General features: G+C 51.5%; 3 protein-coding genes across 3 annotated transcripts; 2 read left to right on the forward strand and 1 right to left on the reverse strand.

Annotated features, from left to right (window-relative positions):
• The first annotated feature begins 13,498 nt into the window (after positions 1-13,498).
• ID3 (inhibitor of DNA binding 3, HLH protein) lies at positions 13,499-15,116 on the forward strand. The gene is made up of 3 exons (XM_046014095.1): positions 13,499-13,878; positions 13,997-14,079; positions 14,624-15,116. The coding sequence occupies exons 1-2, from the start codon at positions 13,579-13,581 to the stop codon at positions 14,054-14,056; spliced, it is 360 nt and encodes a 119-aa protein (XP_045870051.1). The 5' UTR covers positions 13,499-13,578; the 3' UTR covers positions 14,057-14,079; positions 14,624-15,116.
• Positions 15,117-32,024: 16,908 nt separating this feature from the next.
• On the reverse strand, positions 32,025-34,226 carry LOC123927533 (collagen alpha-1(III) chain-like). The gene is made up of 4 exons (XM_045982211.1): positions 34,180-34,226; positions 33,325-33,945; positions 32,946-33,162; positions 32,025-32,042 (listed from the first exon to the last, which is right to left on the reverse strand). The coding sequence occupies exons 1-4, from the start codon at positions 34,224-34,226 to the stop codon at positions 32,025-32,027; spliced, it is 903 nt and encodes a 300-aa protein (XP_045838167.1).
• On the forward strand, positions 33,216-54,988 carry E2F2 (E2F transcription factor 2). The gene is made up of 7 exons (XM_045978805.1): positions 33,216-33,902; positions 39,304-39,409; positions 41,276-41,495; positions 42,150-42,308; positions 44,593-44,707; positions 46,609-46,801; positions 51,572-54,988. Exons 1-7 carry the CDS (start codon positions 33,651-33,653, stop codon positions 51,847-51,849), a joined length of 1,323 nt encoding a protein of 440 aa, XP_045834761.1. The 5' UTR covers positions 33,216-33,650; the 3' UTR covers positions 51,850-54,988.
• Positions 54,989-60,948: the final 5,960 nt, after the last annotated feature.

Below are 60,948 nucleotides of genomic sequence, written 5' to 3' on the forward strand. Positions count from 1 at the left end.
AAGATTTTATTTTTAAGTAGTCTCTACACCCAGTGTGGGGCTCAAAATCACAACCCTGACACTGTGGTCTTCTTGAGTTCTATCCTGTTCCATTCTAAATGGCAAAAAGCAGGGCACCTGGCTGGCTCCATTGGTAGAGCATGCAACTCTTGATTGTGGGGTTGTGAGGTCAGGTCCCACGTTGGGCCTAGAGTTTACTTAAAGAAATAAATAAATGGCGGAAAGCAAAGGCTCTGCCGTCAAGTTGGCTTGTCCTTCCCACACTGGGTGACCTCGAGCAACACACCTGACTTCTTTGAACCCCAGTTTCTGCATCTGTAAAATGGGCATAATAATAATACCGACATCATGGGTTGTGATGAAGATTAATGAGTTAATGCAGGGAAAGCACCTAAAACAGAACAGAATCAGCATCCATAAATGCTGACTTGAATTATTAACTATTTTTACTATTCTCTTTTAACCTGGTTTCTTTCTTCTTTCCTTTCTTTCTTTTTTAAATATATAATGAATGTATTATTTGCTCCAGGCGTACAGGTCTGTAACCTTGTTTCTTTTGAGTGGGGAAATTACTTAGAACCGCAGCAACTTAAGACAGGTAATGCAGGCAGTCTAAAATAAACTGAATTTTTAAAATAAATAAATAAAATAAAATAAAGTGAATTTAACCCCTGATTCCCCAGATCTTTACAACCACCCAAGGGAATACCACTGTCTCTGTTCCAAAGGTAGAAGAACCAGAGATTTGGAGCACGTGTGCAAGTCACTCAAGGACACTGAATGGGGAGACTGAGAGGTAGAGGTTCAAACCAATTTTCAAGATTTCAGATCCTGTGACTTTCCACTCAAGTCTGCTCTATGGTGCGATTATAAAATAACAGGGTTTGTTCCTTGGGTTTGGGGACAGCCCCTCCCCCATCTTTGGCCCCAGATCCACTAGATTCCAAGGTGGGGGTCAGGTCAGGTCTCTGGCTCCTATTCTGGCCTCAGCTTTGGAACCAAATCCTTTTCTCCCCTGGGAGGGAGGCAGAGTTGGGGTGGGGGAGTCAGAGGGGGAGTCAGAGCAGGGGACCTGCACATGACCCTGGCCCAGCTGCCGCAGCTTTCTCACGGAGCAGGCTCTGTCTGCGTCCCAAATGCACAGCCTCCCCCTGACCCTTGTCTTCTAAGAGAGCAGTTGCTGCGGCTTGAAAATATGTCTGGCACCAAACCGGTGCGGTAAATACCCCCAGAAAGATGGAGGGCGCAGCGCAAGCAACCTTCATCCCGCGGGAGAGCCCCGAGGTCAGGAGCCCGGCTCTGTGGGCTTCAAACCCGACTCCTCCACTTCCTGGCTGAGCAGCCTTGGCGTCACCTTTCCGAGAGGTCCACATCTGTGCAAGGAGACAAGGGCAGCATCTATGGCAAACGTAGGTGGGATTACCTCTCCCCCACCCCCCCAACCCCCACCACCGCCCCCAAGACTGATTGGTTGATTGATGCAAGGGAGAGAGAAAGAGAGAGAGAGAGACCAAGCGTGCATGAGTCCAGGGAGGAGCAGAGAGAGGGGGACAAACAGACTCCTCAAGTAGCAGGGAGCCCAATGAGGGGCTCCATCTCACCACTGGGAGAAAGGAGCTTTAAGGGTGACTGGGTGGCTCAGTCGGTTAAGCGCCTGACTTCTGGTTTCAGCTGGGGTCGTGATCTCAGGTGGTGAGATGGAGCTCAGCCTTGCGCTGGGCACTGAACTGGGAGTCTGCTTGAGATTCTCTCTCTCCCTCTCCCTCTGCCCCCGCCCCCCGTACGTGTGTGTACTCTCTCTCCCTAAAATAAATTAAAAAAAAAAGAAGGTGCTTTATTGAGATATAATTTACACACCATTAAACTCTCCTATTTTAAGTATACAATTCAATGATTTATAGCATATTTACAGAGTTGCAAAACATCACCACATCAATTTTGGAATATTTTTATCAACCCTCTCCCCCTCCAAAACCCTGTTCCATTAGAAGTCACACCCCTTCTTCCTCCCAGCCTTTCACAACCACGAGTCTACTTTCTCTCTATATAAGTTTACCTTTTCTGGAAATCGCACATAAAATCATACAGTATATTCTCCTTGTTTTGCTCCTTTCACTTAGAGAGAGGGGAGTGGGGAGGGGCAGAGGGAGAGAGAGAGAAACAACGTTGAGCAGACTCCCCACTGGGCCCAAAGCCCGACACAGGGCTCAAGCTCACGATCCTGAGGTCAAGACCTGATCTGAAATCGAGTCCAACCCTTAAGCAACTGAACTAGCCAGGCACCCATCACTTAGCATGATATTTAAAATTCTAGCTATGTGTTGCTCATATCAGTACCTCATTCCCTTCATTATTGCTGAATAATATTCCATTGTATGGAGGTGTGTCTGCTTATCCATTCATCAGCTGATGGATATTTGGGTTGATTCCACTTTGTGGCTCTAGTGAACAATGTGGCTATGAGTATCCATATACAAGTCATATGCCAACATACTAGACATATGTTTTCACTTCTCTTGGGTGGATGCCTACAAGAATTGCTGGGTCATATGGTCAATTTATGTTTCAACTTTTTAAGAAAGTGCCAACTGTTTTCCAAAATTTTCCATTCCCATCAGCCATGTCTGAGGGTTTGTTGAGAGAACTAAATGATGTAATTAACGTAATGTGTTAGCATAGTGCCTGGTCATAGTGAATCTTCAAGAGATGGTAGCTGGTGCTAACTGAGATCTTAATAGAATCAACACTACCCACGGTGCGGCTGTCTTCTTCCCTGCAAAGAAGGTGGATCTCTAAAGTATTAACACCCACATTCTTTATGCTTTTAGCCTGGCACTCAAGGCACCCTGCACACCCCACCTCCAACTATTTATCCAGTCTTGGCCAGCAGCGACCCACCTTCTGGCGGCTGCCCACGCAAGCTGATTAGCACTTTTGCTCACATTCTCTGCCCTCTTCCCTCCTGTCTTCCTCCTGCCTGTTCTTCATGTATTAAAATCCATGCTGGGGACGCCTGGGTGGCTCAGTGGGTTAAGCCGCTGCCTTTGGCTCAGGTCATGATCCCATGACTCTTTGCCTCTGCCTGCCTCTCTGCCTGCTTGTGTGCTCTCTCTCTCTCTCTTTCTGGCAAATAAATAAATAAATAAAATATTTTTTAAAAAAATAATAAAAGAAAATCCATGCTGGCCTTCAATACTCAACTCCAGTGTTCTTTCCTCTTTAAGATCTACCTTGGCTTTCTAACTAATTCGATCAGTCCTGTCCAATTGTTTCCCGCTAACCATGAGTGGCTACTAAGCACTAGAAATGTGGCTAGTCTGAACTGAGATGTGCTGTGTGAGGAAAAGCACACCAGGGGCACCTGGGAGGCTCAGGGGGTTAAACCTCTGCCTTCAGCTCAGGTCATGATCTCAGGGTCCTGGGATCAAGCCCCACGTCGGGCTCTCCGCTCAGTGGGGAGCCTGCTTCCCCCTCTCTCTCTGCCTGCCTCTCTGCCTACTTGTGATCTCTCTGTCAAACAAATAAATAAAATCTTGAAAAAAAAAAAAAAAAGAAAAGCACACCAGATTTTGATGTGCACGAAATCACGTGTATGAATTTTGGCGTGTGTGAATTTTTACCAGTGTGAAAAATAATGTGAAACGAGTCATTTTTTTGTATTAATTATATGCTTGAATGACAATATTTTGGGGTACTTGGAGTTAGGTAAAATACATTATTGAAATTAATTTCACTGTACTTACTTTCTAAAAAGGTGGCTGCAGGGCGCCTGGGTGGCTTAGTGGGTTAAAGCCTCCGCTTTCAGCTCAGGTCATGATCCCCAGGTCCTGGGATCAAGCTCCGCATCGGGCTCTCTGCGCAGCGAGGAGCCTGCTTCCCCCTCTCTCCCTGCTTCTGATCTCTGTCTGTCAAATAAAGAAATAAATAATCTTTAAAAAAAAAAAAGGTGACTGCTAGGAAACTTTAAGTTACAAATGCGGTCCCACTGGGCTGCGTCATGGTTCTGTCTGGCAGTGTTGGTATAGGGCATCGATATTCTAACAGTTCCTGTTTATTGAGCACCTCTTTCTTTCTTTCTTTCAAGATTTTTTATTTATTTATTTGACAGACAGAGATCACAAGTAGGCAGAAAGGCAGGAAGAGAGAGGAGAAAGTAGACTCCCTGCTGAGCAGAGAGCCCGATATGATGCAGGGCTGGATCCCAGGACCCTGGGATCATGACCTGAGCCGAAGGCAGAGGCTTTAACCCACTGAGCCACCCAGGCGTCCTTGAGCACCTATTTCTTACATTTTTCTATTATCTGATGTAATGCTCACCACAATCCTGTGGGGTTGATGTTATGAATATCTCCTTTTTTACAGATAAGGAAGCAGAGGGAGGGTGTGACCTCCCCAAGGTCACACAGCTGGACACGAGCAGATTCAGTATTCAAACCCAAGTTGCTGACTCCAAAGCAGAGTCTCCCATGGGATTCTACTGCACAGACTACTGAAGCACCAGGGCTTTGGGGGGTCTCCGTGGGGTGTCTTTGGCTGGAATTAGAACCGCTTTGCATGGTAATGAATCATGCTAATCAGAAACTCTGAATGCTTCTCTTTCATAAATACAAAATGAGAAAGCAGATTAATTAATATAAGCAATGCATTTGGAATAAATTGGATCTTGGGATCTGTGGGTAGAATAAAAGGCTGAGGACCACTGATCTAAACAAAGATCTAGTTTTGCAGGTGGGTAATGCCCAAAGAGGACAGAGGATTTGCCCAGGGTTGTCAGCTAGTGGCAGAGCCAAGCTCAAAGGCTGAGCCTCCCTGCACATACCTCCGGGTCTTTGCCAGGATGGTCTCTACCCCAAGCCACTTGAAAGCCCTTTGTCTTGACTCAGCCTCCTCCCTCCCCTGAGCCCAAGGACTAGATGGGAGTGGGCCAGGAGACCCAACCCATTTCCCATCAGGGTCCCAAAGCCACCATCTGGTCCTGGGCCAGGAATTCCTTTCAGAGACTGAACTAAACTGGGCCAAAAATAATGCTGAACCCTTGGATGCCTCCAAGAGCCCCTGTTCCTGGTGGACCCTGGTCTAGCAGGCCAGGCCACCCCAAGTCTTCTCCCTGCCTGTTCTCTGGGCTCCGCAGTCTTCCCCTTGCCGGCTCCCATCTGTGCTCATACATGTGTCTGTGTAGGGAGAAGAATGTTTCAACAAACTGCCCACATCCCAGGTTCTCTCTAGCCTCCCCTCTCCAAACAGGCAGGAAGACTGTGCTAAACCCAGCAGTGTCCCTGTGAGCCAACCCAGGGGAGCCCCAGCCGGAGACACAGACAAGAAGCCACCAAGAAACTGAGACAAGGCCACAAAGAGGCACACAGAGTGTGTCAGAGACAAAGAGAGGAGATAAAGGATGGGTGTTTAAAGGATGGGTGTTTAGATCTAGATAAAGAAAGACACCGAGTAAGAGACGAAGAGAATAGAAATGAGAAGAAAGGTGGACCAGCAAAGGGGATTCGCGAAAAGGAAAATTAGAAGAACTGAAAACAGGAAGAAGACCGAGAAATTCGAATTTGAGAAAAGGGACTGAGGGATAGACCGAATGGGCAGGAGCGCGAAGGGGGAGAGAGGCCAAGACCCGGAGCGCGAGGGCTCAGCGAGCTGGGGCGCGGGGCGCGGGGACACGAGGGGGGTCCCGGGGGGCGGGTCCTTCTCCCGGAGCCTCGCCCTGCTGCGCGGATCCCAGCAGCCACATTCCTCCGGGTTTCCCACACGCTCGCCATCAAAGAGTCCCCAAAGCCCAGCTTTTCCCGCGCCCCTCCCCCGCCAGGGCTGGAGAAGCTATTTTTCACCCCCTCCTGGTCTTTAATCTGTTGTGGGGAAAGAAAGCGGCTTTTGTTGGGCGAGGGGCTGCGCAGGGGGGTGGGGAGGGGGCTCCGGCGATTGTGTGTCCCGCAGCTGCGCGCTTGGGGCCGCCAGGGGTGGGGGCGCGGGGCTCCGGGCGTGGGGCTCCGGGCGCGGGTGGGGCGGGCAGGGAGGGTTCGGCAGGGTCGGGGAGGGAGCCGCGGGGCCTAGGGGAGCGGGCGGGGAGGGTTCGGGTGGGGGCCGCAGGGGGGCGGGCAGGGAGGACCCGGAGGGTCTGTCAGGGCCGAGGTGGGGCGCCCTGGCGCAGGCAAGGAGGGCCAAGGTCGGAGAGGGCCAGAATGGGGGCAGCCAGGGCGCGGGGGTGAAGGCGGAGGGGGTCACAGTGAATGAGGGAGTGGAGGAAAAGGCCACCCGGGCGTGCAAGCTCATTGTCCTCTTGGCCCTGTTTGCACCTGGCCCCAGGACTGGGGGGGAGAGGGAGGCACACTGCAAAGGGCACGTTAGGGAGAAGGCTGCACACCCCCAAGAAGCTCGTGTGTATACCGTCTGCCGGGCAGGGAGCCACCGCACAAATGTAAATGGCCGCAGCACTGGAGAGACACCCACACCCTCACCAGGGGCCCAGACACACAGCCCTCAAGAAGGATCCCAAAACCCAGGGAAGGGGGGAGGACCCACACTCAGGAAGGAACACACACTTTCTGGAGGAGAACCCACTTACTCAGAGACATACACACATACAGTGCCGGACACCATGAGGGGCTGCTGAGCAAAATGGACTTCAGATGTGGACTTCCTTCTCTTCCCATCCTCGATTCCTCCTTAAGACTGTCCCCCGTTCTCCAGCATTTTCCTGCAGTTGGCAGCTTGGCTAACTGCACAAGCTTTGGATTCAGGCTGCTCTGCTTTGCCTCCCAACAGCTGAGTGACCTTGGGCAAGTCACCTCACCCCTCGGACTTCAACTGATATGAGGATTGAGACAGAGAAAATACATGTAAGATGCCTGGCTCCCTCTTGGCACTAAGTAAAGGTTGTCCTTTGTAAGCCTGCCAATGCGTGGGCCTCCATGGTAGTGATTCCACTAAGGAGCACCTGGAGCGGGCAGGAGGCCCTCTGGTTGGGAGTGGAGGAGCCTTTTCCTCTCTGGCAGGGACACCTGTCTCTTAGGTCAGATCCCGCTCTCTTGACCTCAGTACCTACCCTCAAAGCCTTTGAATGGCAACTGAGACGTAGGCCAACATAAGACAGTATTTGGGAAAGGTGACCATTACATTTCAAGACTTTTGTGGGGAGCACCTTTTTTCTTTCTTCGGACCCCGTCTTTCTACAGCATTTTCTGACCTCCTTTAGTGGGAGCCCAAACCCAACTGCTGGCGTCGCTGCAAAGACGCTAGGCCTGAGGGTCGCAGAATCAGAGAGACAGCCAGTATAACCTAGATTTGGGTTTTAAATCCCTCCACCCCCAAGGTGTCTCCTAAAAGTGATGACGGAGGTGGAATGTCATTCAGCATATCTTCACTAAGTGCCCACTCTGTGCCAGGCACTGGGAGGGATACTGAAACCAGAGAAAGACCACCTGGTCACAAGGCAGGTGAGCTCTATGGCCCATTGGGCGGTTGGGAGTGTTCAATGAAATCCTGAGTGAAAGTGCTTTGGAAATACTAAAACCTCTGCAATATATTCATTTCCTTTTGTTGTTTTTATTTTTATTTTTTAAAGATTTTATTTATTTACTTGATAGAGAGCACAAGCGGGCAGAGGGAGAAGGAGAAGCAGGTTCCTGGCTGAACAGGGAGCCCAGTGTGGGTCTTGATCCCAGGACCCCAGGATCATGACCTGAGCTAAAGACAGACACTTAAGTGACAGAACCATCCAGACACCCCCTTCCATTGTTTTTTTTTTTTAAGTCACAGTTAAACTCCCACATAACCCACTGATGCTCTCCAAATTCTAGAAGTTCCAAACAGTCCCTGCTTGACAGATTGTTGTGGTCATACTCACTAGCCTGTAAGTGTTACGGAGAGAGAACCAGTCCTTTGTGTCTGCACACTGTGTGCGGTTTCACTATTTGTGTTCATCCTCGTGTGTGTCAGGATTTGAGCCATAGACCCAGATTCAAATCCTGATTGGTGGGGTTTTATACCAACCAGCTGTGTGACAAATCTCTTTGAACTTCAGGGTCTTTGCCATGATAATACCAAATAATACCATATAATGCCGTAATCATACCAAATAATGCCAAATAATACCAAATGCCAAATAATGCCAAAGCCTCTAGAGCAGATTATATAAGATATTTTATAAGGCACCCAACAAAGGATCGGTTCTCAGAAAATAAACTCTCTACCTGCTTCCCTGTGGGTGTCCACTCCTTCGCCCCAGATGCCCAACCAGCTCCTGGACATCCATGGTCACTGCCTACCTGTTGAAGCAAGGGGTTGGTTAACTTCAGGGTGGTATGACTGGACCAAAAAGGTTGAATTGGGGTTAGAAGAATGAGAGAGGGAGGAAACTTAATTCCAAACTGATTCTTAAAAACAGGAGATGTCATTCTGCACTTTAAGAATAAACATCCCTTAAAACATGGACAAGAGGGGCGCCTGGGTGGCTCAGTGGGTTAAGCCGCTGCCTTCGGCTCGGGTCGTGATCTCAGGGTCCTGGGATCAAGTCCCGCATCAGGCTCTCCACTCAGCTGGGAGCCTGCTTCCCTCTCTCTCTCTCTGCCTGCCTCTCTGTCTACTTGTGATCTCTCTCTGTCAAATAAATAAATAAAATCTAAAAAAAAAAAAAACATGGACAAGAAAGGGCTTTGGGGGGAATAAAAAAACCTTCAAATTTCCAAGAAATTTCCAATGCTCCCTGAGTCTCTTTGCTTAGAAAAAAAAGGTTTTTCCTTAATGTTCCCAGCACCTTAGTGTCTGTCTTCCTATCAGTGTATCCCCCACCCCCCACCACCACTTTGCTTTTCTCTATCCAGTACAGTAAAATGCTCTCGGGTCCAATCTACCTTAGCAAGAGTTCCCTTGAAGGGACAGAATGAAAGGCATAGCCAAAGAAGGATACAAGTTTTGAGACAGGCAGACATGGGTACAAATCTTGGATCTACCACTTACTTGGATCACCACTTGGGCAAGCATATTAACCACTCTGAACCCCAGTCTCCTTTTCATAAAATGCATCAGTGAGATAATGTATGAGAAGGTGAACGGTTAAGATTCAATGAAGGGTGATGATGGTGATGATTGCTCCAAGTACTTCTTAACTATAGGATAGCCTATCTTGGAGGTCTCTGAAATCCCCACCCCTATAAGGACTTAAGTCTTAGACCTCCATGCTTCCTATAGTCCCTTCTCCATATTACCCACATTCCTGAGAACAGTCTCAGCATAAACTATTAAACGCAACTGGCACCACCTAGTCCACCCACCAGGGGTCCATCACATCCTAGCACAGAAAAATAACTAATTGGTTCCCACAGTACTTTCCATCCCTCCTCCCCTTTGATCCTTTCAGCTGTGAGATAAGTGGATATTATTTTCCTCCCCATTCTACAGAGGAGACTACTGAGGCAGAGTGAGGGGAAGTAGTTCATACAGGAATTTGAGGCTGGTCTTAATTCTGAATTCCCTGTGCTTCCCTTGTGTCACATGAGTTTCAAGCAGCACTTTGAGGTCTAGGCTCGCTGCGGGGGGTCGGGGGGGAGGCGTGGGGGGGGGCATGTTCTATGTGCCCAGCTGGAAAATCCTCAGCACACAGCTAAGGCACTTTGGGAGCAAACAGGTACCTATTAGGAAATACAGCATCTGGGGATGTTCTGAGACCACAGCAGACCGCCCTAATGCTAATGAGAGTTAGTGGACAGAGTGGACAGGGAGCCAAGGGAGGGTGAGGTCCCAGTCCAGGCCCCAAGTCCACAGCTGACATCCCAGTAACCTTGGGCAAGTGTTTGAGTTTCCCTTGATTCCGACTTCACAACATAACGGGGGGGGGGGGGGGAATGGATAGGTAGACAAGTAGATAGAAACTCAGTTTAGGCAAAAAGACATCTGCAGTTCTCATCATCATTACTTTGGCTTTGAGAGCGACAGCTCAGAGACCCCCCACCACTTTTTAAAATTTTAAAGACAAAACAGTATAACTTAATAGTTCTGCCAACTCTTCAAAAAATCAGAGTACACAACACTGACTCTTTTTCTTTTCTTCTTCTTCTTCTTCTTTTTTTTTTTTTTTTCTTTCAATTTTGGCAAAGGAAGATTCAGTTCCTGGAAATGCTTACAAAATGATTCCTGACACTGGGAGGAGATAATTTTAAAAGGAAGAAGGAGATGACAAAGAAAAAAAAAACTACATACATATATAGATGAAGGAAGAAGGTGGAGAGAAAGAATAAACAAAAGGAAGAAAAGAAAGAACTAAAAGAGGGAGGGAAAAAAGAATTTAAAGGGCCCCAATTCAGGGAACGTTATCAAGTTCCCAGCATCTGCAATTCACAAGCCGCTCGCCTGCCCGGGAGGCGCAGGCCCCGCCCCTTTCTCGGGTGTCGGGCGCTCATTGGTGGGGGCGGCAGTCGCCGACCGGTGACTGCCCGAGGAAAGGTTGCCTGGGACACGCATCCCTGTGTGAACGCATGACGTCCCACCCTGGCGCCAGGCTGTCTGGGGCTGAGTCTTAGATCAACACAGCTGTGGGACCGGGACCCACAGCTGGGCAAAGGAGCGGATTCCTCAACAAAAAATAGGATTGTGAGAAAAGTTCTGAAACAAAAACAGCGCAGACAAAAGCCTTAATGACATCCTTTCATAAAAATAAAAAATGCAAGAGGGGGGAAAAAGCTGGTAAAAGGAGCAGAACTGGGAACAGAAAGTTCAGAGGCATTTGGAATAAGAGGCTGAGGCCCCGCCACCAGCCACCACTAAACTAGTCGCAGAAGGCCTGAGCTAGCCCTCCAGTCCGCTGTTGGAAAAAGAAGTTTCTCCGGTTCAATCTTTATTCAGTGTTCCCAACCGTACCCTGCTTCTTTCAGAATTAGAATTTTAGATTGGAGAAGACCCCCAGAGGTCCTTTGCTCCCTCCTCCCCTACCATTTTGCAGAAAATTCAGCCCAGGAAGGAAGAACACACGTCCAAGGCCACATTGCAAGTTACTGGCGTGGCCAAGAGAGAATTCTGCTTGCTAATCCCACTGCACTTTCTACTGCCTGTGTCACACAGCCCAGAGGCATATCAGCCTGAAATTATCTTGGGAAATAATAAATGTGAAGGTGCTTTGCAAACAGGTACACAAGCCTGAGGCATCAGTGGTAGTAACGGAGGAGGGAAAAGGAGAGAAGAGAACCTGTATGGACCTGTGGACCCAGCACCTACCACACACCTGGCCCTATGCTGTGTCCCCAGGCACCGAGGAGACTAACCCATCTGGTGGAGAGAGCATGTCAAGTGCCTTGCAGAGCAGAGGCATGCGATAATTATTTGTTGAATAAATGAGGTAGGTCTAATTAGCTTCATTTTATAAACTGGGGAATTGAGGCACAGAGAGTTGACTTAGTTCAACGTCATTAGTAAAAGAGAAGAACAGGGATTTGAACATAAATCTGCCTGGCCCCAAAGGCCATGATTTTTCAGAACCACCCCTCAGCACCCCCTACCGCCTGCAACCACCACCCCCCCCCCGCCCCCGCCAGCCCCAGCTAGACCATTTTGCACAAACCACGGAAGTCTGTGTGATAGAAAAGGAAAGGGTTTTCTATTTGGTCACTCAGGAGTCTTGCAGAGCCACCATTTTCCCCTTCCCATGACCAAATAGCTGGCATTCTCTTCTTTTGACGTCTGTAGCATTTATAGACAGACTTGTGCACTCACAGGTTATCATCTTCCTCCTTCTTATGCTAAAGAGTAGAAGAAACTTGAAAACATTAACTTTTTAGGGAGAAGTCTTTAGAAGACCCCTTTCTCGCAACACAGAGCCCTGTGGTTTAATGGCAAACAATGAGACTTCAGGGTTGGCTCTGACGTTAGCTGTGGCATGACATTGGACATGTTTTATGGCCCCTCTCTGGGCCCTTTACCATCCCACTCCTGCCTGGCCAAATTTCATAAAGCCTTAGATTTCCATTATTGGAAAGGATTTAAAATAATCACTTAGCACCATCTCACCATATTATTCACAAGGCAAACCAAGGCCAGGGTACCTGGACTTGTTCAAGATCCTATCGCTGGGATGTTGATTCCCAGCCAAGTGTCCTTTCTACCATGACAATTTTGAGATTCTCCTACTTCTGAGCTCCCATTGTCCTGTTAATCAGTGCCGCATACTATAGAACTCTTAATTGTTTCCTGTGTTAATTTTGTTTCCCCAAATTGCGAGATTCTTGAGAGCAGGAGCCACTGTTTTATGTAAGGTGACTCCATAAATATTTACCAACTGATTGACTTAGGAAGCAACCATTGGGGGAATCCCACCTGGGTTTCCAAGATGAAAACCAGTATTTGAGGCTGCAAATTCCCAGAAGTTCTGGGAAGTGACAAGAAGACAAGGAAAGAATACTGAGTGCAATGTCCTGTTGCAATACAAGGCTTAGCTTCTCTGTCCTCTGATCCCTTTCCTGGGCTCTCAGAGCTGGAGCTATTTCAGCAAGGCTAAGAATAATCAAGTCCAGGTGGCCTACCCTTCCATAGCAGAAAGGGACAGACAATTAATTGAGTGATGAAATTACCAAACTATTGTTTTCTGCAGAGAGGTGTGTGGAAAGTGGGGGGGGGGGGTGGGCAAAGCAAGAGTTAAGAGATTGGCTGACCCAATGGGGGCCCCTAAAAAGATTTATATAGAAATCATCCTGTCTGTCCCCCATATTTAAAACTCTATCCAAAATTCTAATCAAACTCACTTCCAAAACACAATTGGCATATCTTTGGCTGCTTATGGAGTCCATGGGGCCAGAGGGTGGGAGCTCCTTTCTTTCCCCATGCAAAAATCACGGATTCAGTCTTTTTTTTTTTTCTTTTCTTTTCCCCTGTTGTTCAAATAAATAGTGTTCTTTGCTCAAACCCCCTTCCCCTCCTCCTTCTGCAATCTCAGCCCTAGCCCAAATCTGTTTTCTTCATTGTAACCTCAGCTTCACCGCAATTAATTTTTTTCCCCTCTGGTCACAAGATAATTCCTGACGCCAGTGAGTCTGGAGGTCAGACGAACAGCAAATTGGGGAACAAGGCGGCACTAATTCCTTACAAGTTTCCCTTGAAAAATCCTTTGCTTTAAAAAAAAAAAAAAAAAGCTTCTTTGCTGTTCAGGGATTTATGACCTCAGAGGGGCTGTGGGTTCAAGTTAGTGTTGGGCTGTGGGTGGACTGGCAGGGGGCAGGGGAGCTCAAAGATCTGGGGCGCTGCCAGGAAAAGGCAAATTCTTAAACTTAATGGTTTTAAGTGATTTTTAAAATCCTTGCTGGCAAAGAGGCCTGCCTCTCCCCAGTATCAGCGCTTCCTCATTCTTTGAATCCGCGGCTCCGCGGTATTCGGCGTCAGACCAGCCGGAGGAAGCCTGTTTGCAATTTAACCGGGTTGTGAACGCCCAGGGTTGGCGGAGGCGGGGCCCGGGCGCACGTTTTGCATAAAGGGGCGTGCCTTCGAGGCGGGCTCTATAAGTGGAGCCGCTGCTGGCGTGCGCGCGTTGCCAGCTGCTGTTGGGGGTTTTTGGCTCTCTTCGTCTTTTCGGCACCTCCAGTCTCATTCCTCAATATGAAGGCTCTGAGCCCGGTGCGTGGCTGCTACGAGGCGGTGTGCTGCCTGTCTGAACGCAGCCTGGCCATCGCGCGCGGTCGCGGCAAGGGTCCGGCGGCCGAGGAGCCGCTGAGCCTGTTGGACGACATGAACCACTGCTATTCGCGCTTGCGGGAACTGGTCCCCGGAGTCCCGCGAGGCACTCAGCTTAGCCAGGTGGAAATCCTGCAGCGCGTCATCGACTATATCCTCGACCTGCAGGTGGTTCTGGCCGAGCCCACCCCTGGACCCCCAGACGGCCCGCATCTTCCCATCCAGGTGTGTGGGGGCGTGCGCGGGAGCGGGGGTGGGGCTGAGTTCCAGAGCCCGGATGCTGCCTGGACCCCTAAAACTCCCAAATGCCGTGCATAACTTTTCCCTCTTTCCCTTTTCTCAGACAGCTGAGCTGGCTCCGGAACTTGTGATTTCCAACGACAAGAGGAGCTTCTGCCACTGACCTGGCAGTCCTAGCGCCTCCAGGTAAGCATCCGCACCTTCGCCCAGGGGTGTAGAGGTGGGGCGGTGCTTAAACGACAAATCTTGGAATTGGTTGGCCTTTTAAGGAATTACTGCCTCTTCAGTTTGGGGAAAACGAGGCGAGAGAGGGGCAAGGGACTTATCCGTGGTTACATTAAATGAATGATAGAACCAATTCCCCGCCCTATGTGCGTTTCAACCGTGAACGCATTTTGCCCCTGCCCTCCATCAGAGGCCAAGACACGAGAAAAAGTAGGCGCAGGTGAATAAAAGAGCCGTTCTCTTTGTAGTTTGGAAACGTAGAAGGAGCTGTATCTTCCTCTGCCCTCTCCCAGCTAATGTCAATTCCAGGAGGGCGGGGTGGTTGCAGGCTCCGCCTGTGGTCCTTTGGCGCCAACTGGGTGGGGGCAGCGTGGGGCTCGGAGTTATCAGCTGGAGGTAGAGACCAAGTTTCCTCCCTGGCGCCGGGCAGTCTGCGGACGGCCCCCGCCTCGGCGAGCTCGGCGGAAACTGACGGCTCCCTGGTCTTCTTTCCTCCCCCGCCCAGAACGCAGGTGCTGGCGCCCGTTCCGCCTGGGACCCCGGGACCCTCTACGGCCGGAAGCCCGAGGGCATGGATGGGCCCCAACCTCGCCCTGCCCACTTGACTTCCCCGAACCCCTGCCTCGAGCCTGGACCTGGCGCCCGGGAGCGAAGGACTGTGAACTTGGGTGGCCTAAAGAGCCAGAGCTAGCTCTGGGCACCAGCTGGGCAACGTCTCCTGGCCCCCACCCCACCCCTAAGTTTTAAAGTCTTTCTTTCACAGTGTGGAGGTTGGGGGGGGGGGTGGCTGCTCTCCAAAGTCTGCCAAGGCAGCAGTAGAGCTGGTCTTCTGGTCTCCTTGGAGAAAGGCTCTGTTGCCCTGATTATGAACTCTATAATAGAGTATATAGCTTTTGTACCTTTTTTGCAGGAAGGTGACTTTCTGTGACCATGCAATGTATATTAAACTTTTTATAAAAGTTAACATTTTGCATAATAAACGGTTTTTAAACACTTGAGTATATAATTTGTTTTCCTTAAGTGCTAACACTCTCATAAGGCTGAACTTAGGAGAAATCAATGTCCTTCTTGGACCTTGGGAAAAGTAAGCTTGCATATGTAAGGGAAATGTGGGGAAATGCCAGCTAAGACTAGAGTCGGGGGGTCAGTGGTAAGGGCTCATGATGGGATCCCTATATCCAGTAAGGGTTGGGTGCAGAGAAGATCCTGGCCCTGGCCCCTCATTTTACAGATGAGGAAAGATGTGAGGGGAGCTCATCCAGCAAGCTGGGAGCTCAGGATAGAAATTAGGTATCCTGAGTCCCAGTTTCTTAGGTCCCTTGAGCTGTTTTGCCCCATTACCCTATGGCTTTGGTGCTATTAATTATTAATGAGGTCTTTCTAGCAGGGCATGGGGAAGAGTGGAGCCTCACCCAGAGCCCAGACAGGGGTGGTGGTTGATAGACCCATTTTAGAGATGAATAAGCAGATCAGGGCCTGGTTTCATTTCCCTCCTCATGCTCTCTGATTTGGCTTCCTCTTGGGCTTCCAAATTTGGAAAAAATAGGAGAGGGGCTTTTCTCGTCCCTCAACCCCCCCAGCCACTCTGATCAGAATGATTTAGGTGCTGATTGGGGAACATTAATAACAATCCCTCTCCTCCCACCAGGTAGTTGAAGATTGAGCCTAGACTGGGAGTTTGAAGCAGCCTCACAGTCCCCATTCCTTCTGGTATTTCCTTCCCATAACACCTCCACTGGAAGTCTACTTTGTGAGCATCTTTGACTCTATTTCAGAAATGGAGAGTCTGAGGCTCCATGGATAATGGGTCTGAGCCGGGTTCTCACAGCCCCTTGAGATGGGATTTTAACATAACTACAGTGACTACAATTGTAGTGGACAAGAGCAGAGCCTGAGACTGGCCATCCCATGGGGCCAGGTCTGAGAGTGGGGCAGAGGGCAAGACCACCAATCACCACCATCCCCCTTGCCCCCTACCTGGCAGCTTCCCAGGTGGGCTCCACCAGGTTCCTGGCCTCATGAGATTCCTGTTTATGATATGATCTCATCTGTGTGTTGGCCCCTGGCATGAGTAACTTCAATATTTCATAACAAACAGGTCACGTCATCACCCTTCATGCCTTAACCCCGGTGAGCTTTCAGGGGTGAACAGGGGCACGTGGTGGGGAGGCAACCTCTGTCTTTGCCAACTGGCTGACCAGCGGTTCCTAACCTGTTTCCTGGTCTCTGATGATCTGGTGGGAGGTTTGAGCACACCAGAAAATACATATACCCTCTTGCAGAGTCATAGCAGACCTCCAGTCCCCCGTGAGGTCCTCAGTCCCTATGTGAGGAACTCTTACCTCAACCAAGTAGACCCAGGTTGGGTCTAGGGACCCAGGTTTTGTTAGGGGTGCTGTGCTTGTTCTGGTGACAGCCGCACAGGGGTGCAGATCCTTGCTCTAACACATCCTAGCTATCCAGCCGCAAGTGAGAGACTGCCCCTCTTGGCCCTCAGTTTCCACATCTAGGCAAGATGGCTGATCTTGAGCCATCCACCCTGCAGTACGCGGCCCTACCTTAGACCATTGACCGCAGGCATTGAACTCATCTGCCCTTTCTGCCACAGCATGCTGCTTCCTGCTCACTCAGAAGCTAGGGGACTGGGGACGGCTAGAAAGACCCAAATCGCTGCACAGCGGCCGTGTGACCTTGAGCAAGCCGCTTTACCTCTCCAAGCCTCTCTTCTCCTTTGCCCAGCAGCTGGCAGTTCTTGCTCCCCGGACAGAAGATAAGGGTGGGAAAGCTCTTTGAAATGCATCACACACCTACAAGGTATTATTAAGCTAATTCCAAGGAAATTGCCTGTCAGGTCTGCTGGGACTGAGCTGTTCAGGTGGCTGGGACAAAAGCTGAAACCAGCATGCCAATTCATTAGTCATTAGAGAGTGAAAGCGATTCGACTGCGGGTAGGAAAACTCTCAGAATGAGGATAGTGTTTTCTGTCATAATCACCTATCGAGAGCCTGCCAGGTGCCAGGCTCCATGTTATCTCAATTTTTTTCTAATCCTCACCACAGCCCAGCAAAGCGAGGATCCTTATCCCCATTTTACAGAAGAAGCAGATTCAGAGAGGCTGAATAACTTGGAGGTCATACACCACAGGGACATGGCACAGCAAGGAGCTTCGAAACCCACATTCTCATGTCTCCTCCAGGCCAGCTCTTCTCCCTCGCCATTTCCTGCACCTGGTACTTTTTTAGTCCCCAGTGGGTGCTTGCGGAATGAAAGACCCAGGGCCACCCGGGGTCACCTCCCTCATTTGGGAAAGAGGGTGATGGTACCTCCTTTGCAGGTTTGTGACTCGGATTCAAGGTAAGGTACATAAAGCATCTATCAACTTCCCTGAAACACAAGCTTCACTATAGCGGAGTGTCTTGGGTTCATTACCGCATCAGCTCTGAAACGGACATTTGGAAGAGAGTTTTGTTTTGTAAATAAAGCAAACAAGCAAGACAGTCAGGCTCAGAACGGGCAAAGTAACTTGCCCGTGGCCACACAGCTCCTAAGTAACAAAGCAGGGATTCAAAGTCATGCCCGTGACACCGGAGATGGTGTCTTGAGGACGCCGGTTATAGCTCTCCCCAGCTGTGGATGCGCCTGGCAACCTTCAATTATGTGTCCTCCCGGCCTCATCACCTCGCATGGCCACCACTCTTCTCCGTTCCCCAGGCTACACTCTAAAACCCCGTACCGCTCTCTCCCGCAGAACTGCTTCTTGGGGTCCCCTCTGCCCGCTCCCCTCCCTCGCAACTCCAGAGCCGGGGCCCACCCGCCGCGGCTTATGGCCCGGGCCGGGGCGGAGCCTGGGCCCACGTGGCCCGAGCCCGGCGGGGCGGAGGCGAGCCGGCCCCGCCCCCGCCCCGCCCCGCCCCCGGCCCGGCGACCCGCGCTCCCCCCGCGGGCCCTGGGGGCCGCTCGCAGGTGTTCGCTGGCGCCCGGATGTCTGAGCTCTGGCTCCGCTCTGGCTCCGGCTCCCTCCGCAGCCTGCGGGCGGGGCTCCCAGCCCATCCGGAGCCTCGCGGCGCCCCCGCCACTCTGCCAGCAGCGCGGCCTCCCAGTTCCCAGCCTCCCAGACTGGGGGGCCCCCCCCACCCAGCGGAGTCGCTGACCGGACTGCTCTCCCGCTGCCCCCAGCTGCGCTCGGCCCGATGCTGCCTCAGCGTGCCCCCACCCCGCTTCCTGCCTAGGCAGCTTTGCCCTGGCCGGGGTGGCCGCCCTGGATCGCACCCCCGTTCCTTCCTTCCTTCATTCTTTCAGGCAACTCGCATTCCTCGAACGCCTGCGACGTGCCCCGCACAAGGCCAATACGACCAAGTGTGGGCCCAGCCCCGCTGGGGTCCTCCGGGAAGCCTCTGCCCTCTGCTCCAGTCCCCCACCCCCACCCCGCCCGCCCCACTCTCCTCTTTCCTGTCCTATTTCACTCACAATTTAGTATTTAATTCTTCTCTGGTTATTTCTCCTCTTAAGGGTCAGTCAGTGGCAAGGTCAAGGGGTCTCCTCCTGACCAAAAATCAGGAATCACTCTGAAAGTAGGGTGAGGAGTCAGAGTGTGGCCAGAGTTGGGGTTCAGCCAGACTGTGACAGGGTTTGGGACTAAGTGTGGATGGGAGCTGGCAGCTGGCAGTCTGTGGCCTGGGTTAACAGACAATAGTGTGAGGGTCAGTCTGAGTAGCATCAGTGGTCAAGATTAGTGAGTCTGTCTTTGGGCAGGATCTGGACAGTCCGGATCAGGGTAGTAGGTTATTTAGGACAAGGATTTGGGGGTTGTCTTTGACGACCCAGATTAAGGAAGTGGGTGCTGTGGCCCTCTGAACTGAATCTGAACTCAGATTCATGTTACTCCATGGCTGGGGGCTGGCTGACCATGGCCGCCCCCCTTCCGCACCCAAGCTATAAACTGACTTTCCATCTGGGGACATTCCCTCTCCTCCTCACCACCACCACCCTTCTCCAACTTTGTGCCAGACATAGGAGGCCGAACTCTCCATGGGCCACACCGCCGTCAAAGGGAGCCCAGGTGGGCAGTAACACTGACCATGGTAGGGAGGCCTTGGGCTTCCTGCGAGCCCACTCTGGAGCCACCCAAGTCTGACAGATAAGCTGACATACTTCTCTGTACGTTTTGTCATTTGTTCATAAATCTAAAGCTTGTCAGGGACAGAAGGGCCCAGAAAGGGGAAGGAACCTGCTCAGGCATATACGGAAAGTTCATAGTCAAGACAGGACTCGAACCCAAGCCTCTACCTTCTTGTCTAGGGCTGTTTTTGTGATACCCGTTTACCCTGAGCAGGGATGTTATGCCCACTTTAGAGATGGGGCAAATGAGACCCTGAGAGGCTTATGGCCTCACACAGCTCCTATAGAGGGACTGCCAGGGGCTGGTAGCACATCCCTCTCCCCCCACCCCGCCCTCCCCCACCATGTGCCCTGAGGATCTGGAAATGTGAAGTCAGGGATGGTGATTCCTGAGAGCATTGCCTCCTTGTCAGTGCCCCCCAGCCTCCTCCCTCCTGCCCTCATTAAGAGCAAATGAAACAAGGGTGGGCCGAGCATGAGTTGGAAGCTGGGGAGAGGGGAGAACACTTCTTGAGAACTGCTGGGGAAAAGCTTAGCTGGGTTCTTATGGAAACATATGGAACTCATTACCCTAAGTCGAGGTGGTCGCTGGCCAGCTGGCAGTTGGTTGGTTTGGGGCTAAACATGTGTGTTGTATGGCAATAAGGGTACCCAACGCATGGCAGTCTCCCCAGAAAACCCCGCCTGCTCACTGATCCAGGTTCTTTCTGACCTTGGTTTTGTTTCTAGCTTATGCCATTTTCTAGCATTAAAAAAGGGGAGGGGGGTGCCTGGGTGGGTCAGTCAGTTAGGTGTGTGACTTTGGCTCAGGTATGATCCCAGGATTCCGGGATCAAGCCCCACATCAGGCTTCCTGCTCAGAGGGGAGCCTGTTTCTCTCTCTCTCTGTCCCTCCTCCCACTCCACTCATGCGCTCTTTCTCTCTCTCTCTCTCAAATAAGTAAGTAAAATCTTCAAAAAAAAAATAAAAGGTTTAAAAATAAACGTTTCAAGATGCACCAGGGTACTAGGTCATGCAAGGAGGAGATGAGGACTCAGAGACCATCAAGACAGATGCCCCGCCCCCCACACACCCTGGCTCATACACATCCCTCCCCCATCGGGGCCCCTGACAGGTCTTGCAGCGGGTCCAGATATCTGAAGGGTTGATCCCAGCTTCCACTGCAGTTTCATCTGGGTGGGTCCCAAGGAACCTACATGTTCGTCCCACATCTTATCAATTGCATTGTCTGTGTGTATTGACTCCATATACAAAGGCAGCAGCAAGAAGGTGTTCAGAAGAGCCTACTCACCAGTGCACAGCATTTTAGTTTACATGGTAATAGGAGGCTTGGGAATTGCTTCCATTTCACTCCTACGAGGCTCCCAGATATTAGGGGACCTGCCAAGGTTACCCTGAAGTACGCAGCAGAGCCCAGGTCTCTGATTCGACTTCCCCATCCGGTGCTGTGGATGTCTGCGGCTCTTTCAAAACTCTGTGCAAACAAATGGGTCATAATCAGCCTCAGGCAGCGACCCCAGCCCCCCTGCACTTTGTCTCTGTGAGTCTGGGAGTCTGATGGACGCGGGCTGAAATCCAAATTTTGTGTGTCTCAGCTGCGCGGTTACAGGTAAGTTATTCATCCTTTCAGAGCCTGCAATGGTTGCTTTGATGACTAACTTAGCTGACCTGTGCGAAGTGCCTGGCACTGGGTAACCCCAAGCAAGAGCTTGCTGGAAATGCTTGTCACATTCCTAACATAAATCCTTTCTCATCTTTCCAGGGTGGCGGTGTCGTTGGCATAATCCAGTCACGGCATCTCAGCACTGTCTGCCCAGCACACTCGCCCTGGGCCGTTTCACACGCCCCCCAGGAGCATCTGCTCAGCAGGACGGCCAGGTGCCTTGAGGAGGAGAGCAGGGACCAAAAAGTAGGACTCCAGCCCGGTGCCTTCACTCACAGGCTGTGCCACGTTGGACAAGCTCCATCACCTCTCTGAGCCTCCGTTTCCTCCCTGTAATACTGCGAGGATCCCGCGCCCTGTCCGCAGAGCTATGGGGAGGATTTGGTGAGGAACTGAGTGTGAAGCACTTGAAAACCCACCAGCATGAGGCAGATACTCGGTAAGTCACAGCTAGCTTCACTATTCCTATTTCACAGATGGAGAAACTGAGTCCCAGTGCAAGGAAGTGACTCATTCAATGTCATGTGGAAAGGACTCCTCACAGAGCTAGAGCTTAAAAGCCAGATCTTTACAGTCCCAGTCGGTGTCCAGCTCCTCCTTTCTCATGATCGGGATTTGTAACTATTTCACGACAAGTGTGTTTTCAGCGGGTGGAAAGACGCAACTTTGAACTCTGTGAGCCTGGCCGGTTTCAGCCTGATCCAGAAGCAGCTCACTCATAAAAGGACCCCTCTCTAGAAGAGAACAGGAGTCGAGGGTGGGCGTAGGAAGAACAAGACCCAGGGGCCAGAGGACCTGGAGGCCAGAGGCGACATAATCATCGGTGTGAGCAGCAACTTTGTGGTCAAAGAGACCCCCATGCAAATCCCGTCTCTGCCACTTCTTAGCTGTATGACCAGCCAACAGACACTAATTCTCTGAGCCTCGGTTTTTCATCTGTAAAACTCCCAACAGTACCTCTTTCAAAGGGATGCAGTAGGAATTCAATCAGACAACAAGAGTTAGAGTACCTGGCCCAGGTAAGCTGTTGGCGGTTGGCAGCCCGCATCATTTTATCAAGGCAATCAAGCAGAAGTCACCTGCTTCTTCATCACCCTCAGCTGCCCGTCTGTTTGTGAACGTTCAGTTGCACTAACCATGGGTAATACGGATGTTCTAATATCTGGCTATTGAAATGCTTATGTTTGCCCACACTCCTCCGCTTCCCGGCTGTGCGAACTTGAACAAGTTCACTTTTTTCATCCTCAGTCTCTGCATCTTTCTGCACCTATATGGGGGTGGGGGGTGGGGGGGTAGTAACAGTCCCTCCAACAGACAGCTTTGAGGATTAAACTTGTTCACGTGTACAGAGCTCTCAGACTAGTACTTGGTACATAAAAAGACCCCCCTCATACTCGTTGTCTTTCGTCATCTTGAAATACCACATGACATTTACGTTCTTAGCCATTTTATAGCCATCTGCACTTTCATGTAAAATTCACCATGTCTCATGGGGCCCCTGATGGTTCAGTAGGTTAAGTGGCTGCCTTAGACTCAGGTAATGATCCCAGGGTCCTGGGATTGAATCCCATCATACTGGGCTTCCTGCTCAGCGGGGCGCCTGCTTCTCCCTCTCCCTCTGCCTGCTGCTCTGCTGGCTCGTGCTCTCTCTCTGTCAAATGCATAAATAAAATCTTCTTTAAAAATTCATCATGTCTCAATTTTGGAAGTAAAATTGACATTTTGGGAAAATGTACAGATTTGTATCACGTGGCTTTGTGAGACCCGGCACCCAGCCAACCTCACACAGTCACACGTGTACACTCACCCATGTGCACGCAGACACACACACAGTTGGAGAAAGCCAGGCTATACTGTTCTGCTCCCCAAATGGGCTACAAAGAACCCTCTTACCTTGGAGAATGGCCCGCAGCCTCCCTCCCACTCATCATGCTCTGTGGAGTGAGACAAGAGAGAGGGATCACCTCTCAGCGGGAGCATATTCCTTGGCAAAACTGACTTGGGAATGGGTCCAAGCTCCAGCTCTTCACCTACGTCTTAGAGCCTGGGGCCCCATCCTGGCTCTATCCAGGTTGCTGTGCAACCCTAGGCACAGAGCATCACCTCTCTGAGGCTTGGCTTCTCTTCCGGGAAAGGGGGCTGACCACGTCTACCTTTCCTGGTTGTTGTGGGATTAAAGAGATGCCTAGATATCGCCTGGCACACTGCGGTAGCTCCATAAATGAGTGCTGTTAAGAGCTTGGCTGTTTTTTTTAATCCGGTAAGGGCTATCTTTTATATATATATATATATATATGTATTTTTTAAAAATAAGATGGGGCCATGTTTTGTCGGCCTCCTAATATTTTTTATTGCTAAACACATCTGTTAATCCAATGAAGGTGTATTCCTGCGAACATTATTTTATTTCCTATTTTATTCATATTTTACAAAGACTGGGCAAATCATTGAAACCCACTTGAGGCTCAGTTTCCTTTCTCTAAAATGGGAAAAATGCCTTCCTCACGAGGTTGTCTCGAGAATTCAGTGAAATGGCGTATGTGAAGGTACTTTGCAAAATCAAGCGCGTGGAAGAGATGACTTTTTGCATTCGTCCTTCCTTCTACAAGGGTGAATTCCTCAGAGGCGAGAGTGAGTTTTGTTTATCCTCACTTCCCCTGCTTTGAATGTGTAGTAATGTGTTTAATAACAGCAGTGATGGGGGCGCCTGGATGGTTCAGTGGGTTAAGCCACTGCCTTCGGCTCGGGTCATGATCCCAGCGTCTTGGGATCGAATCCCACATCGGGCTCCTTGCTCGGCCGGGAGTCTGCTTCTCCTCTGCCTCTGCCTGCTACTCTGTCTGCCTGTGCTCGCTTGCTCTCTCTGACAGATAAATAAATAAAATCTTTTAAAAAATAATAATAATAGCAGTGATGGCAACAAGAACTTTCCTTTCTTGAATGCCTACTGTGTGCAGGGCTCTGGGCTACGTCCCTTGTAAGGGAAGAAGAATAGACATTTAGAAATTTTTGCTTCCTTCTGCTGATATTTATTTATTTATTAAGAGAGGGGGAAGGGGAGAAGCAGAGAGAGAGGGAGAAAGAGACTCTTAAGTGGGCTCCATGCCCAATGCCTAGCCCAACATGGGGCTCGATATCATGACCCTGCGATCATGACCTGAGCCACAATCAGGAGTTGGATACGTAACAGACTGAGCCACCCAGGCGCTGATTGCTTCAAGGCGAAGGAAATGTTTTCCTTTCCCATGGGCAAGTTCTGTCTTCCATACTGCAGATAAATGAATCTCAGTCTTGGGTCTTGTACATAATTTAGCCAATCCGGTTGAATTACAAGAAAAGTAATCTTTCGTTCCCTTACCCATAAAATGGGCTTATAAGCAACTTGCCTCATATGAAGGTGTCCCACAAATGACAACTTTCCCTCCCCTCTTCTTTCTTCCCTACCTGCATGTACTTTCCCTTGGAGAAGATGGTGACGGGGCCAGATAAGTAAACTCGGCAGCTGGGAGCTGAGTTCCTTCTCTCCTCTGGGCTTTTGTTTCTTTTTGGCACAGGGTGGCAGATCTTTTGGGAATAATTTTCTGATTCAGAAACCCTCCAAATCTCGCCTCCTTTAGAAAATCTCCCTTAGGAGCACCTGGGTGCCTCAATCAGTTAAGGGTCCGCCTTCAGCTCAGGTCATGATATCATGGTCCTTGGATCGAACCCCGCATTGAGCTCCCTGCTCAGCTCCCTCTCCCACTGCCTGCCACCACCCCCCCCACCCGCTTGTGCTCTCTTTCTCTCTCTGTCAAATAAATAAATAAAATCTTAAAAAAGGGACACCTGGGTGGCTCAGTGGGTTAAGCCTCTGCCTTCAGTTCAGGTCATGGTCTCAGGGTCCTGGGATGGAGCCCCGCATGGGGCTCTCTGCTCAGTGGGGAGCCTGCTTCCCTCTCTTTCTCTCTGTCTGCCTCTCTGCCTACTTGTGATCTCTGTCTGTCAAAGAAATAAAAAAGTCTTAAAAAAAATCTTAAAAAAGATCTCCCTTATCTTGCCATAGTGTCCATCATTCAACTCCCCCCAAATACCACAAGCCCCCTGCAAGCATGTGTTGCAGGTTCCAAGTAGATTTAAGTCCTAGAAGGCAGAATTGTGTGTTAGGAGGTTGATTTCTATTTCTTTAAGCATTTTATTCATCATTCACTTCATCCTTTAAAGTCTTCCAAAGTCCCCAGGTCACAGATGAGGCAGCTAAATCCAAGACAGAGGAAGGGCCTTGGTGAAGACCACAGAGCCAGTCCTATGACCCAAGACATGCCAAGAGTTGGTGTGAGCTCAGGTACTGGGTACCTTTTTTTTCTTTTTCTTTAAAGATTTCATTTATTTATTTTTATTTTTAAAAATAAACTCTACACCCAACATGGGGTTTAAACTCACGACCCTGAGATCAAGAGTCACACTCTGGGCACCAAGGTGGCTCAATTGGTTAAGCCTACGACCCCTGGTTTCAGCTAAGGTCACAGTCTTAGAGTTGTGAGATCGAGCCCTGTGACTGTCGGGCTCCGGGCTCAGCGTGGAGTCTGCTTGGGATTCTCTCTCTCCCTTTGCCCCTTCCCTCTCTCTCTCTCAAATAAGTAAACAAATCTTTTTTTTTTTTTAAAGATTGTATTTATTTATTTGACAGACATAGATCACAAGTAGGCGGAGAGGCAGGCAGAGAGAGAGGGGGGAAGCAGGCTCCCCGCTGAGCAGAGAGCCCGTTACGGGGCTCCATCCCAGGACCCTGAGATCATGACCTGAGCTGAAGGCAGAGGCTTTAACCCACTGAGCCACCCAAGCGCCCCATAAGTAAATAAATCTTAAAAAAAAAAAAATAAAAGCCACATGCTGTATGAACTTAGCCAACCAGATGCCCTCTCGGAGTACCTGGTTGATACCAGGTTCTTTGATTGGTGCTTTCTCCCAGGAATTTTATAAAGCAGGTATTGGGGTGCCTGGGTGCCTCAGTCATTAGGCATCTGCCTTCAGCTCAGGTCATGATCGAGGTCCTGGGATCCAGCTCCGCATTGGACTCCCTGCTCAGGGTGCAGCCTGCTTCTCCCTCTCCCACTCCCCCTGCTTGTATTCCCTCTCTCGCTGTATCTCCCTCTCTGTCAAATAAATAAATACGATCTTTAAAAAAAATAAAGCAGGTATTGTCCCCACTTTCCAGATGAGTAAACTGGGACTTGGACAGGAAAAATAAGACACCCAAGTCAGTAAGGGACAGAATCATGCTTCGATAAGGGCTGACTCCCTAATGTGGGATTTTTATTGACGACTTCGAGAGAGCCCTGCAGTTTTGCTGTTTGGGGGCTTCTTCAAGTCTCTGCAGTGGTCGTGTTGTTCACCAAAACAAGGAATCATTTCCAAGACTGAGCCCCGTGCCCGGCTGTCAGCCCCAGGAGCGGGGCCAGGGGATTCCTAGAGCAGAGCAGGCCGAGCTCCTGCTGCAGCCGAGACTGCATCAAGTGTCCCCTATCCTGAAAGCCCATCGTCTCCCCCGGAGACAATACAGATAAAGGACACAGCCTTGTTGCCTGCCGGCATCCATCTGTAACCATGGAAACCCCCAGGGAGACAATTCCAAACTCCCCCCAGCCACCCTCCGCCCTGCAGCTGTGGCTCCAGGAACCCAGCCGCCAGCAGAAGGGGCACTGCTGGTAATTGCCACCTCCCCACCACTACACCACCAAATGGGACACAGCTGGGCTCTCCTCCCCAGACATCCTCTCAGCCCCTCAGTCCCAGAACTGGAATTAGCAAAGGGGCCTTGGATGCATTTCAGGTCTAAACTTTATTTCTTTTGCAAGAAGGTCAGTTCCGTGAGATTCTGGCGCAGGCTGGGCTCTGTCATTGATCCCAGGGTGGGGCATAGGGGAAAGAGGGCTCCGCAGAATCCTTAACCCTTGAAGGGTGGACCAGGGCTTTGGTCCTTGACGCGTGACTCCCCCCTGGTGGCCAGTTGCTGCAACTGTCAGTTGAGGTCCGAGAGAAGCTCCAGACCTCTTATCCTTGGGTTATCTAGGGGGTTCCAGACGCCCATACATATTAGATCTAATCCCGTAGAGATCCTGTGAGGTGGTATTCTTACCCTACTTACACATACTGAAGCCAAGGCTTGCAGAAGGAAGGATGGACAACAGACTGGCCAAAGAGGATGAACTCAGAATGCCCTGGCTCCAAACCTCCCTGACCATCCAAGCCCTGTGACCTTGGGCTAACTACCTAAACTCTCTAGGCCTCAGTTTCTTCATCTGTACAGTTGGAGTGATAACAATACCTACTTCATACAGATGGCATGAGGATTTGGAGTTACAGGATTTATAAGCCTTCAGAATGGTGAGTGGCACATAGTAAATAAATATAGTTCTGGACCCTGAAGCTGTGTGCCTTCCAGGCATATCATTGAACTACGCCCCAGCTTCAGTCCTTTCATCTGTAAAATGGGGCTGGTCATGGCTTCCTTCCAGGGCTGTTGTGATCACTGAAGTAGATATGGGGTATGAGTGTGCTCGCTTTGCCACTATTAGCATTGTTGTTTTGATCTGCCTGTTGGGGGAGGAATGATGCGGGGGCGGGAGGGCTTGGGGACAGATGGGATTAGAAAGCAAGAAGTATGGTCCTCTCTCCACAGGCCAGGAGAAGGTGGTCCCTGAGAATACCAGTCCCTGTGACCTCTTTGGCCCCAGAGGGCCCTCTCTTTCCCCCATGCAGTGACACAAAGAGATTCTGACAGTGGCCAGAGGCTTTTCTGGGAAGAGATCAGAAGTGATCTTTCAGGGTGCCTGGGTGGCTCAGTCGTTGGGCATCTGCCTTCCGCTCGGGTCATGATCCCAGGGTCCTGGGATCGAGCCCTGCGTCAGGCTCTCTGCTCGGCGGGAAGCCTGCTTCTCCCTTTCCCACTCCCCATGCTTGTGTTCCCTCTCTCGCTGCATCTCTCTCTGTCAAACAAACAAAAAAATGTTTTTTTTTTTTTTAAAGAGTCTAAACAACATTCACTGAGTTCAGTTCAGTAAGCAGTTCTCCTGTTTCTACTCTGTGATGGACACTGGCCTGGACACTGGGGTATAAAGATAAAGAAGACAAGGAACAGCTTAAATCTGGGGAAGATGACAGGACAGAAAAACAACTGTAATGACAGTGTGGCATTAGGATAGCCTGAGATTCCTAACAGGACATGGGGAGCAGGCATCAGAGTCCGCTTCCGAGGGAGGGGTGGGTGAAGCCCTCACCACCCATGCCCATACCAGCATCACTGGGACTCCAAAGACTGAATATCTTGTTTATTTCAAAAGTATTCTGAGTCTTATTTCTCAGTGTTAGTAATTGATCTGGATCCTTGGCTTTGCTGTCCCTGGTTCAGTTCTGTCAGTCTGAAGGGTTCCAGGATAGCCATTTTTATCGAGTGTTGTTTGAGATCATAGCATGCTCAATGTCTTGTGTATCTAAGAAACCCGTGTCTGACAGCAGACTTTTTCTTCCTGGTGGAAGAGGAAAGAGGACAGGATAGGCCAACAGGGAGAGCAGGAAGGTGGGAGGGGGAGTCAGAAGATGTGTATTTGATCAGAGCCTAAAGTGGCTCAGCGAAGTGGACTGAAAAGCAGGGACTGGGGGCAGAGCACTGGCCCAGGCCATGGTGGGGAACTTCTTGCCAGATCTTAAGCTAGAGAGTGATAAGATCAGGTGTGTGGGTTTTTTGTGTGTTTTTAAAAAAGATTTTATTTATTTATTTTAGAGAAAATACACACACACACACACACACACACACGCATGAGTGGGGTTGGGGCAGAGGGTGAGAATCCCCAAGCAGACTTCCTGCCCAGCAGGGAGTCTGCTTGGGACTGGATCTCATGGCCTATGAGATCATGACTCAGGAAATCACCACCCAAGCCAAAACCAGGAGTCGGTTGTCCAGCCAACCGAGCCACCAAAGTGCCCAGTCTTTTTGTTTTTTGCTTTTTTAAGATTTATTTATTTATTTATTTGAGAGAGAGAGAGAGAAAGAGTGAGCAGGGGCTGGGGCAGAGGGAGAGAGAGAATCTCCAGCAGACTCCCTGCTGAGCTCCCCCCCCCTCCCCCGCCCCCTCGCCCGGCTCTGGGGCTGGATCTCAGGACCCTGTTCAACGGCAAGCCCGAGACCATGATCCAAGCAGAAATCGAGTCAGGCCGGAAAGGGACTGAGCCATCCAGGTGCTCCTATCAGGTGTGCCTTTGGAGAGTTCCTACTGGGGAGCCTGGGTGGTTCAGTGGGTTAAGCATCTGCCTTTGGCTCAGGTCATGATCCCCAGGGTCCTGGGATAGAGCCTTGGGTCAGCTGGGAACCCTGCTTCTCCCTTCCCCCACCCCATGCCCCTGCTCCTCTTCTCTTGCGCGCTCTCTCTCGCTTTCTCTCAAATGAATAAATAAAATCTTAAAAAAAAAAAAAAAGTTCCTACGGGAAGAGGAAAGAATTAGTTGAGAACCCCAGGAATTATGGGTGTCGTCTGCCTATGCTGCTCTGGGCATCTCTATTGGACTTGAATCCGACTGTCCTCCCCCCAACGTGAGGCCACCTTCACAGGACCCAACATCTGTGAAAAACGTCTCCGGGGTCTGGACACATCTGGAAAGAATCTGGCCAATTTGGTAGCGCCCCCCGCCGGCCGCCTTCCCAGCAGGGCGGCGCCTTTCACATCCTTTTTCTCCTCCCGAAGCCGGTAGGGGGCCCGACTTGACCAAAATAGACCGCCTTGCAGGCTTGGGGCAGTTGCCTGAGTTCACCTCTAGGTGGCACCCTAAACCATTAAACCCCGCGAGCTTCCACCCAAAGGCGAGAGAGCCCAGAAAAAATACCAACCACGTACAATCACTTTCTTAGGTGCACAACATTATTTCTGTTTTACAGTCGAGAAAACTAAGGCTCTAAGAGAGGTGAAGTCATGGGTCCAAAGCCACACAGACAGGAGAGGTAGTGGAACTCAGCTTCTCTTGAGCCTCAGTTTCCTCATCTGTGAAATGGAACTGACCCTCCTCTACCCACCTCTGGAAACATGACTCTGTTTTCTGGCACTATAGATTTTTCTATTCTGGACATTTCACGTTGATGGAATCATGTGGTAGACGGCCTTCTGTGTCTGGTTTCTTTCACTGAGCACAATATTTTCAAGGTTCATCTGTGTTGTGGTTCTTGTGTGTAATTCATCCCCTTTAATGACTGAATAATTTTCCATTGTATGGCTATGTCACTTGAAATTTATCCATCCAACCACTGATGCATATTTGGGCTATCTCTATCTTTGGTTGCTATGCATAATGCTGTTATAAACATTCATGCACACATTCTTGGGTGAACATTTATTTTCAGTTCTCTTGGGTGTGATTCTAGGAGTGATATTCCTGAGTCCTATGGTAACTCTGTGTATAACTGTTTTCCAATGTGGCTGTACCAATTTACATTCCAACTAGCAAGGTAGGAGAGTTCCACTTTCTCCACATTCTGGACACTCGTTTTTGCCAGTCTTTTTGATTACGGTGGTCCTAGTGGGTGTGAATCTCATTGTGATTTGATTTTATTTTCCCTAATGAGCAGAGGACCCCCCCCCAACCTTTCCTTCCTACAGCTCCCTTTTGGCTTCTCTGTCTCAATTTTAGATTCATGTGAACAGGTAACACACTGGAGAACCCCAAAACAGGAGGCCTGTTCCCTCAGGAAGTTTCTATCAAGCGTTTTGTATTTTGATAAGTAGGACTTTGAACAGAGGGAATCTGAGGCTTTTTTTCAGAAGATACACCAGGGATGGGGTACATCACTTGGAATGGAGTTTGCTTTGGTTTGGGGACTTTTCTTTTCTTTTTGATTGATTTATTTATTTTAGAGAGAGTGCATATAGGGGTCAGAGGGGCAGAGGGAGAGGGGAAGCCCTAAACAGACTCCACACTTTTTAAAAAAATATATTTTATTTATTCATTTAGAAAGAGAGAGAGAGTGAGCGCACAAGCAGGGGGAGCAGCAGGCAGAGGGAGAAGCAGGCTCTCCCCTGAGCAGGGAGCCAGGAGCCCAATGTGGGACTCCATCCCAGGACCCCGGGATCATGACCTGAGCCGAAAGCAGACTCTTTACCAACTGAGCCACCCAGGCGCCCCATGCCATCCCCATTTCAAAGGTGAAGAAAGTGAGGCTCAGAGAAGGCTGGCAACCTGACCAGGAGCACAAGCTAGCAATGGATGGGGCAGGAATTCAAGTTCAGGGAGACAGACTACAGATATGCCCGACAGGAATCAGTCCGTTCCCAGGCAGTGAAACTAAAGCTAGCCCCGGCGGCCCGAAACTCAACCACAGAGAGCTGGCTCGTGGCCCCCTTGCTGGCTCCCTGCGTTCTCTCAGCCCCACCCTGCCACCCCCATTTCTCTTCCTGGCCCTGGGGCTCTGCTCCTTCCCCAAACCTGCTCGGCCACAATTCCTTCCAGGATCCCTCATCTGTAAAATGGGGATAATAACAGTGCCTGTCCCAGAAGGGTGTTGTGAGGGTCATTACCAGCCCTATTTCAATAGTGTCTCAGAGACCTATGAAAGCAACCGAGTAGAAGCCTTGTCCGTAATTGATGGTTGAGAAGTGGAGTAGCGGCCTGCCCAGGGTTGCTCAGCTAGGAAGTGTGAAGTGGGACTTGCGCTGCAGCCTCCTTGCCACTAAATAGAGCTTTGTTTGATGAGTCAGAATACACTTAGCATGGAAAGAGGGCATGAAGTTCTCTAACTGGGAGAGGGGAGGCAAGCAGGGAAGGCTTCCTGGAGGAGGTGATGTTTAAGCTGGACCTTGAAGAACAGTGAAATATGTAGACTGGAATGAAAGGGTTTGCATACTGGAGATAAGGCCAGAAATGTGACCACAGCTATTTCTTGAGGTTCTTCGGGAACCAGGCTGTGTGCTGACAGCTGTACCTGATCTCATGAGATTTCCCCACCATCCTATGAGGTGGGTGTTAATAGGGTGAGAAAAGTGAGGCTCAGAGAGTTTATAAAACTTGCCTGGGGTCACACAGTTGGTAAAGCGACTGGGTCTGGATTTGAACCCAGTGCTGTCTGCTACAAAGTCTGGGCTCTTGATTGTCATGCATTTAGTGCTACGTCATCCTGGAGATCTGAGTATAAGGACCAGGTATGAAGCTGGGGACCAACTCTGGAGGGTTTTGAACGCCAGCCTCAGAGCCGCATAGAAATCATGCAGCACCAGGCAGGAATTGGCACACTTGGAATTTAGCTTCTTGCAGCTAAGGTCACTTCTTGGAGCCTAGGCATTTCTAAGCTGGAGAGACTGGGAATGTAAATGGATTATTGGCAATGAAGGTTTTGAATGAGGGTGGGAAGTTTTGTGTGTGACAAAAGGATTGGTTAGGAGAAACATGGAGATGTTCAAATATTTACTGAGTGTGGGGCTCTGGGAATGTCACTGAGAACAAGACATAGCTCTGCACTCTGGACCCCCAGCCCCCATCCAGGCCTGCAAGGGGCAGGCACAGCTTGGGAGGGTGGGGGAGAAAGCTTTTACTGGAACAAACAGGGGCTCAGAAGCTGGCCTGTCCAGATTTGACTGCAAGTTCTCAAGTCAGTGAATCTCTCTGTGATCTTGGGCAAGTTACCTAGCCTTTCTGTCTCTCCAGTCTTTACCACGAAGAACATCGTGCCTTCTTCCGGGATTGTTGGATTCAATGAAATAAAATAACTAGCAGGTTGCTTGGCATACTGGAGGCCCTCAGCAGGTGTTAGTATCCTCCTAAGATGAGTTATAAATATTAGGCTCCACCCATCGCCCCCCTGCCAGGAAAGAAAACAGGTTCCTGGCTTTTATTTTAGCGGGGCAGAAAAAGGATATAAAAGCATATATGCAAAATAATCAAAAGCCTTTGGCCTGGGTAATGTGCTGCTGGGTCCAGGCTCAGGACAGGACTCCGTGCCCAAATTCCCTCCCTCTCCCACTCCCCGCTCCCCGCCCCAGGGAATCCAGGCTCCTTCCTCAGCAAGCTCTGGCTGCTTCTGCACGGTACCGCACCACGATCCCAGCCTGTTTCTCCCGGGGGTAAGGCCGGCGGGCGCCCGGCTACAGGAGGTGTGGCGGCCCCTTTAAGCAGCGAAGCTCGTGTTGCAATCGCAGCCTTGGGAACCGGTCCTTTCCGGGGGGTGGAGCCTGTGCCAGTAGCGGCGGCCAACCAGAACGCGGCATTTTCCGCGGGAGATCCGAATTTCGCGGCACGCAGTTTGGCGCTAAAAAAAAAAAAAAAAAAAAAGAAGGAGGAAAAAAAAGAGGCAGAGAAAGACTTGGGGACCAGAGAGCCAGGCGAGAGGGAGTCGGTGCAATCGGCCTCCCTTCCCCGTCTGAGCGCATCGCCTCTCCTCCGAGCCCCCGGCGACCCCAGAGACCCCTACCAGGAGCCAGCCAGATCCCAAGCGCCGAGGCCTTTCGGGGGCGCGGGGCCGTCCCGGGTCGCCGCCGCCCTCGGGGTGGGACAGCCACTGGCCGTGCCGCCGCCGCCGCCGCCGCGGGGCGATCTCCAAGCGGGGATCTCCAAGCGCTGCTTAGCTCGGCCGCTGGCCAGGAGGGGAGGGTCCGGCCTTGCTCCGCAAGCGTCCATTGGCGGCTTTCCCCGGCCTCCGCGCCATGCCTCGGGCGGTGTGAGCCTCCGCGGGCTCCGAAGCCCGCAGGTGCCTGCGGGCGCGCCAGGCCGGGTTGGGGAGGGGGCGTTGCGCTCGCCATGCTGCGAGGGCCCCGGGCCCTGGCTCCAGCCGCCGGGCCGCCCTCGAAGGGACTGCACGGGATGAGCCCTACCGAGCTGTGGCCGCCCGGCCTCAGCAGCCCCCAGCTCTGTCCGGCCACCACCACCTACTACACCTCGCTGTACCCGCAGACTGTGCCTCCCACTGCGGCGCCCGGCACCTGCCTCGACGCCACCCCCCACGGACCGGAGGGCCAAGCTGTGCGATGCGTGCCGGCTGGCCGGCTGCCGGTAATGCTGGGGACCTCCCCACCGCCGCCCACCGCTTCTCCCTCTGCTTTTGCGGGTGTGGGAAAGGAGGGAGGGGCGCCTGGGACCCGGTTTGAACGAAGCAGGTCGAGTTGGGGAGGGAAAAGAGGGCTTTCAGCTTCCAGAACAACCCATTGCCCTGCATATCTGAGTTGAAGGAGCCCTTCATTTTCGGACTTGGGATGAAATAACCATGCATTGGAGTGGAATGAGCACTGGACTGGGAGTGCGGAGACTCAACCCACTACCCCCAGTGCACCGTGTGACCTTGAGGAAGTCCACGGAGCTGACATTGCCACCATTCATTCCTTCATTCTTTCATTCATTGTTTGGTCCAGAAACTGGTACTGGGTATCTACTATGGCACAGGTATAGGGCTTGGTCTGGGTGTAGAATGGGGACTTTAAGATGGGGGGCAAGGAGGGGGTGTCTCTCAGATCCAGTCCAGCTTGGACAGACTCTAAATGTCCTGTACAGCCGACTGTTTCCCAATTATCTGCCCTATGGCTCTCCCAGGCCCAGTCTTCCCTCCCAGACAGTCAGTAGCAGGTGCAGACTGGGGGCAGCCCCCTGGGTTTCCTATCCAGATGGACTTTTCCTTCCTCAAGCCCCCAGGCCATTGCCAGGGAGGGCCTTAAATGTGGTGGCACCAGGTACAGGGTGTGTTTTGTGGGAGTGGAATTCCTGCAGCCCTTGAGAATGGAAACAACCCTAGAGTAGAGGTGGGTGGGGTGGGAAAGGCCCTGGGGAACTGGGTGGTGGATGGGGAGCTTGGTTTCTGGCCCTGGACAAGTCTTGGCCCCAGGCCGGGCTTACATTTCCTTTTCTTGAAAATGCATGTGTCCATGGCATAGTTGGGCTAACTCATCTCAGGTCATTTCCAGCTCCTGGCCCTGGGTTTTGGAAAGCGGCTCCAGGGACAGGAGATGGGGGTGTTGTAGTTTGCCTCGTTGTGAGTGGTGTGGATAAGTTCAGGAACAGACAGATAAGACCAGCCCTCCCTGCCATAGAGGCATCTGGTCACACCTTTGTTGGTGGACAGGCATGGACCCCCCAGCCTTCCCCGGATGCAGCAGGCACAAGTCCCTGCTAGGGGAATCATGCTTTGCCCATGCTCAAGGCTTTAAACTTTCCAGAGCCCCTTCCTGCACGAGGGAGCCAGGGGTGCTATCCCATTTCACAGGTCAAACATCCAAAGATAATTGAGACTGGGTATCTATCTTTACGTTCAGCATTTTACAACCTCACACAATTTTGTACCCTGGGAAAGAAGAGGCCTTAGTAGCTCCAGGGAGAAGCTGAGGCACAGAGTGTGGGTATGATCTGTCCAAGGTCAGGCAAGGAGGTGTATGACCAAGGCTGGTGATCATTGGTCTCTTCAATGCAGCCTTGACTTTCTGCAGTACTGCCTGACCGAGGAGCTGGGTGCCCTGGGTGGGGGAAGGGGCTCAGTGGAGGGTGCAGTCTTCTCTGGCCAGCTGCTTTCAGGCGCCCAGGCGGGGTTTCAGTGGCTGCGTTTCAGTAACAGCTGTGGTTTTGAACTGCTTCCCTGCCAGAGGAGCCCGAGTGCATCTGTCTATAGCTCCCTCCCAGAGGGGCTCAGTGATCACAGCAAGAATGGTTCTCTTTTACTGAACGCCTCTCGTGTGCCAGGCACTGCTTGGCACTCCTCACATTCGTTATCTTGGCCAAGATGCTTGGGATGAGGTATCTTACAGATGAGGAAACTGAGCAGAGACGTGAAGTCACTTGTCCAAGTCACAAGCCAAGAAGTGGGAGAGCCTCCTTGCATCAGGCTGCCCTAAAGGCCTGTCAGGTCCAGAGCCCCCTTTCCCATCAGATGCCCTCTGGCCCCCAGCCCCATGGGCAAGCCTGCCCCCCCCACTTTACTCATTTTACCAGGGCGGGACCTGGAGCTGCTCCAAACCCAACCCTGGGTGTGGCTGCTTGGGTTGTGGCCAGGCTGCAAAGGGCAGGGTGAGTAGGATCTATTGGGGAGCTGCTGTTTAAAGGGACCTCGGGGATGGCAACCAAGTTCAGTGGCAGAATAGAAGCCTGAGCCCTGGTCTCCTCACTCGCTGTCTGGGGCTCTTTCCAGCACCCTCTGGGGAAGGCTTGGGATGTTCCTCTACGGAGTCCCTAGTCCAGCCAGGCACATTACGTGATCCTGTCTTATTCCTATGGGACTCTGTGAAGAGGGTGGGATTCTGCACGGTTCTTCTTCTTTTTGTCTGGCTTTTCCAAAGCCCCCCTGAGAAGCTTGAAAGCAAAGGAGCATGTTAAGGAACAACCCTCTGAGACGGGTCAGATGTGGAAATGCAGGCTGTTGGGTGGTAGGGCTGGGATCTGGAACACTTGCTCCTACCCCCATTGCCTAAATTAGGACTTGGGGCTCAGAAAAAGCCTGGCTTCATTCCCTGAGTGACCTTGGGCAAGTCACTTCCCCTTCCTTTGAGCCCCACCTTCGTCACCTTGCTGCCAAGAGTGGGGTTGCGTCTGGGCATCTCTGGCCCCCTCATTTCTGGGGCTGCCTCTTCTCCCGAGGGGTCGGTGGGGAGCTTGAATCCTAACCAGGTCTTTAAGAAATAGCCAAAGGGGCTGCCTCCTAAGAGGGTCCAGATTAGAGCAAATGTGCCTTTGCTCTTGGCACATGCCCTCTGCACTGCCCCCTCGCTGGCGCCCCTGCACCTTTAGTGATGGCAGCTTCCTTGTGCGAGCCAGGCACTTTGCTGCACTGTCGCTGGGTCCCCCGCCAGGGCGGAGCAGAGTATGCCCATTTTACAGGTGGGGCTCCAAAGGTCAACTGACTTGCTGAGCTCACCGAGCTAAGAAGGGGGGAAGCCTGGAGGGGAACCCAGAGGGATCTGACTCCAAACCCTTTGCTCTGGCTCTTCTTGGCCCTCATCTTCCTGGGCTTGTCCTCTGCCACCTCTGTTCTGTAGGCTCAGGCACATCCATGGACCGTGCCCCAAGGTGTCAGGGAGATGTCCTTAGATGAGGGACATTTTGCTGCTGGGGGATGCTTGAAGTACAGAGTAAGGGGAGGGACTTTAAGGGAAGGGAGGGAACTGGTATGTGTATATAAAGTAATGGGGGCCGGTGGGCACAGCCAGGCCTCGGCTCAAGTTCCAGCGAATTCTGGGGGAATGTGTGCAAAAGAGACAAGACGGCCTGGCATGTGGCTTTGGAGTCAGACAATCCTGGGTTCAAACTCTGGCTCTGCCCTTTGTCTGTGTGACCTTGGGTTCATGCCTTACCCCCTCTGAGTCTCCGTTTCTCTTCTGCCAAGAGAGATTGCCAGGACTGATGGTGCAGGACTGATGAGCACGTGATAGGCCCAGTGCAGATACTCCGTTCAAGGTCCTTCCTTCCTTCTGCAGGTAGTGAGGCTCTTGCTCGTGTTCCGTGAACTCAGCAGGGCCTTGCTCCTGTTGGGTGGGGGAGGTGGATGGCGTTGGGGAGACTCTGGGCTGCCCCACTTCTGCTTCGGGTAAAACTCAGCTTGACTTCTCTTCCTCTCCCTGCTCTTGGCATTCCTTCTTGAGGGATGGGGGAACGGTCCTCGGATGGTCAACCTCGATCAGGATTGATAAAGACATTGGAGTTCACCAAGTCCCAGTTACTTCAGTTGTTAAATGGGGCTTGGTGGTGCTGGGGAGACTCGGTGAAGTGATGAATGTTGGGGCTTGGTCCAGGGCATGTGGAAGTTCTCAGTGAGTGGCTGGGCCTTTCTCTACAGACAAGATAGGTCACATTCCCTAGAATCTAGGATCTCATCAGCTGAGAGGTTAGAAAAAGAATATGCCAGAGAGTCTTCAAGAGGAATGAGCAAGGACGTGTTTGAATCATGTCCAGGTCTGGATAGGGGTGGACGAGAGGAGCATTATATCCAGGCTCCTCAAACCAAGGAGCAGGTCTGGAATCAGTCCAGGAGGACTGCCTGGAGGAGGCAGGAGCAGGGAGGGGAGCTGATAGCCGGAAGCGCTGTCACCACTTCCCACACCTGTCAGCCCAGCTGTGCTCAGCAGCAGTTAGAAGTGTCAGACCCGCCAAGCATGACCTCACTGTTAAAGGTTAAAATAGGCCTCTCTGTCCCAGCCAGCTTCAGGGTGTCTGGGTGATTAGGGAAGAGGGAGAGGAAGGAAATGGGCTCAGGGGCCCCCTGAAGGGTGTGTCAAAGAAGAGGCCAAGCCTGGATTTCAGGAAGGGAGTCTGCATTTTCTGAACGCCTACTGTGTGCTGAGCTGTAGGGTGAGCACTTGGCAGGGGTTATCTCCTTGGTTCCTCCCAGTGGCCCCTCAAAGCAGGTGTTTTCTGCCTCATTTTACAGAGGAGGAAAGTGAGGCTCCTAGCTGTTGCGTACTTCCCCAGGTCTCTCTCTCTCTCTCACACACACACACACACATACACACACACACACATGCAGTGAGCCCACGAAGGAGCTGGGAGAGTCAAGTCCAGGCCTCTGACCTATGCCCCAGTGCCCCAGTGCCCTAGCCCTGCCCCTGCCCAGCCCTAACAGGAGAGAGGCCCCTTCCGGGCCAGTGCAGCTTCTGGGCCTAACTGGGGCCTGGTGGCTGCGGGGTGAGGAGCAGATGTCTGTGGTTCCATTTCCCCAGCAGGTGTTTCCCAAGCTTGGCGGGAACAGGCAGGGGGAGCAGGGGGACCTCAGCTGTTTGTCCTTGAGATGCAGGGGGAAGGATTCATTGTCTGCCCCTCTCAGCAAAGAAAGATTGGCAAATGGAGTCTATTCAGGACCCCCCCCCCCCCCCCCCGGGGCCCTTGAGCTGGAGCCCAAACATGGGGGTGGGGAATGTTTGCTCTGCTTCCCGATGTGGGCACCTCCCTGGGGTGTGGCACGGAGCCAGGAAGTCCCCTGGGCCTGGGCGGATGCCCAGCCCCACCCTGATAAGGGCCAGCTGTGGGGCTGTGATGGGCACCAGGGCAGGCTGGGCCAGCTGCTCGCAAGCACTTGGTGGGGCGGGAGGCGCTCCCCAGCCTGATGTGGTTTAGGTCCTACCCACCTCTTCCTCCCTGCTTCAGCCTCTGGGCGCGGGGGAGAGGGGGGGTGGTTGGGGATGGCGGATGTAGAAGTGACCTTGGGGCCTGTTATGACGGAACCCTGCGCCCTTGGCCAGACTGGCTTCGGAAGACTTCGAGTACCCGCACCTCAGGCTGAGGCTCAGGACTCCTTTCCCCCCCAAAAGCTCGCTTGGCCAGTCACTGCTGTTTCCTCACCAAGTGCCACGATGTTTTCCCGGGACTGGCGGTAAACGGAGGCACAGAAAGCAGCTGCCGGTGGCCTCCATGCTTTGGCCCCGACTCCGGGAAAGACTGAAAGAGGAATGATTCTCAAACTCTGCCTCTCTCTCCTCTCTCCAAGGCCAAAAGGAAGCTGGACCTGGAGGGGATCGGGAGGCCAGCCGTCCCTGAGTTCCGGACTCCCAAGGGGAAGTGCCTTAGAGTGGACGGTCTCCCCAGCCCCAGAAGTAAGCTGCACAGATGGGGCATCGAAGGGCAGGCTCAGGAGGGCGGCGGGAGGGGAGGGCAGGCAGGGGCAGAGGGCAGCGGCCCTACCCACATCAGCAGGAGTGGTATTTGTGGCACACTTCCCGGTTTACAAAGCAGCTTCCTCTGCCTTCTCTCGCGGGACCCTGCCAGTCGTCAGCACTGTCCCCCTTTCCCTGATGAGGCGGTCAGAGACTCAGAGCCTGAGTGATTTGCCCAAGGTCACCCTGGTGGTGGCGGGGAGGGGTGTGCCCAAGCGGGCACAGCCTCTCCCACACCACGCACCACTCTCGTGACCTCAACGTGGTGACTGGTATTTCACTTGGGAGCTTACTCATTTTTTAAAAAAAAAGTTTATATTGAGTTCAGTCTGACTTTTCTAAAACAGACTCCAGCTCCGAGAGGAGCAGGGCTAGTCGGGGTCTTTGTCCCACAGGCAGAGAGCTGAGTGAGCGATTCTAAGGGAAGCCTGGATTAGTCTAAACTGTGAAGATAATAGGGCTGCCTGGGGGGGGGGGGTGTCTTTCGAAAGCTAAGCTGCAGGAAATTTCTACTTCTGCCTCTTGATATGTTCAGTCAACATCCTGGTTCCAGCCGGAGTTTTAGAAACTTAGGTTAGGGAAGAACAATAATTTGGGGGGTCGGAGACCTCATAAAGAAGGTATGTCACTGGGTGGGAAGCATGAGGGTCGGGAATCTGGGCAGGGCTCTAGTCCCCCCTGCCGTGAGCCTTTGCTGTCTCTTCTGTAAAACAAAGCCCAGCTGGGTCAGGGAGGGCAGGAAAGCTGGCTCTCCTGTCGCGGGTAGAGGCTGCCTGCAACATTTTATTGAGAGACACCAGGAGCACTGATCACCCAGTAGTGTCTGCCAAGGGCCCCAAACATGACCCAAACCGCCTGTGTGCCGAAGGCCTGCCATCTGTATGTGACAGGGTCTGAAAGTCCCCTTCCGGAGGAATCTGACGCTCTCCAAAGCTCGGTTTCCAGAACTCTTCCGCAGCTAGCTTGCTGTAGGACTTTGCAAGTCACTTGATTGCCAAAGTCCTCTTGTGGTTTAAGATACAGCCGCTGGGATGTGGTCTTGTGACATCAACCTCATTAAGAAAGTCTCTTTTTTTCACGAACCTGCCCCACTTGGTATTACAGGACTGATTCCTTTCAGATAATCATTAGGCTACACGTGGAAAGAAAAAGCAAGTCGAAAAATGTGCCCGAGTCCCAGCCCATCATTCTCTTTCTCTCATTACCCTAATTCCAGATTGCTGGCAAAGCTGGCAGGAGAAGGGAATGCTTAAGAAGACAGACTCTGGAGCCAGGCTGCCTGGATTTAAATCCCAGCTTTGGCACTTTCTGGCTGAGTGAGCTGAGCGAATCACTTTCCCTGTCTGTTCCTCAGTAGTCTCATCCATGAAATGGGGATAGTTGTACAGCAGTCTCTTAGGGGGTTGCAAGGATTGAATTTGTTGTATATGGAAAGTGCTTAGGACAGTGCCCCTACACACAGTACTTGTCGTTGTTGGTGGCGGGGGTGTTGATATGGCTCCCTTAAGTTGTGGTGGGAAGGCGGTCTGAACCAGGAATTAGAAGAGGCTTGGTCTCCAGTCCTGTCCCTGCCCCTGACTGTGAGACCTTGAACAAGTCACGTTCCCTCTCCAGGTCTCAGGTTCCCTGCCTGGACAGGGGTGGCGAACGACCATGAGGTTTACAGAGCCTCGCGGAGCTCTGTAAACTGGAGAGTGGTTGTTCCTGTGTTCATGGGAGGGGTGGTACCTGCTAGGTCCCCATCCATGGACGAGGTTGCCCAGTCCGGCTCTCCCTGAGCGGTGACTGGGCCCCTTTCCCCCTCAGCCCCCAAGTCCCCTGGAGAGAAGACTCGTTATGACACATCGCTGGGGCTGCTCACCAAGAAGTTCATTTACCTCCTGAGCGAGTCCAAGGATGGGGTCCTGGACCTGAACTGGGCTGCTGAGGTGCTGGATGTGCAGAAACGGCGCATCTATGATATCACCAACGTGCTGGAGGGCATCCAGCTCATCCGTAAGAAGGCCAAGAACAACATCCAGTGGGTGTGAGTGCCTGGGCTGGGGCCGATGGTGCCCCTGGGTGCACGTGCCGTCGGTGAAGGGGGGGGGGAGGGGCACGATATCCAGCGGGTGTGGGGGGGCAGACACCCAGAGCAATATCCCATAGGCTTACATGCTGGGAGCTGAGCCAAGGTATTGAAGAGGGATTTCTAGAACATGTAAAGATTAAGAGGACCCAGATCGTCTTGAGTTGGGAACCCCAAGATTCCCCTCTTCTAGCTTAGCGAAGTCCCCTGGACCTGGGCTGTTGCAACTGACCCTCTTTCCAGCTCAGATCTGAGTCCTCCGGGCTCCTTTCCTCCTAGGAAGACCAGAGCAGACCTGCAGGGAACCCAGGCAAGGCATTTGGGGGGAGGCTGGGGTGTAGGGTGGACCGTGCCGAGAGTCCCTCAAAAGCGGGGTCAGGCTTGACTTGTCTCTTCTCCCTGCCCAGCCCCGGAACTTCAGGTTCCATTCCCAGCGGCTCCCTGCCGGCCAGGCAGGACCACTGATTTGCACAGCCCGGGAGGCTAATGTAGACCAGGCCGATGGCCCCATTCTGGGGTTTTGCATGGTCTGGGTGGTCCGCGCGGCAGCTGTAGGGTTGGGGCCCCTGGATGTGGACTGAGACTGACGCTAGGGGACGGCTCTCTTCCCAGAGGCAGGGGAATGTTTGAAGACCCCACCCGGCCCGGGAAGCAGCAGCAGCTGGGGCAGGAGCTGAAGGAGCTGATGAGCGCGGAGCAGGCCTTGGACCAGCTCATCCAGAGCTGCTCTCTGAGCTTCAAGCACCTGACGGAGGACAAGGCCAACAAGAGATATCCTGTCTGGTGGGGGGTGGGGCCCGGCTGCATGCTCTATCCATCCTGAGTTCGTGCAGAATCTCCCCAAAGGGGCAGTCTCCCTTGGGGTCTGTCATGCCCGTTCTTTTCCTTTTTTCTTTTTTAGAGATTTTATTTATTTATTTGACAGACAGAGATCACAAGTAGATAGAGGTAGGCAGAGAGAGAGGAAGGGAAGCAGGCTTCCCGCTGAGCAGGGAGCCCAATGCAGGGCTCTATCCCAGAACCCTGAAACCATGACCTGAGCCAAAGGCAGAGGCTTAACTGTCTGAGCAACCCAGGCACCCCTGGCATGTCTGTTTCTGCCTTCCTCGGTGGCTTCTCCTCACAAGTCTATCAAAGCTACTCTCATTAGAAAAGTAAGTGCAGGGGTGCCTGGGTGGCTCAGTGGATTAAAGCCTCTGCCTTTCGCTCAGGTCATGATCCCAGGGTCCTGGGATCGAGCCCCACATCGGACTCTCTGCTTGGCAGGGAGCCTGCTTCCTCCTCTCTCTCTCTCTCTCTGCCTGCCTCTCTGCCTACTTGTGATCTCTCTCTGTCAAATAAAAAAAAAAAAAAAAAAAAAAAGTAAGTGCATTTCTTTAAATCTGGAAGATGGAGAAAAGAAACAGTTGCTGCCCTAACAGAGCCCTCGTTTCTTCCCTATACACAGGGTACGTGTTCTTAAATATAGCGTGGGCCTGGTGTGCACAACATTTTATATCGTGCTTTCCTCTATTTAGTATATCACCATCGACAGGAGTTGGGGTTTTTCTTTTTAAGATTTTACTTATTTCTTCGACAGAGAGCAAGAGAGAGAGTGAGAGAAAGCACAAGCAGGAGGAGCAGCAGAGGAAGAGGAGAAGCAGGCCCCCCGCTGAGCAGGGAGCCCAATGTGGGGCTCGATCCCAGGACCCTGGGATCATGAACTGAGCTGAAGGCGGAGGCTAAAGCCACTGAGCCACCCAAGTGCCCCCATAGACAGTTTTTAATGTTGCTACAAATCCTTCCTATTTGCTTGATCCACATGGCATTGTTGCTATTGGACCATTTTTTACAAAAGCACCAGCCTCATGTGATTTAACCTTGTGTTTAGAATGATTTGAGACTGTCTTGCTCAGACTATGTTCTGGTTTGTTGGGAAGGCCTAGAATCAACATTTAGTTTTTTGTTTATTTATTTATTTTTTAATTTCTTTATTTGAGAGAGAGAGAGCGAGCTCAAGCGGGGGGGGGCAGCAGGCAGAGGGAGAGGGAGAAGCAGGCTCCCCACTGAGCAGAGAGCCTAACATGGGGCTCGATCCGAACTGAAGGCAGCTGCTTAACCAACTGAACCATCCAGGCGCCCCTAGAATCAACATTTAGATCGATTTGAGATTTCTGCTTTTATAAAGCAGGATTGTGATGAATATCTTTGTACAGAGAATATTTTCCTATATTTTTTACTTATTTCCTTAGATTCCTAGGATTAAAATTATAAACATGGACTTTGCTTAGGTTTTTCTTTTTTTTTTTAAGATTTTATTTATTTATTTGACAGACAAAGGTCACAAGTAGGCAGAGAGGCAATCAGAGAGAGGAGGAACAGGCTCCCTGCTGAGCAGAGAGCCTGAAGCGGGGCTCCATCCCAGGACTCTGAGATTATGACCTGAGCCGAAGGCAGAGGATTTAACCCACTGAGCCACCAGGTGCCCCTGCTTAGGCTTTTCATACATTTTTCCCACATGGTTCCACCATCTCATTGGTTTTTGGATCTCACCTTGTATTTTCAGAAGGATGCCAGGCATTGGAAAAATGTAAAAAAGTAAGGCAGGTCTTATTACCTGCTCAAAGATAATGATCTAGTCTGAGAGATAAAGTCTTTTTTTAAAAAATGTTTTATTTATTTATCTGAGAGAGAAAGAGAGAGCACAAGAAGGGAAAAGAGATAAGCAGACTCCCTGCGGAGCGGGAAGCTGGATGCCGGGCTCGATCCCAGGACCTCAAGATCATGATGTGAGCCGAAGTCAGACGCTCAACTGACTGAGCCACCCAGGCTCCCAGGATAGTCTAGAAAATGGACAAGAGGCACCATTTTAAAAAATTAATTAAAAAAGTGATTTGTACTCCCATTTGTTTTCTAAAGGGATCCAAGGAAGCTTACGAAGCTAAAAGAAGAGGTAGTCATTTTTGGTTATTTGTAAGCTGTGGAAGGAGTGAGAAAGACATGTTCAGAGGCTTTGCCTGGCAGGCTAGAGGTTTGAATTTTGACCAGTTACTTCTCTTGACTCTCGTGCCCCTACACTGGCCTACGTGACTTACCAGGACATCCGTGCCGTTGGCAACTTTAAGGAGCAGACGGTGATCGCTGTCAAGGCCCCTCCGCAGACAAGACTCGAGGTGCCCGACAGGAACGAGGTGAGAGGGGGAGCATTCGGCAGAAAGAAGGTTAAGGAGGGTCCCAGGCTGCGCTGTAGGCTCTGTGCCTGGCCCTGCCTGGCCCCAAGCTTCCCTGAACCATTCTGGTGCCTATAGCACGATTGGTGGTCCCTGAGCTGGGGCAGCGACGGCAGGAGCTGGAAAGGACAACAGACGTCAGCTACTGGTCTAAGAAAATCTCCGCTCTTTCTGCACCCACCAGCCCCTGCACTCCTGTGCCTGCACGCCGTGGTACTGGTGGCTCACCGTGATCCCTTCTCGCCTAGGTTAAAGACCCAAGTTCTTACTACCTCCCTCAGAGGCCCTCTGGGCTCTGACCTCACCAGCCTCTTCTCTCATTATGTCCCATTGTACCTCTGCTTTAGCCCCTATGACTTCTCTGCTGTGTTGCCACCACACTAAGCTCATCCCCAATATAACACATTCTGCGGCTGCTCCCTCCAGCTGGAATGCTCCTCCCTTTGACTGCCTGGTTTACTGCTATTCGTCCTACAGGTCTCAACTCAAACCTCACTTCCTCAAGGAAGCCTTCCCAGATTACCCCCACCCCCAACCGCTCCCAGATTTCATAAGTACCTGTGCTTTTCTATTGCACTTACCCTCCGTTTGCTGGGAGATACGGGTGATTATGTGATGATACTGTGCTTCGCCTATTAGAGGGTTAGTTCCACAAAGACATGCTGCACGCCTGTGGTACCCCTGGCCCAGAGCTGGACATGTCCTTAGTGCCCGAGAAGTAAGTCGTTTAATGAAAGGACATTAAGATAAATGGGGCCTCACCCCTGCCTTGAAGGAGCTCAGGACCTAGTGGGGAAAAGACCCAAGGAAGCAGTCGTGTTGCCATTTATAGATGTAAGGCGCTTCAAGGGCCCAGAGAAAGGACAGATAGAGGAAGAGCCCATAGACGGTTACAGGTATTGGGTCCTAAAGAATGACCAGGACTTTCGTCGGGGGAACAGGAGTAGAGAGAGGGCCCTGCAGGTGCACTGGGGAGGAGACCTGAGTGCGTGTTGGAATGGCAGGTGTGTATGATGGCAGGAGGGAAGAAGCAGGGGAGGGAAGGCCAAGTATGAGGACTCCTGGTTTTATAAGCAACAGAAAGCCAAGTCCAAACGGCTTAAGTCAGGGGTGGAGAGTGGAGGGGACTGTGGGGAACCAAGAGACAGGTCCAGAGGGAAGATTTGGAAATTGCAGGCAAGGCTAGACACTTCACTCCATGCTCTCCGTCTTTCTCTGCCATTCTCTGTGCTGTTTCCATTCCTAGGTGGGCTTCCCTCTTCCAGTGGCAAAGGTAGCTTTCATGATCCCAGCCCCGCAACCCCAGTGGGAAGGGAGCTTCCATTTCCAAGTCCAGCACGAGTCCTGGGTCTGATGCTCAGGACCTGAGCTGAGTCGTGTGCTTCCCTGAACTAGTCACCATCGCTTCCTAGAAAATGGACAAGAGACACCATTTTAAAAAATTAATTAAAAAAGTGATTTGTACTCCCATTTGTTTTCTAAAGGGATCCAAGGAAGCTTACAATGCTAAAAGGAGAGGTAGTCATTTTGTACAGACCCTCCCGGCCTGCTCCCCAAGCTCGCCCACTGGAGCTGGGAAAGGTGTTGTCCCTCCAAGCTATATGACTCGAGAGTGGCAGAGGAGTGGTTTCCCAAGGGAAAATCGACATGTTCTCCCTCACAGAAGGGAACCTGGGGGGCCAGACAGGCAGAAGGAGCAGATGTCCCCCTCGGGTCAAATGGGGCAAGCGTGGGGGCCCAGCTCAGGAGTGTAGCTTTCTTACATGGATGGTGGGAGGCCTGGGTGTCCATGCATTCGGCCAAACCCATGAGTCAGTGCCTGGCCGCCCAGAGTCGTGACCTGGCTTCTCTTCTTCCTCTAGGAGAACCTGCAGATATACCTGAAGAGCACCCAGGGGCCCATCGAAGTCTACCTGTGCCCAGAGGAGGTGCAGGAGCCCGACAGTCCTGCCAAGGAGCCCCTCCCGCCGACCTCCACTCTTGGCCCCAGCCCTGACTCCACCCAGCCTGGCAGCAGCACGGACCCTGGGATGACAGAACCCGTGGCATCCCCAGGTAGGACCATCTGTCCAGAGGAGCAGCAGGTGGGAGAGCACGCAGCCTTCGAGTTTCCTCCTCCACGGCAACATTTGTTGGGCCAGGGGAAGCTCGCACTTTACACTTTATAAAGCCTGTGTGTGTGTGTTCTTGTCTCAGTCGGGAGGCTGATGCGGCTCTGGGCTGACGCTGCTCTGGGTCCTGGGTTTGAATCCCTGTGCTTCCAATTACCAGCTGTGTGACCTTGGACAAGTCATTTAACCTCTCTTTACCTTAGCCTCATCTGTAAGTTGGGCAAAGTAACAGTGTCTGCTTCATAGGTTGTGAGGATTGAATGGGAGCTACAGATTTTTGGAGGAAGGCTCAACTAAGATTTTTTAAGTCACAGCTATATAGTGGGTACGTCTATGTTATCACATTACTTTTCACAGCAGTTCTTTTTTTTTTTTTTTTTTTAAGATTTTATTTATTTATTTGACAGTGACAGATCACAAGTAGGCAGAGAGGCAGGCAGAGAGAGAGAGAGGGAAGCAGGATCCCTGCTGAGCAGAGAGCCCGATGCGGGACTCGATCCCAGGACCCTGAGATCATGACCTGAGCCGAAGGCAGCGGCTTAACACACTGAGCCACCCAGGCGCCCCTCACAGCAGTTCTTGAGGTAGGCATTATTGTTCCCAGTTTAGAGATGAGTAACTGAGGCAGAGAGGTGATGTGACTCGCCCAAGGTCTCCTTGGGCAACAGAACTGTGTCTTGACCCTCTGTCTCTACACACCTAGCCCAGTCCTCTCTCTGTGAGGCTCGGAACAGATCAAGGAAGGGGTTCCTGACCGGAGCAGTTCCCCCTTTCTGGGAGGTGGACTGTACAGCTAAAGCTGGCTCTACCTGGCAGCAAGTAGCATGAGGCAGTCATCAGGGAACAGAGAGGCGGGAGAGGTCTCGGGGAAGGAGTCCAGAAGGAGTAGAAATGGGAGCCTGGGAAGGCCCTTCCCCCAGGATAGTTTTTCCTTCTACTGAGATCACACAGCAGGTCAGCCTGACACATCCTTTGAGGCTATGGAGGCCAGTGTTCAACTTTCTGGTTTTTTTAGCTCCAGAATTCTCTTAAGTAGAACTCCAGTGTTTAAAAAAAGCAGAGTTCAAACTGGTATGATGGAAGAAGCTTGGTGGGGCGTCCACAGAACACGGGCTGGATTCCATTTCTTTAACTCAAGGGTCCACAAACTATTGCCTGCAGGCCAAATCTGGCCTGTTTTTAAGGGGCCTATGAGCTAAGAATGGTTTTCATGTATTTAAAATGTTGGGGGGCAAGAAGAAAGTGACTGTGTGACAGAGACTGTAAGTATCCTGCCAATCCCAAAATACCATCTGGCCCTTTACAGAACTTTGCTGAGCCGTGATCTAACTCAGCCCTTCATTTTACACATGAATAAGCAGAAGTTCAGAGAGGGTAAGTGACTTCTCTGAGGTCACACAGCAAATTGGAGGCAGAGCTTGGACCAAAGCCCAGACCCTCAGCTCTTCTCTGGTGATCTCTTCTCTGTCGGGCTTCTCCCTGCACCAGCCATCTGTCCCTCCCGGCACGTCCCAGGGCCTATCTCCCATGCCAGACCTATGCCGCACCCTGTTTTCTCTCCTGCTTCGCTCTGCCTTCTCACTCCACTGTCAACATGTGCTCGGCTCTCCCAGTTAGAGCCACTTTACTTCAGATGTCCTCTGAGACCCGGGGCAGAGTCGGGGGCGGGGAACCCTCCAGCATAAGTAAGGGTGAGGTTTTTACCTCAGTTTTACTGATCAGTCGTGCTCCTGGAAGGAGTAGAGGCTGATGGAGTGCTTGGCGGTGGGGCAGCCTAGGAGCCAGCTCTGTGCCATGGGTGCCCCCCTCCACCCTTGCCGTGTGGCCTCTTAGTGACATCCTTGGCAAAGGGAACAGAAGGACAGTTCCTGGAAGGGGCACACACACACACGCACACACACACTCTCTCTCTCTTTCACACACACATACTCTTACACAGTTTCTCACACACACATACACACTCACACTGTCTCTCACACACTCTCTCACACATTCTTTCTCTCTCTCACACGCAGACACATACACGCAGTTCTTACGTGAAGCAGAGCCATTTTGAGGTCTGAGCGCCAGGGGCCCCACGCAGTCTGGGGACCCAGGTTCTGGCATCACCAGAGGGAATCACTTCCCCTTTGGGGCCTCAGTTTCTCTCATCTGTCATGGAGGGGCTTTGGATATGGGTTGTCTCTAACATCTCTCCAGGCTCTCACATTCGGAGGTAAACGTGAATGTTGCCACCGTGCAGGAGCCAACGCTGGGAGCCCGGGCTTGAGTTTGCAGTGTCACCTGCTGTGACTTGGTGACTGTAGGCGGGACACTTCGGCCCCTCTGAACCTCTGTTCGCACATCTGTAAAACTGGGACGCATAAAACTCCCGCACGATTTCTGGGTGGGTTACAGGCAGTGAGACAGCGTGAATGTGATTTTTTAAAAAGCTTCTGCGAACCAGGCGCCTGCTCTGTGTGGTCTGGAGATAGAGCGTGAGTCTGAGCCGTCAGAGTGGGCACAGATACGAGAGAGCAGCTCCCTCCTGGGTGTGATAAGCAGCGCGAGAGAGCAAGGTCCCGCCTGCAGGGGCTTCCCCACGCGGGTTATCTCCTTGCTGTTCAGCTGGTCAGGGAGGTAGCGCCTTCTTTCCCCTCCTGAGAAAACTGAGGTTCCTGGTTCCTGGCAAGGGGTGGGCCTGGGGTCCGAGCCTGGGACCCCCGCCACTCCCAAGCCCAGCCTTTCACTAGAACTGCAGGCCTCAGCAGCCCACTAAAGAAACAGGCTGGTTTTTTCATTCACGTACATTTAATTGGCTCCTTTGAGCCTCAGTTTCCTCATCTGTAAATAGGGGTCCCAGTATTACTTCTTGTGGGGCCCCTTGAGGAGGTGAAACACCCCTGTCCTGCAGAGCAGGGCCGGCCATGGTAAGCCTTTGGTAAACCAGAGCTCTTCTTATTTTTATTTATTTATTTATTCCTTTATTTATTTGAGAGAGAGAGAGCATGAGAAGGGAGAAGGTCAGAGGGGGAAGCAGACTCCCTGCAGAGCAGGGAGCCTGATGTGGGACTCGATCCCAGGACTCTGGGGTCATGACCTGAGCCGAAGGCAGATGCTTAACCCACTGAGCCCCCCAGGTGCCCCAGAGTTCTTATTGATGAGGGTTTTCTCCCTGCACCTATCACTGAGTCCTCTCAGCAACCCTGCGAGGCGGGGAATGCGTGTCCCCCTTTTAGAGGTGAGGAAGCAGACTCGTCCACATTAAGTCACTTGCCCACAGATACACGGCGAGTAAGAGGCTGATCAGGCAGGCGGACACAGCAGCTCGGCTCTGTTTTCCAAGGAATGCTTGGTTGGGGTTTAAGGCATGACTCAAATGGTGAGATTCTGGGCATCAGGATATACTTGGGGGGGATTCCCAGCACCCTATTCCTCGTCGCTGTATAGGAAGTCGCCCTGTGACATCTAAGGAGAAATGAGGTTGGTGTGCTCGAAGCAGCCGAGCCAGTGTAGCTGGAGAGGCTGCGTGTGAGCAGAAGGAGGCGGGACAGAGGGAACAGAAAGGCCAGCGGGTGCTACATCCTGTGGGGCGATCTCAGTGCTGGTCAAACTTGGATTGTCTTCCAAGCCATTTTTAAGCTAGAGCACAAGGGTCAAGGCAAGGTGACTAGGAAGAAGTGTCTCGGTGGGAACGACGGGCTAGACCAGGGTCACAGCACTGGAACTTGAATGGACTGGGTGCTGGGGAAATGGCAGGATTTTTTTTTTTTTTAAGGTTTTATCCATTTAGGGGCGCCTGGGTGGCTCAGTGGTTTAAGCCTCTGCCTTCGGCTCAGGTCCTGATCTCAGGGTCCTGGGATCGAGCCCCGCATCGGGCTCTCTGCTCAGTGGGGAGCCTGTTTCTCCCTCTCTCTCTGCCTGCCTCTCTGCTTACTTGTGACCTCTCTCTCTGTCAAAAAAAAAAAAAAAAAAGATTTTATTTATTTATTTGACAGACAGAGATCATAAGTAGGCAGAGAGGCAGGTAGAGAGAGAGGGGGAAGCAGGCTCCCCGCTGAGCAGAGAGCCCGACGCGGGGCTCGATCCCAGAACACTAAGATCATGACCTGAGCCGAAGGCAGAGGCTTAACCCACTGAGCAACCCAGGCGTTCCAGGATTTTTTTTTTTTTTTTTTAAGATTTTATTTATTTACTTGACAGAGAGAGTGAGAGAGAGCACAAGAATGGGAGGAACAGAGGCAGAGGGAGAAGCGGGTTCCCCATTGAGCAGAGAGCCTGATGCGGGGCTCGATCCTAGGACCCTAGGATCATGACCCGAGCTGAAGGCAGAGGCTTAACACCACTGAGTCACCCAGGCACCCCAGTTTTTTTCTTTTTTAAAAGATTTTCATTATTTAGTAATCTTTACACCCAACATGGGGCTCACACTCACGACCCTGAGGTCAAGACTCGTGTCCTCTTCCAGTGGAGCCAGCCAGGTGCCCCAAGCCCGTGGGAGTTGGAGACCAAGAGGTCCCACCTCCTTCAAGAGGTGGGAGAATGGGGCAGTGGCTGGAGCTGTGCTGGGAGAAGGAGCGTGTCCCCTGCCATTGGGCGTGAGGCAGGTTCGGAGAGAGGAGGATGCCCAGTCATCCAGGGAAGGGGTCGGGGAGGGCCATTCCTGGGCTCTGAGGTCTGACCAGAGGCTTTTGGGCACCAGGTCTAAGTGTGACCTCTGTCTGCTTGTCTCCAGCACCAGCGCTGACTCCCCAGCAAGTCCCGCAGCCGCCGGCGCCCCCGCCCCTGCCGCTTGTCCCCCTGGAGGCCACCGACAGCCTGCTGGAGCTGCCGCACCCACTTCTGCAGCAGACCGAGGACCAGTTCCTGTCCCCGAGCCTGCCGTGCAGCTCTCCCCTGATCAGCTTCTCCCCGCCCTTGGACCAGGACGACTACCTGTGGGGCCTGGACGGGGGTGAGGGCATCAGTGACCTCTTCGACTCCTACGACCTTGGGGACCTGCTGATTAATTGAGTGGCCTTGCCTGTCCCAGGAACCCGCCCTTGGCTCTACCTCTGCACAGATGGACAGGCCCTCTGCCCGCGCAGGGACGTGGGACACAAGGTGCTGCCCTAGGGATGGGGGGGCCTCTTCTCTTTCTCACCACCCCCCCTCAGCCAGCTGAAGCTATCTCAGAGAGGGGGTTTGGGTGAGGAGTGTATTAGGGGTTGGGTCCTCTCTTTCCTCACGGAAGCTGGGCCTGGGAAGGCCCATCCAGCTTCTGACCTCTGACGTCTCACATGAAGGGCCACAGGTGAGGCAACCAGGTCCAGGGAAAGGCCCTCCCCTCGCCTTTTGGAGGGGGTGAATTAGGACCCTGAATTTATCAAGAAGCACTTAATGCCTTTGTATTTATTTCAGGTTGAGTTTTGTTTGTTTGTCTTCCTTGAGTTTTTAGCAGGGAGATTGTTCTAGTTTCTAGTAAGACTTCTCAGATGGGCCCAGTGCTGTCCACGGTCCGAGGGCAGCCCAGGGCTGCCTGGGCCCCAGGCCAGTCCCCGATTTCCCTGTAGCCGTAGGCCGGGTCTCTGGGGGCTGTCCAGTCTGCTAGAACGCTACTTGCACTTCGGCCTCGTAATTCTAGTAAGTGGTGACCACAGGCCCTTTGGCTCCTCCTGCCCATCTTCTCCCGCTGAGGCACCAGCCTTGGGTTCCTGGCCTCTTCTGTCCCAGGGATGGTTGCAGGGAGCCCTCCTGGGGGAGGCGGCATCAAGGCTTTAGGTGCGGAGACCCACTTCCTGTGGAATTCCCTACCTCTCCATCTCCTTAGAACAGGAAAAACCACCTTCCGGGGAGTCAGCACTGAAAGGCCCCCCTCCCAGGGAAACACGGACAGGAATGTGGAAGCACTAGAGGGCTGCTGAGGCCCTTTCCTCCATTTGTGCCTCTGCTTGGGACAGGGGCTGTCTTACCCCGAGCACCTGGGAGGGAGTGGCAGCCCTGCATAGAGAAAGGTGGGGTTAAAGCAAGAAACTGCCAGAAAGCAGCCTGTCTGGAAGCTGCTGTTATCATCCTCCCCTTCCCTGGAAGGATTTGTTTACTGAAGGGAGTAATTCTTTTAAGGATCTCCTCTTCTCTGCAGCTCTCACACAGACCCCCCTGCACCCCAGGACAGAGGTGACCAGGGCTTGGTGGCATTTTAGCTCCTTTTGTCACCGGAATGCCGAAGGGCTGGCAGGAGTCTTCATTGCAGACCAGACCTTGGCCCTGATGGGGAGACGGGCTTATGTTACCTCTTCAAGAATCCTGAGAAGGATTCTTGCCCTGGCCTGCCCCCCGCCCCCAGAGGCTTGACTGTCCCACAGTGTCTCTGCAGCCCACTTGGGTGTGAGGGATGAGGTCAGCTCTCTTCCCCGCCCAACATGGGGCCGGGCTGCTCTGGGCTGAACCAAGGCTGTGGCCTCTGGAGAGAGGCAGCCAGGGATGGTGGTCTTAGAGGCCCACCACCTACCCTCAGGGAGCTAGGTTTCCTCAGGGGCTTGGCTGGGCAGCACTTTTTTTTTTTTTTTTTTAAAGTTTGTAGCATTAAGTTGGTTTTAAATAGGAAGTTGGCCTCATGGGATGGCTCCTGAGTTACCCAGAAGCCGGCGTCTGAAGCTGGGGATGTGGGCTTCTGTGGGGGTGGATCTGATGTCGCATGGGGACAGGGGTGCCTTGTCATTTTCACAACTTCCCGGGCCTCTGACTGTGCCCACTCAGGAACAGCTGTCCTGCTCTGGAAACAGGGTTAATTTTGTAGACTTTACAGACATGCTGTTGGTCCCCCTCTCCAGATACTCACAGGGGTGTCATCAGAAGCCTGCTTGGAAGCCCTCTATGTCCAGGGTCAAGGGACTACTTCAGCCCTTGGGCAGGGGACAGGAGTGTTGCTTGGAATCCTGTTGGGGGCCTGTGGGGCCGAGATGGCTTCCCTGTTCTGAGGTGTCTGGGTTGCCATTTAGCTATGTCCCATCTCTGAAGACAGAGACGTTTGACTTCCATGCCTTTGGCTCTGTCTAGAGTCTTCTCCTAGAATTAGAGAAAAGAGAGATGAGGCCTGCAGGACTCACCGGGAACGGGTTTACTAGTAAAGTCTGGCCAGAATTCAAGCTCGTTCCCCAAATGCTGGGCCATGGTGCTGGACAGAGGGGCTGCCCCTTGGGCCCATGGTCTGTATCCTGAGTAGCTGTCCCTGTCCTGTGCTATCCCTTCCATACCCTGCCTGGCCCCCGGGGCTGGACCACCCAGGCCAAGCCTGAGGCCGTAGTGGGGGTGCTGACAAGCTCACACCTCTTCCTTGCCAGTGACACTTGAAACCTCTCAGGAGTTGCATTAAGAGCTTTGAAAATGTCTGTTCGATGGTATTTCCTTTACGGGCCATGTAACTTTAGAACTAGGGTGGAAGCAAAACCACTTTTCTTTTTGAGGTACGTTATTTCTTCCAGGACATTTCCCAGCCCCACACGCAGCCCCCAAGTCACCTGTGTCGCACGGGGGCACCAGAGGCTCGGGGGCTCCAGGGAACTCAGTAGCGTAAAGTTGTGGAGGTTCGGCCCCGCTCCCGTGTCCCTTCCCATGAAACGTGTTCGCTAGAGCAGCGTGAGGTCCCTTCTCTGTGGCAACGCTGTGGTTGGACCAGTGTCGTTGTGGGAGGACAAGGAGGGTAGTGAAGTTCCGAAAGCTGGTTCTGAGAGTGTTTTGACTTGACTTTCCCTCCCCGAGTGTTCTCAGCCTCAGTTTTGCAGTGTTTAGCTCCTAGTAAAAGCATCTGGGTGTTCCCGCGTCTGAGCGTCGTGCGGCTTGTAGTGAAAGCCTTCTGGGGTTGTTTGCAGGCAGCTGCCTGGTGCTCCTCTTGGTGTCCCAGGGCCCCCCCCCTCCCCCGGGGACCCTGTTCTTCCACGAGGACCCTCGGTGACCAGAAGCCCAGCCGGCCTGTGGGCTCCTGGGTGAGGGAAGAAGCCTTGTGTATGGCAGATGTGTCTTGAGGGTGATGAGGCCCAGGCCACCTGGTCCCTGTGCAGGGACTCTAGACAGGCCACTTCCCTCTGGTCTGGTTTTACCCCAGGTCCTGCCTTGATGAGCACCGTGTAAACCTCCATGTGTTGTGATAATCGGGCATTAAATGACAACTCTGGACACCTTGATTCTTGTGCTTTCTGAAGGTCATTACCAAGCATGGGTCTGGTCCTCCCACATGGAAGGTGGGGACTCTCCTGACCGCCTGGCTGATTTCTCCCCAGAAATAGCCTCCCTTTCCCACACTGGCTTATTACTGAGCCTGAAATCTCACCACTAAGACACTGAAAAGTTAGCGGGTCGAGAATGTGAGCCCCTCCCCTCCTCCATCTCCATCACCTTCCTCTCAGCTGGATGGTTTGGAAAGCTTGCGACCCATTTTTCGTCCCATCCTTCGTATCAGCAGTTCTCAAAGTGGGTTCCTCAGGCCAGCATTACCCGGGAACTTGTGAGAAACGCACATTCTCAGGCTCTACCCCAGACCTTCCGAAACTCAGGGCAGGACCCAGGATCTGTGGCTTAGTGAACTCTTTGCTACTGAAGTTTGAGTACTCACACCCTCCCAAACTCAGTTCTGATCGCGTCTCTCCCGTTTAATGGAGGGCCCCTCTCTGCCCTCGTGACCCCTTCAGCTGGCATAAAATTACATTTGCAACATGACTAGTGGCTTCCCCTACCTCTCCAGCCTCACTCACCACTCCATCCCACCGCCCATAGCCACACTGGACTTCCTAGTTCCTGAAAAATGTGTTTTTCCTCTGCGGGGCCTTTACACATGCTCTTCACTTCGCCCGGCATGCCCTTCCCTCCATTTCAATTGAGCAGGTACCTGCTTATTCCTTGAGGCCCCGTTCAAGAGCCTTTTCTTATAGAGTTTTCTTACATACTAACATGTAACCATTAATACTTTGGACACAGATGTTATTTACGGGCTATTGAATACCTACCATGTGTTAGGCACTGAGGAGACAAAATAAAAATAGCCCCCATCCTTAGGATGTTCGTAACACAGGCGTGTAAAAATATAATTATAAATAAAGTGATAGTTGCAGTATGATACATAATGGGGGGGGGGGTGGCGGTCATTAGGAAGGCTTCCTGGAGGAGGTGAGGCCCAAACTAGGACTTAAAGGATTAAGAGGAGTCACTCAGAGTTAGGCCATATGAGGGGTGGGAGATGTCCCTTCCAAGGAGAGCAATGAGTATCTTCTGTCCTGTCGTTCAGCAGACAGGAGAGGCTCATGGACCATTGCCTGCTGCCCGAGGTCAGCCAATTTGGAGCCCTTGCCGTAGGAAAGCCCATGGAGCCAAAGAGATTGACACAAACCCTGAGGGCAGTAGGAGAGGGGGATTAGGTTGGAGGGTCCTGTTAAGATGGTTAGGGGACTGTGACTAAGAAGAAGGGTGTGGAACTTGACACCAAGAAGTCAGTTTACAGGGAAGACTTGAAGACAATCTCACCCAGGTGAGTTAACCCAGGGCCAAAGCTTGGGACATTAGTAAAGACAAGGGAACATAAAAAAGGTGTCATGTACTGAGCCTTTTGGGTGTGTGGACCCAGAACCCTGCTAAATCCGCCACACATCATGATCTCCCTGACTTTGTGAAGTCTGTTATTATTACCACCACTTTATAGAGGAAGAAACAGTGTATTTCTTATTTTTTAAGAAGATTTTTATTGGGGCGCCTGGGTGGCTCAGTGGGTTAAGCCTCTGCCTTCGGCTCAGGTCAGATCTCAGGGTCCTGGGATAGAGCCCCACGTCGGGCTCTCTGCTCAGCAGGGAGCCTACTTCCCCCTCTCTCTCTGCCTGCCTCTCTGCCTACTTGTGATCTCTCTGTCAAATAAATAAATAAATAAAATCTTAAAAAGAAAGATATTAGCTTATTTACTTATTTATTTGACAGTGAGAGAGGGAACACAAGCAGGGGGAGAGGAAGAGGGAGAAGCTGGGTTCCCGCTGGGCAGGGAGCCCGATGGAGGGTTCGATCCCAGGACCCTGGGATCATGACCTGAGCCAAACGACTGGGCCAGCCAGGCGCCCCTGAGGAAGAAACAGTTTAAATCAATTCTCAGGTAACCCTCATACTTAGCTGGTGGGACCATAAGAGGCTACCACCACTTGGAAAGCATTTTGTCAGTTCCCCCAAAAGATAAATCTACTAGGGCCTTTGGGGGGCTCAGTCAGTTAAGCATCCGACTCTTTTGATTTCAGTTCGGGTCATGATCTCAAGGTCGTGGGATCAAGCCCCTCATCCAGCTCCGCACTTACCTGGGAGTCTGCTTGAGATTCTCTCCTCTTTCCACCCCTCCCCCGGGGCTTGCTCTCTCTCTCCCTCTCTCTCTGTGTGTCTTTCAAATAAACAAATAAATCTTAAAACAGATAAAACTACCATAGGACCCAGGAATTCCACCCGTAGGTGTTTACTCCAAAGAAATGAGAGCATGTCCATGCAAAGCCAAGACTTGCACATGAGTGTTCATAGCAACATTATTCATAATAGCTCCACTGGAAACCTCGAAATATCCATCCATTGGCGCTTCTGAGTCGAGTTGCAAAAATCCACAACAAGGGATGCCTGGGTGGCTCCGTCGGTTGAGCGTCTGCCTTTGGCTTGGATCATGATTCCAGGGTCCTGGGTTGGGGAAACGCAAGGGTCTCTGCTCAGCAGGGAGCTGCTTCTACCTCTGTACCTTCCCCTGCCTGTGCTTTCCCTCAAATAAATAACATCTCTTAAAAAAATCTGAAAATCAACTAATGTAATGTACCCTATCAGTAGGATGAAGGATAAAAACCAAATGATCATCTCAATAGATGCAGAAAAAAAACCAACCAAACATTTAACAAAATCCAACACCACGTAGTGATTTAAGAAAAAAAAAAAGGGGGGGGCGCCTGGGTGGCTCAGTGGGTTAAAGCCACTGCCTTCGGCTCAGGTCATGATCTCAGGGTCCTGGGATCGAGTCCCGCATCGGGCTCTCTGCTCAGCAGGGATCCTGCTTCCCTCTCTCTCTCTCTCTGCCTGCCTCTCTATCTACTTGTGATCTCTCTCTGTCAAATAAATAAATAAAATCTTTAAAAAAAAAAGCCCTCATACAGCTGAAACTAATATAGTACCATATGCTGACTATGCCAGAATTAAAATGAAGAACTAGAAAGAAAGGAAGGAAGGAAGAAGGAAGAAGGAAGGAGGGAAGGAAGGAAGGAGAGTGAGAGGAAGGGAGGGAGGAAAGAAAGAGGGAGGGAGGGAGGAGAGAGAGGAAAAGGGGAAGAAAGAAAGGAAGGAGGGAGGGAGGGAGGGAAGGGAGGGAGGGAGGAAGGAAGGGAGGAGAGAGAGGGGGAGGAAGGAAAGAAAGAAAGAGAGAGGGAGGGAGGAGGGAAGAAAGAAAAAGGAAGGAGGAAGGAAGGGAGGGAGGGAGGAGAGAGAGAGGGAGGGAGGAAAGAAAGAAAGAGAGATGGAGGGAGGAGGGAAGAAAGAGAAAGGAGGGAGGAAGGAAGGGAGGAGAGAGAGGGAGGGAGGAGGGAAGAAAGAAAGAAAAAGGAAAGAGGGAGGGAGGAGGGAAGGAAGGGAGGGAGGAAGTAGGGAAGAAAGAAAGAAGGAAGAAAGGAGGAAGGAAAGAGAAAGAAAGGGAGGGAGGGAGGAGGGAAGAAAGAAGGAAGGAAGGAGAGGGAGGGAGGGAGGAAAGAAAGAAAGTAGGGAGTGAGGGAGTGAGGGAAGGAAGGGAGGAAGTATGGAAGAAAGAGAAAGAAAGAAGAAGGGAAGGAAGAAGGAGGAAGGAAGAGAAAGAAAGAAAGAAAGAAAGATTGATCTCAACAATTAGGGATATAAGGAAACTTCCTCAACCTGATACAGGGCATCTATGAAAAACCCACAACCAGCATCATGCTCAATTGTGAAATACTAAATGCTTTCGCACCTAGATCAGAAACAAGATAAGGATGTCTACTCCCTCTTTTTCTATTCAACATTGTACTGGAGGTTCTTACCAGGGCAATTAGGCAAGAAAGTGAAATAAAAGGCGAGCAGATGGCAAATAAAACTAGCTTTAGGGGCACCTGGGTGGCTCCGTCCTTGAGCATCTACTTTCGTCTCAGGTCATGATCTCAGGGTCCTGGGATCCAGCCCCACATCAGGCTCCCTGCTCTGCTGGAAGCCTGCTTCTCCCTCTCCTGCCCTTCCCCCTGCTTGTGTTCCCTCTCTTACTGTGTCTCTGTAAAAATAAATAAATAAATAAAAATCTTTAAAAAAGAAAGAAAGAAAAATTAGCTCTATTTGCAGGTAATATGATCTTGTGTATAGAAAACCCTAAGGGATCCATCAAAAGAATATAAAACTAATAAATGAGGCCAGTAGGGTTGTAGGATACAAAATCAACATACAGCAATCAGTTGTGTTTTTATGCATTAGTGATGAACTATGCAAAAAAATGAAATTAAACAAATTTAACTTACAGTAGCATCAAATATAATAAAATAGTTAAGAATAAGGTCAACAAAAGAAGAGGAAAACTTCTATTCTGAAAACTACATAGCATTGTTGGGAGAAGTCAAAGAACAACCAAGTAAATGGAAAGACCCCACAATAATAAAAATGTAAATAACCCAATTAAAAATGGTCAAATGATATGAATAAATATCTCTCCAAAGAAGATATACAAATGGCCAATAAGCTCAGGAAAAGATACCAAGCAGCCTTAGCCTCCCATCAGGGAAATGCAAACCAAAACCACAAGATATGGGGTGCCTGCTGGCTCAGTTGGTAGAGCGTGGGACAGTCGATCTCAGGGTTGTAAGTTCAAGCCCCACGTTGGCAGTAGATGTTACTTAAAAATAAAAATCTTCTAAAAAAAATTACAAGATCACTCCCCATACCTACTAGGATGGCAAAAATAAAAAAGACAGTAATGAATGTTGGCGAGGAAGTGGAGTTGGAGCTCTTGGACACTTTTAATGGGGATGTCAAAGAGTACAGCCACTTTGTTTTTTGTTTTTAAGATTTTATTTGACTGAGAGAGAGAGAGCACAAGCAGGAGGAGCGGCAGGCCGCAGGAGAGGGAGAAGCAGGTTCCCCGCTGAGCAGGGAGCCCAATGCAGGGCTCCATCCCAGGACCCTGCGATCATGACCTGAGCCGAAGGCAGACCCTCCACCGATTGAGTCCCCCAGGCACCCCAGTAACAACCACTTTGAAAAAAGTTTGGCAGTTTCTCCGAAAATTTAACATGGAATGACCATGCAGCCCACGTAATTTCACTCCTAGGTATAAACCCAAGAGAAATGCACACAGATGCGTGTCCACACAAAAACCGCACCAATCTTTGCAGTAGCATTATTTATAGTAGTCCGAGAGCAGAACAACCCAAATGTCTATTAACTGATGAACGGACAAATAAAATATATCCACATAATGGAATATTATTTAGCAATGAAAGAACATAACATACTGACACCTGCTACAACATGGATAAACATCAAAAACATGGTAAGTGAAAGAAGCCAGACACAAATGGCCACATAGTATATGATTTCTTTTACACTGAATCCTCAGAATAGGGCGTCTGGGTGGCTCAGTCAGTTAAGCGTCTGCCTTCGGCTCAGGTCATGATCCCAGGGTCCTGGGATTGAGTCCTGCATCAGGATCCCTGCTCAACAGAAGGTCTGCTTCTCTCTCTCCCTCTGTCCCTCCCGTTGCTCATGCTGTTTTCCTCTCTCTCAAAAAAATAAATAAAATCTTAAATATATACTAAATGCCCAAAATATGTAAATCTATACAGACTGAAGCTTGACTAGGGATTGCTCAAGACTTTAGAGGGAGGGCTGGGGCACCTGGGTGGCTCAGTGGGTTAAGCCTCTGCCTTTGGTTCAGGTCATGATCTCAGTGTCCTGGGATCGATCCCCACATCAGACTCTCTGCTCAGCAGAGAGCGTGATCCCCCCACCCCTGTCTACTTGTGATCCCTCTCTCTCTGTCAAATAAATAAATAAAATCTTAAAAAAAAAAAAAGACTTTAGAGGGAGGGGAAGGGAAGAGGGGAGTGACTGCTAATGGGTACGGAGTTTTAATGGGAGAGATGAAAATAC

This window comes from Meles meles, chromosome 1 (genome assembly GCF_922984935.1).
Source record: "Meles meles chromosome 1, mMelMel3.1 paternal haplotype, whole genome shotgun sequence".
Lineage (NCBI taxonomy): Eukaryota > Metazoa > Chordata > Mammalia > Carnivora > Mustelidae > Meles > Meles meles.

Excerpts from the sequence above, each read along its gene's own strand:
- ID3 (XM_046014095.1), top strand. The coding sequence starts at position 13,579 with ATGAAGGCTCTGAGCCCGGTGCGTGGCTGCTACGAGGCGGTGTGCTGC. Across the intron at positions 13,879-13,996 it reads GCCCGCATCTTCCCATCCAG|ACAGCTGAGCTGGCTCCGGA; the intron begins GTGTGTGGGGGC and ends CCCTTTTCTCAG.
- E2F2 (XM_045978805.1), top strand. The coding sequence starts at position 33,651 with ATGCTGCGAGGGCCCCGGGCCCTGGCTCCAGCCGCCGGGCCGCCCTCG. Across the intron at positions 39,410-41,275 it reads CGGTCTCCCCAGCCCCAGAA|CCCCCAAGTCCCCTGGAGAG; the intron begins GTAAGCTGCACA and ends TTTCCCCCTCAG. Across the intron at positions 41,496-42,149 it reads AAGAACAACATCCAGTGGGT|AGGCAGGGGAATGTTTGAAG; the intron begins GTGAGTGCCTGG and ends CTCTCTTCCCAG.
- LOC123927533 (XM_045982211.1), bottom strand. The coding sequence starts at position 34,226 with ATGAATGGTGGCAATGTCAGCTCCGTGGACTTCCTCAAGGTCACACG. Across the intron at positions 33,946-34,179 it reads GACTTCCTCAAGGTCACACG|AGGGAGAAGCGGTGGGCGGC; the intron begins GTGCACTGGGGG and ends CCGCAAAAGCAG. Across the intron at positions 33,163-33,324 it reads TGGGATCTGGCTGGCTCCTG|CGCCAAACTGCGTGCCGCGA; the intron begins GTAGGGGTCTCT and ends TTTTTTTTTTAG.